General features: G+C 40.5%; 2 protein-coding genes across 7 annotated transcripts; both read left to right on the top strand.

Annotated features, from left to right (window-relative positions):
* The first annotated feature begins 31,610 nt into the window (after positions 1-31,610).
* Positions 31,611-42,708, top strand: LOC110564518 (arylamine N-acetyltransferase 1). Of its 4 annotated transcripts, XM_021661990.2 has the most exons (5): positions 32,748-32,844; positions 37,720-37,810; positions 38,210-38,350; positions 38,957-39,036; positions 41,045-42,708. In XM_021661990.2, exon 5 carries the CDS (start codon positions 41,051-41,053, stop codon positions 41,921-41,923), a length of 873 nt encoding a protein of 290 aa, XP_021517665.1. In that variant the 5' UTR covers positions 32,748-32,844; positions 37,720-37,810; positions 38,210-38,350; positions 38,957-39,036; positions 41,045-41,050; the 3' UTR covers positions 41,924-42,708. The 4 variants fall into 4 exon arrangements, with proteins under 4 accessions (XP_060237849.1, XP_060237848.1, XP_021517664.1 ...); XM_060381865.1 differs by lacking the exons at positions 32,748-32,844; positions 37,720-37,810; positions 38,210-38,350 and adding an exon at positions 31,616-31,761; XM_021661989.2 differs by lacking the exons at positions 37,720-37,810; positions 38,210-38,350 and having other exon boundaries at positions 32,742-32,844.
* Positions 42,709-45,528: 2,820 nt separating this feature from the next.
* LOC110564517 (arylamine N-acetyltransferase 2) lies at positions 45,529-56,356 on the top strand. 3 transcript variants are annotated; one of them, XM_021661987.2, is made up of 3 exons: positions 45,536-45,607; positions 48,387-48,468; positions 51,827-56,356. In XM_021661987.2, exons 2-3 carry the CDS (start codon positions 48,421-48,423, stop codon positions 52,703-52,705), a joined length of 927 nt encoding a protein of 308 aa, XP_021517662.1. In that variant the 5' UTR covers positions 45,536-45,607; positions 48,387-48,420; the 3' UTR covers positions 52,706-56,356. The 3 variants fall into 3 exon arrangements, with proteins under 3 accessions (XP_021517663.1, XP_021517662.1, XP_060237850.1); XM_021661988.2 differs by lacking the exon at positions 48,387-48,468 and having other exon boundaries at positions 45,529-45,607; XM_060381867.1 differs by lacking the exons at positions 45,536-45,607; positions 48,387-48,468 and adding an exon at positions 45,698-46,040.
* Positions 56,357-72,089: the final 15,733 nt, after the last annotated feature.

The following is a 72,089-nucleotide window of genomic DNA, read 5'->3' on the forward strand; positions in this document are numbered from 1 at the left end:
GAGCAGAACATAGAAACTTCTCAACTATGATGTTAGTCCCATGAACAACTAATATGACAAGACACTAAGCAAGGGAAGCCACCAGCCAAAGGAAGCATGGGAAGGAATGAGACCCCATCCTAACATCCTATGAGGAAGTCTGGGGGAGGGACTTGCCCTGTGGAGCCATGGGATATCTACAGCCCCAGAGAGCCCTTTGGTTAAGCCCTGGTGAGTATAGGGCAGGGGGTGGTGTAGGTGTAGATGCAGGTGGGTGGATGCATTCATGCCATGATACAAACATGGAAGACAGATGACACCTTGCAGAGAGGGTTTCCTCCCTCTACCACGTGGGTAGCAGGGAGCCAATCGGGTGTTCAGGATTGGTGGCAACCCTATGCCTTGACTCAGCCAGTGCTGGCCTCAGACCTATTATTTCTAATGTGAAGTAACTTACAAATATACAAAATAAACCAGCTAGTAAAATTTAAAAGTAAAAAAGAGCTCTTACCCACTTATGACGCTCATCGCTCAGACTACCCTAGACTAGCACCTCGCCCTGACAGTCACCTATGAGTTGACTTTAGTCAGTCTTGTTCTTCTGCCTACAAGCATCCGCATTAGCATTTGGATCTACTCACATACATATTCCTCTGAGGATTTCCATCTTCATTAAGGCACACAGGAATTAAAGTTAAACCCTGATTAAAATGCACATGGTGCACAGTGAGGTGAACTGAGTATACAAAATTCAGACCTAAGAAATGCTTGCAATGATGTGTGGCAAATAGCACGATATTGGAAGGGTCCTGATCCAGAAATGAGTATTTGATAATCATATACTTTTACAAATCATATGTGCGAAATGGACATGACGATTTCCTAAACTTTGGGGTTTTTTTTTAATTTTTAAGTTTATGTTTATTATAGAAAAGAATAGACAATAAAAACATAAAACAAAATGTAGCTGTTAATCCATCTCACTATCTGATGAAAACCATGGTCAGTATATAGGCCAACATTTTCACAAGCATTACGGCACAATATATACCACTTAAGTTTTCAATTTACTTAACAATTAAAAAAAAAAGAGAGAGAGAATTGTTAAAGAAAAAGAACATGTAAGTCCTTTCCCATCATTTATTTCTCAGTTGTTTAGAATTCCAAAGAAGTCAATGCCTCCCACCCCCCCAAAAAAAATCTCTCCCTCCCCACAACTCTTTGTCTCTGTCTCTCACTGGGAATTGATCATAATGCCTCTCCCATGATTAGCAAGTACTCTACCACTGAGATACAACTCCAGCCCCCTGATATCAAAAGGTTTCTCTATTGATACCTGGACAAGAATCAGTGTTACAATAATATAATAGCATTTTGGCAAAAGCTGACTTAAAACATATAACTTAGGCTTAAGATCTAAAAACATACCATTCTGCAGAAAAAAAAATTTTTTCAATGCAGTTTATTCAGGAACCTTGAACAATCATCTGACCCTGGGGAAAGCCAGCCCACAGCTTAAATAGCCTCTGGGTAGCCAACCCCAGCATGCCACGTGGGCAATGCAGATAGGTCCACATACATGGAAGCAAGCCAGATCCTCAGCCTTAGCCAAAAGTGGAGTCGTTCATGACAGAGAGCACTCACCATCGGGAAGGTGGAAGGAGGAAACCAGCTCCATCTTTAAGGCGCGGCATTACGCAGCTCTCTACAGTTCCCCCTTTTTGTTTTAGACGCATCAGGCAAGAGTAGAGGTCTGATCTCTGATATTAGAAATAAATTGGGACTTTGTACCGATGTTCATTTAGGTGTCATCCACCCAAAGAGCATCAGACCCATCCGATACCTTTTTCTCAGAGGCGGGACCTGGGGCATCAACCCGCATCAGACATGCTCTTCTCTGGGTCCAAAGCGGCTGACCCTGAGTGCAGTGCTTAGCCTCGCATCCTGAGCATAACATTTTAGCTTTTTATGGTAGCCAACCATGCTTGGGGAGACTGTCCTGCTTCAATGGCTCTAAAGGCCTGAATGGTCATGGCTGCATTACGCTGTTGTGAGACTCTAATCTTGCATATACATCACAGGCAAACCAAGGAGACCAACACCAGAAGGCCTGCTAACGCTCCCATGCCCGCCCATTCCTTCAGATGATTCATGGCTGCAGCAATCCATGATGATAATCCTGTGGCTAGTCCTGCGTCCACTCTGGTAGAATTTACTGTGACAATGGCCACTCTCAGCTGCTCCATCGTAGTATCGAATTCTCCAGTCCAATTACCTAAAATATAGCTAGACAATTGTTTAGACAGATTTGCAGCACAGGAAAAATTCTCATGTTATATGCTAGTGACTCAAAGTCCAGCATATTTTCATTGACAGCCAAGTTGAGCGATTTGCCATAGGGTATCAATTTGCTCCTGCACGAGGTCAATCCTCTGATTGAACACCATCAAGCTTCCTTTTAGTTGAGCATTAATTCCTTTTTGTGCAACTGAGGCATGAGCTACATTGGCTAAATGATTATTCAGGGTCTGAGCTCTGCAGAAAATTTTAAACTGCAGAATAAACATAAATAAGCAGACTGTTGGGAAGGAAGAAGAGGAAGAAAGATAATGGTCAGGTACCACAGGATCCACCAAACTGCTAACAGTTTTGAGCCATTCACTTTACATCCTGGAAGTGAATAGTGTTTTTGACTGGACAATTTAATTTCATTAGCTTGGGACATTAATTTTCCTTTATTCCAGAGAAATTAGTAGACACTAGTCAGTAAGAGAAAATGGATTTGTTCAAAACTTGGCCAAAGGGTGAGGAAGAAAGGCTTCTAGCCTCTCTCTGCCTCTTCTGTAGCACCGTTATGTTGTTCTAGAAAAGATGGAACAATAGCCAGGAAACACGCATGAGTTAACTAACCTGTGATAGAAGCTGTGAAAATCTTGGACGGCACATTCCTGGCACAGGATTTTAGTCTTTCTCTCCCTGAGCATAAGAATCCGGAGAAATTTTCATTCTTTGGGACCCTTTTTTAAGAGTGTTTTCCTTTGACATGTTTCCCCAGCTTTATCATGGACTGATAGTTTCCAAACTGGAAGCCAATACTCCCTTCCTGCTTGAAAAAGTTTGTTTTATGTGTATGTCTCTACACCACATGCATGCCTAAAAGGCTAGAGAGAGAATCAGATTCCCTGGGACTACAGTTACAGTTGGTTGCAGGATACCATGTGGGGTTAAGAAACAAACCTGGGTCCTTTGCAATAGCAGCATCTCTCTAGTCTCACACCTTTCCTTTTGTAAAGTTGATTATTCCAAGTGTTTTCTAACAGTAGCTGAAAACTTGCCAACACAGCAAGGGAAAATAGTACCAAAAAAATCAAGATCATTGCTGTGACTCTACATGATGCTGTAGAAAGAAATTGCCTTATCAGGTTTTGTTTTGTTTTTTTTTTTTTTTTTTTTTTTTTCTCTTTGTGGGTTTCTGTGTCTGATACCAAAACTACTCATTTCTTTCTACTGGTCTGTAGCTAGAGTTTAGGAAGCACTGGAAAGTAGGTGAAAGGTGGCCTAAAATATAAATGGAGCACTTTGGTCTGAATATGAAATTTCCTTTTCTTGCCCATGTGTTGGTTGCATTCTTGGTCTTATCCGGTGGCACTATTTAGAGAGGTTCTAGCACCTTCAGGAAGTGGGACCTGATAATAGAGGCTGGTTCTTGGGGGATCTCATCCCTGGCCCTTCTCTCATTTGTTACTTCTTACCTAACATGCTTCACCACCTTCATGTTCTTCCTCCCCATAGACCCTAAGTCAACAATGCCAATAATGTGGACTTAAACCTCTAATCAAAAGGTCAGAACAAGCCTTTCTTCCCTTTAAATGTTTCTTTTAAGTATTTGGTCATGGATATGATAAAAGTTAACACATGAAGACTTACCAGTGATTCTAAGGATGGTTCAAAATAAGGTATTATTGTTTTTGTTTTTGTTTTGTTTTGATGTATTTGCTGGAAATGAGTAGTTTTGGTGTCAGACACAGAAACACACAAAGTGAAAAAAAAACCTGATAAGGTAATTTCTTTTTGCAAAAAGAGTATGCAAGGGACCAAACTAGGTTAGGTTAGCAAGCAGCACACCTGACCAAGAAGGTCTCTGTCAGTTATTCCTAAGAAAAGGGAGAGCTTGGTTGTTCATGGTTGGCTGGGGTTCAACTTTACAGACTAATTTAGAAAGCAGTGCAGAGGAAGGGGAAAGTGTGTGGTGGGGCCTCTCTGGGATATCACATTCTAAAATTGCAGCAAGCCCTTGCATAAGCAAAAGATCAACCATTGTAGGGAAAATGAAAAGATTTTACTTCCTTTGCATAAAAGTTATAAAAGATGGTGGAAATTTATGGAATATTGGTCTTTGGCATGTTGGCTAGCTTTGAAAAAGAAATTCCCGGATACCTTATATAGGCTGGTAAATGCTGGCTAAATTTTACCTTTGTTCTAAAATTTTGAGTAAGACTGAATTAAAATATAGTCAATTAGTTTATCTGATGGAGAAAATTTATGAACAGCATGGGACCCAAGGTATATATGACATGGTTGCTGCTTACTTCTTTTGGCCAAATTTACAGTGATAAAGAATGAGGAGGCGATGTTGACGGTGGAGCAGAAGCCAGAGGCCTTGAACCAGACCAACGACTCATTGCGATAAACATTTGCCAGTAAAACAAATGTGTACAAAGGGCATACTGTGGGACACACAGCGACCCACTTCATCTTCCATGGAGATGTTTCCGTTGTTGGTTGGTTTTGTTGATGTTGTTTGTTTATTAATTATTTTATTTTATCTTATTCTGAGGTGGAAGTTATAAGGGTTGAGGGCAGATATGGAAGAACTGTGAAATGAATTGGACTGGGATGCATGATGTGAAACTAACAAAAAAATCAATAAAATATTATGAAAAACTGCTTTGAAGAAATTTGCTTTGAGTTTTTAAAATCTCTTATAGCCATGTTACAAACACTGACTGCCCCACAAGTCACCAAGACATTATGATGCTCTCTCAGTGAACAGAGAAAAAGAAATCAGAAACTGAAAGGTAAGAGTTTCTAATCAAGGTTTTGAATTTTAGATCATTTTGCTTCCTTTAAGAATAAAAATTGCACACAGAGTTAACAAAATATAACTAAAAAGAAAAATTAAAATTAAAAAAAAGAATAAAAATTGCTCTTTCAAATTATTATTTTCATTGAAAAATATGGACATTCTAGCAGACACAACTCTTGCAAGTAAAACATGCATCAGCTCCTCACATTCCTGGAATTAGGGAGTAAGTGGAGAGTTTCACTCTGAAATCAGAACAGGGAAAACATATGAGCCATTCTTCTCAAACACCTACATAAACAGGCACAATCATAGTAACCTTAATTTAGAGTATCCTACTCTTAAGACTTGGTACAGACGATAACAAAGAATTGGAAAAAAGAGAAAAAGGAGAGAGAGAGAATTTTACATCACATACAAAAATTTACTATTGTGACATCAGTTACAGTGAAATTTCTGAAGCTTTCCATATTTCTAATCTCTGGGCTTCATTAAAAGCAGTTTCAACTCTCTCTCTCTTTCTCTCTCTCTCCGTGTGTGTGTGTGTGTGTGTGTGTGTGTGTGTGTGTGTGTGTTATTTTAGCTGGTTCTGCTTCTTCCTTTAAGAGTTCCAACTTGGACTACCATCATTACCTGCTATTGGAACTAAGAGACGAAGTATGGTTTAGACTTAGTATTTTCCAACAAATGACATTGCAGAGTTTTTAAATTCTCTTTGGATCATTTATCTGCTATTGGTCCCAAAATTGTGTTGAATTTAGTGAGAACAGGTGGACATCTTTTAGCTAATCTCTGCTATACTTTTTAAAGTTATAAGATGTATAAATGTATATTATAGGAAGAGGAATAGTTTGGGGAAAGGTATCTCAATCTAGAAGGATGCGTAGTACAAATTCTTATTTGGGTAGGGCAAGAGTGAACGCCTGTTCCCAGACAGTGGGCTGGAAAATTCAAGGCATTTTCATTATACTAGGTAGTCTACATCTCCGGGACAGAGATGTGCTCCTGTTACATAGAGCACATATTTAAAGCAAGAACAGAGACATACACAAGCTCTTCCTTTTCTACCTTACTCCTAGGCTTATTTCTTTTTAAATGTTGAACAAATAATTAAAGGAGCATTGAGTCACCACATGCGCACACCTCTCTCTGCTTAGCCACACTTCCACTGGCCACAACCTCCAAAAATTCAGTGGAAATTCGTGGAAACAAAACACAGATATGTTTTAATCATAGCACGTTTAGTTACAAAAATTTGACAGTGCCTTTCCTCAGTGAAGTAAGGCAAAGAGGGTAAAATCGGCTCCCTACACCTTGTCTCTGAAATTCTGTTTTCAAAAGCATTTAGATCCCTCTTCCATCACCAGTGACAAGATGGCATCAGCCAGATGATGGAGTGGCACTGAACAGTGCTTGTCACCCCACAGAAGCATTAATCACACCGGCTGTCCTCACAGGAACATACCTCCGTAGGGGCCAAGGAATCCACACGAGCGATTGGAGCACCTGGGTGTAACAAAGAGCTAAGAAGAGATGCATCAAAGAGGGTCAGAAGAACAGTTTTATATCATCCATGTCGCCTCCCCTCCCTCCAAACTGAGTGCACAAGACAGAGAAAACTCTCTGTGTGTGAGAAAGAGACTAATTTCAACATGATTTTTACCATGTAATCCAAAACAAACCTACCCCAGTTCCCTGAGTTTCCTGCTTCATTCCACGGGCTACGACTAGATTCCAGGCCTTTCCCAGGCTCCAGATCCATCTCATATCAGGCTCACAGCTTGAAGCCCCAGACCCATGGCTTGAAGCCAAAAGCCAGCTCCAGCTTCCTAAAAATTCAGATAAAAATCAACCCTCAAACTCGTCCCAGACTTCACCTAACCCATATGGACTCAGACTCTACCATCAAATTCCAATAAAGCCTTTGTACCAGGCTGAACCTACCAGCTGCAGATTCCAGGCATCTCCTAACACAGAGCCACGGTCCACAGACTGAAAATGCAGGAGAGTACCCAAAGCCTCAGGCACCAGGCCACCACCCACAGACACAGGCTCCAGCTGTCCACTATAGATCCAGACTCTGAACTTCAGAGTCCCATACCAGTGTCTGTGGCCCCAAGCTCCATGCTGGTTTCCTTGGCCCTACAATCCTGTAGGCAAAGGTTGTGTCTACCTCAGTATAATACTAGCCCTGTTTTGGACTACTGACAGCACCAGGCTCCTGTAAACCACATCAGCTTTCAAAGTCTAAGGTTCAAATCTCATTCCATTTTACTCATATTTTGCCGTAACTCCTATTGAAACAGGTTCTGGGCTCACCCCTGTGGACAGAGTCCAGAGGCCCACTTCTATAGATACTGGTACCTGATTAGATATTGTAGACTTAAAATGCAGGTCTACTCCAATGGGCCCAAGCTCCAGGTCTGCCCCGGCGTCTGTATGCAGGCTCCAGACTGGTTTTTGTGAATCCAAGTGCCAGTAATGCTCACCTTGATCTAGATACCAAACCAGCCACTGCCTGCCTAAAGATGCAGTAAGAGGAGGAAGAGGAGGAGGAGGAGGAGGAGGAGGAAGAGGGAAGGAGGGAGGGAAGGAACCTGTAGGTCACCAACTGAACTAATGTGCACATTATGCCTGCCTAAAATATCAGAGAAAGAGAATGTAGCAGAAAGCTACTTAAAGAAACATTGACAGATCATTTCACAAATCTGGACAATGAAGGAAAGTTCACATATTCAAAGCATTGATAACCACAGACAGAGTCCACAGTAACAAATCTTACCAAGACACAATGCGATCATATTTCCAAAAATTAAATTCAAGGAGAATTTTGAAAATAGCAACTCAGCACTTGGGAAGCAGAGGCAGGAAGGCCAACCTGGGCTATATAGGTAGACCTGACTAAAGCATAAACAAAGAACAGAGATAAAAAGACAAAAACAGCAAGAAAGAAATTAACTTTTCACATACAGTGGAATTTCTGCAAGATAAGGAGAATTTTGATAGAGAAGTTGGTGTGGACAAGAGAGCCTGTGTAGTGGTTTGAAGAAGAATGGCCTCCACAGGCTCACAGATTTAAATATTTGGTCACCAAAGACTGACACTATTAGGAGGTGTGGCCTTTTTGGAGTGAGTGTGTCACTGAAAGTGGGCTTTGGAATCTCAAATGCTCAAGCCAAGCTCAATCTCTCTCTCTCTCTCTCTCTCTCTCTCTCTCTCTCTCTCTCTGCCTTTCTCTCTCTATCTCTACCTCTCTATTTCTCCCTCTCTTTCTCTTTCTCTTTCTCTTTCTCTCTCTGTCTCTGTTTCTCCATGCTGCCTGCCAATTCAAATATACAACTCTCAGCTACCCCTTTAGCACCATGTCTGCCATGGAGGGGCATGTTTCCCATCATGATGATAATAGACTAACCTGTGAAACTGTGATCCAGCCCCCCAAAATGTTTCCCTTTATAAGATCTGCTGAGGTCATGACAGCACAGAATGCTGTTTTGCTGTTTTCTTCCAGGCATACCCTGGCACCCAAGGGTAATATGCCTAGAAAGTCTGTCCTTCCTTCAGGTTTGAAGGAGAGATAGGAATTCTACCATAGGAATAAAAGTCATCCCAAAAAGCCTTATTAACTCCAAGGCAGTGCCTGTCAATGGTGCTACACTTCTGGTGATTCCTCCTGCTTCACAGGAGCTCTGCTTTTCCTCTTTCTCTTCAGCTCCCGACTATCACAAACTCCTTTCAGAAACAACCTCTGTGGTATGTGACTTTCATCTTCCAGGTTTACAGACAAGACACCAAAGACTACTGATTCAGTAAAAGTTTTCTATAATCCCACACCCAAATTGCTGAGTTAAAAGTCTACCTAAGAGCTGAGAAATAACTGTTGCTCTACTTTAGTATTCCTCATCAGTACAGCATGGACCAGTTTTACCTTTTGCATAAACACTTTAAAAGCAAAGGATTAGAAATAGCTTTAGCTATAATAGCTAATTTGTCAAGGATGCAAAGAGATGTGAAATGTATGGGTTTATAGGGACCTTCATACTAACTTTGTCAGTTATTTATTTAAATAAGTAAACTATAACAGACTTTATAAGCTCTATAATAAACATAGAAAAATATTTAGGATGTTTTCTATAACAAAACCAATTAATTTAAACATAAAATTTAAAAATTGATAGGAAACTAGTTGGTAAAATATGTCATCACAAGGAAGACAAATGGGCAAAAAAACTAGGAAAAAAGTGTAGAACAATTAACATAGTGGCTATCCTCCTTATTCATTAAGAGACATCTCACTATACATTTATTTAATTCTCCAATCAGTAGACACAGAGTGACTGAATGAAAGGAAGAAGGAGAAAGAGGGAAGAGAGGTAACTGATGATAATGGCAATACTTGTGTCAATAATGAAAAAAAATACAATGAGATAAAGATCATTATTTATTCATAAAAATAACACGTTCATAATGTGGAAACATTTGATCCCCAACAGAAGAGCATGTGGCTATAGTAAAGCAAAACTAAAGGTAGAAACAGATAGAAATGCAAATGTTCTATGGAACTTTAATACCCTAATTTCCATGATAGGCAGATAGATAATGCAGAGAAAAAAACAAAAACAAAACAAAACAAAACAAAACAAACAAAAACAGAAGTAAAAAGTAGTCAGGAAAAATGCCATAGACTAAATGGACCTACAGGTACATACAGAAAAAAATGCCCAACATTCACCTTTTTAGGCACACATTCACCAAAATAGGTCTTAGGTCAAAGCACAAGCCAAGTCTCAACAAATTTAAAAACATTAATCCTAGCACTTAGGGAGTTAGAGGCAGGTGGATCTCTGTGAGTTCGAGGCCAGCCTGGTCTACAAAGAGAGTCCAGGACAGCCAAGTCTACATAGAGAAACGTCTTAAAAAACAAAACAAAAGAATAAAAAAATTCATGAGGAATGTTCTCTGATCACAATGGTATGAAACTGAAATCATGAATGGCTATGTGTCTGTGTACATGTGTGAATACGTTTTTCACAAATAGATTTTGAAGAGAAGAAATCTGGATAATTGAAGCATCATGAATGAACCTGAAGGGACCTGAATGTACTAAGTAGGCCAGGTACAGGACATATGACCTTCTTTGTAGGTAGAATCTAAAAATGTCAAGGTCATAGAAACATAGTCATGGTTTTCAGGGTTTAGAAGATGGGAGAGGGAGACATGTTGGTCAAAAGACACAAAGAGTTCAATGGGAGGGCTGAATAATTTCTAGAAATCTTTGGTACTTTTTGCTAACTATAGTTTATAATAAGGTCCTATTTACTCGAAAAGTGCTGGAAGACTAAATCATAAAGTTTCTCAACTTAAATGGGTGTGAGATGAAAAATGCATGAATTAGCTTTTATCTTTTCGTTGTTTACATGCATTAATGCTCAGCACACTGCATAGCATAAGGGCCTATAATTTTTATTTGTTAGCTACATTCTAATGAAATAGGAGATAGGGAACAAAAACCTATTTTTTCATCAAAGAATAGCTTAAAATGTTAGCTTTTCAAGACACAGTCTTCAGAGAGCTCATCCATGAAGTGATGCTGAACTGCCACTGCCAACGACTGAGACAGCTGGTATTTGAGAGACACAGTTAGTGCGAATTAAAACCTCACATGACTAAAGCTGACCTTTTCATTGTTGACAAGATAACAACACACCAGGCTACCTTTTTTTCAACACTTTGCCAAAATTTAAAAAGCTTAGGTCTAATATTTACATTTGTTCTTGGTCCTTTTTCTTACAAAAGGCAATATGTTCGAAAAAAAATCTAACTTTATTTTGTCTTTAGAGTTTAATTTTTTTTTCAGGATAATTAATCCTAAGGCTATCTATTATCTGCAATTAGAGCAGGGGATATTCACTCTAGTTTCATTTCTACATTCAATTCCAAAGCCATCATCTGCATATAAAATGGCTTCTCTTCAAAAGATAAAAACTGTAACTTGTTGTGATTTAACATTGTCATCCCTATCAGGGTGTGGGTCTGAAATCCAGTGGTATGCTTCTCAGGGTGCTAAGGAAGGACACAGACTGGCATCCCCTGAAAATTCACAGTCTCTACACAGTGTCCCTTCACACTGCCTGGTAAGGACTCCCCTCTTTCTGAGTTCTCTCTTACCTTTCTGCGATGTTCAACCATGCTCCTCAATCTAACTGGCTTACCTCCAGCTTCTGCTTATGCATTCATGATATCAACTCTCTCAAACCCTCCTACCCTCTCCACTTATAATGTGAACTCTTTCCTATTCTCCATATTGACAACAGAAAAAGGACATTTCCTCTTGGTTTTGGCTATTCTGTTGCCAACACTGCTGAAAACGATACATACTTCTCAAATATTTGGTAAACTTCAGCACACATTTTATTCTTTTTCTTATTTTAATTGATGCATGTATGCCTGTATGTGAGTGTGTGTGTGTGTGTGTGTGTACATGTCCACAAAATCCAAAAAGAGGGCATTGGTTCTGCTCTCAGATGGAGCTACAGGCAATTATGAGCTGCTGATGTGGGTGCTGGGGTGCAAACTCTGGTCCTCACATGCACTTACACACTGGGCCATCTTTGCAGCCACCTGAACACCCTTTATGAGAGTGATTTAGACTTCTTGACACTTTGTCCATCACTCAAGCCCTTAATTGCATTTTCCCTTCTTTCCACTCCACTAAAAATTGTTCCAATGTGCATCAAATCTGCCTTTTAAAACCTGAAGATATAAATACGGAGAATGTATTTATTGCACTTGATTTCTAGAGCATTTGACATTTTTATTCGCTCATCTTGACATTTTCTCCTTCCTTGTCTTTCATGTCCCAACAGGTATGAGACACCTTCTGTTAGTCCTTCTGTTAGTTCCTTGGATCCTCTCCCCCCAACTGTTGACCCCAGGAGGCAGTGTGCTGTCTATTCTGCTAACGAATGCCCTTGGCCTCTGGCTCCTTGAGCCCATTGAGAATCCTGGAATGGAATTAGAGAGGAAGAGACAAATAAGATAGTATTTATTTCAATTTATTCTTCTAAGATAAAGTAAAAGTTTAAATAAGAAGCTAAATCTCTTTTGCTTAAATATAAAGAAATATACTTCTCTGTCCTATTTCTGAGAGCATTTACTATTCAATGTTTAACATCACTTCCCTTTTTGAGTCTTTGGAATATGTGTAAATCATTTTAGAAGCTAAATGAACCTCTTGCTGGCTTTAGGAGCCAGTAATAGGTCTTTCCTAAGGATCTGAGAGGCATTGCCTTGGAGGAGAAACAAACAATAACAACAACAAAATTACCTTTTTCTCCTAATTTCAATGGGAGAGAAGAAATGTAACTTCAGTAGAATTTTTCTTCAAGTTGCAAAAATAACTTTTCTCATAGAAATATGAGAACATTGCTATTCCTGTGGATAAAACCAATTAGCTAACACAGATGGTCACTAAACTGCCAGGTGAATCTATAATTAACTACATATGATAGACAGTCTCATCACAGGTGGTTATATATTGATATCTAACTAGGCTGAAATGTATATATTCTACCATGAAGCAAATCTACTTCTGCTTATATGTCTTTAAGACATTTTCATAAAGGCACAGATGTGGTGGATGTAAATATGTTCATAAGCTACATAATTTTCAAAACAAAACTTTTAGACCAAATAAAATCTTCATCTAAATAGTACAAGCCTGTAGCAAGTTCTTTTCTAATTTTTTTAATTTATTACAATTTATTCACTTTGTATCCCAGCTGTAGCCCCCTCCCTCATCCCCTCCCAATCCCACCCTCACTTCCTCTTCTCCTCCTCTGTCCCTCCCCAGTCCACTGATAAGAAAGGTCCTTCTCCCCTTCCATCTGACCCTAGCCTATCAGGTCTCACCAGGACTGGCTGCATTGTCTTCCTCTCTGGCCTGGTAAGGCTGCTCCCTTCTCAGGGGTAGGTGATCAAAGAGCCAGCCTCAGTGGCTGAGTTCATATTAGAGACAGTCCCTGTTCACATTACTGGGGTACCCCCTTGGACACTGAGCTGCCATGGGCTACATCTGAGCAGAGGTTCTAGGTTATCTCCGTGCATGGTCCTTGGTTAGAGTACCAGTCTCAGAAAAGACCCTTGTGTCCAGATTTTTTGGTTCTGTTGCTCTCCTTGTAAAGCTCCTGTCTCCTCTAGGTCTTTCTATCTCCCCCTTCTTTCATAAGATTCCCTCCACTCTGGCCAAAATTTAACTATGAGTCTCAGTATTTGCTTTAATACCCTGCTGGGTAGAGTCTTTCAGAGACCTTCTGTGGTAGGTTCCTGTCTTGTACCTTGTTTTCACCCTCTTTTGATGTCCACCTGTTTGTCTTTCTGAATGTAGACTGAGCCTCTTACCCAGGGTCTCCCTTGCTTCTTTAGGTGTACAGATTTTAGTATGTTTATCCTATATTATATGTCTAATATCCACTTATAAGTGACGATATGCCATGTGTGTCTTTCTGCTTCTGGAATACCTCAGAATGGTCTTTTCTAGTTTCCACCATTTGCCTGAAAATTTCATGATTTCCTTGTTGTGTTGTTGTTGTTTTTTGCTGAGTAATATTTTATTGTGTAGAAGTACCACAATTTTCTATATACATTCCTCAGTTGAGGGACATTTGGGTTGTTTCCAGATTCTGACTATTACGAGTAAAGCTGCTATTAATATGGTTAAGCAAATGTCCTTGTTGTATATTTGAGCATATTTTGGATATATGCCTAGGAATGGTATAGCTGGATCTTGACATAACACTATTCCTAATTTTCTGAGAAAACTGAATACAGGAACACATCAAAGATATCATCCACTATGACCAAGTAGGCTTCATCCTAAGTATTCAGGGATGGTTCAATATATAGAAATCCATCAATGTAATCCACCATATAAACAAACTGAAAGAAAAAAAAACACATGATATCTCTTTATATGCTGAAAAAGCATTTGATAAAATCCAACATTCATTTATGTTTAAAGTTCTGGTGATATCAGAACTACAAGACACTTACCTGAACATAGTAAAGGCAATATACAGCAAGCCTATGGTCAACATCAAACTAAATGGAGAGAAACTTAAATCAGTCTCACTGAAATCAAGGACAAGGCAAGGGTAACCACTTTTACCATATCTCTTCAACATAGTTCTTGAAGTCTTTGCTAGACCAATGAGACAATTAATGGAGATCAAGGGAATTCAGTTCAGAACGGAAGAAGTGAAAGTATCACTATTTGCATATGATATGATAGTATACATGAGTGAATCCAAAAATTCTACCAGGGAACTCCTATAGCTGATAAACACCTTCAACAAAGTAACTGGATAAAATAGTAACTCAAAAAAAAAATCAGTAGCCCTCCTTTATACAAAAGACAAAAGGGCTGAGAAAGAAATTAGGGAAACAACACCCTTCACAATAGTCACAAAAGACATAAAGTATCTTGGTGTAACTCTAACCAAGCAAGTCAAAGAGTTGTATGAAAAAAACTTCCAGTCTCTGAAAAAAGAAATAGAAAATATGAGAAGATGAAAAGATCTCCCATGCTCATGGCTTGGCAGGATTAATATAGTAAAAATGGCCATCTTACCAAAAGCAATCTACAGATTCAATGCAATTCCCATCAAATTACCAACACAATTCTTTACAGACCTTGAAAGAAAAAGTCTCAACTACAGATGGAATAATAAGAAACCCAGAATTATTAAAATAATCCTCTATAATAAAAGATCTTCTGGAGGTATCTCCATCCCTGATCTCAAGCTGTACTATAGAGCAACAGTAATAAAAACTGCATGGTACTGGCATAGAAACAGGCTGGTGAATCTATGCAATCAAATAGAAGACCCAGAAATAAACCCATACACTTAAGGACACCTGATTTTTGACAAAGATGCCAAAACCATTAAATGGAAAAAAGGTAGCATCTTCAACAAATGGTGCTGGTCTAACTGGATGTGTATGTGTAGAAAAAAATGCAAATAGATCCATACTTATCACCCTGCACAAAACTAAAGCCCAAGTGGATCAAAGACCTCAACATAAAACCAGACACACTAAACCTGTTAGAAGAAAAAGTGGGGAAGAGCCTTGAACTCATTGGCACAGAAGAAAACTTCCTGAACAGAACACCAAGTGCACAGGCTCTAAGAGCAACAATAAATAAATGAGACGTCATGAAACTGAAAAGCTTCTGTAAAGCAAAGGACACCGTCACAACCACAGCCTACAGACCAGGAAATGAGCTTCACCAACCCTGTATCTGACAAAATGCTAATATCCAGAATATATAAAGAACTAAAGAAGTTAAATAGCAACAAATGAAGTAATCCAATTAAAAAATAGGGAACAGAGCTACACAGAGAATTCTCTGTAGAGGAATATTAATGGCAGAGAAACACTTAAACGCTCAAAGTACTTAGTCATCAGGGAAATACAAATCAAAATGACCCTGAGATTTCACCTTATACCCATAACAATGGCTAAGATCAAAAACTCGCGTGGCAACATATGCTGGAGAGGTTGTGGAGAAGGGGAACCCTCCTCCATTGCTTGTAGGAATGTAAACTTGTATAACCATTTCGGAAATCAATCTGTAACAAGTTCTTAAAGTGGTTGGTATTGTCAACATCACCTGCTATCTTGTATATTTTGTACTACACAATACAGATTTAGGTTATGTGTGTTACAGGCATCAAAGTCACAGATCTACAGAGTATGACATAAAATTTGATGGTGCATAATCCTCTTCATAGCATCCTACTTTCGATTGTTGGTACAAGATTTCCTACCAGTGGTGCAGTTAAATGCATGAGTTTCAAACTGCTTATTCAATATTGCCCTTAAATGCTATGAACTATATGACAGTTCTGTATCTCATGATTATACAGCCCAATTCTTTCCAGGAGTAGATGAGGAATCTGAGGCACTGCAACTAGAGTAAGCTCCTTATCTAAAATTGAGATGCTACTTTCATACATACACACATACTAAGTAAATAAATGTGTTAAAGAAGAGTATTGGAGAATGTGACTCAATACCAGAATGTCTTTCCAGGATGTGCAAGAGCTCAGGTTCAATCTCTGGCACCACTAAGAGATATACAAACAAATAAATCAAAAGAGAAGTCAGAAAACTAATTCGAAGGATAATAGTTGAAAACTTCCAAGTCAGGAGAAGGGAATATAAGTCTGCGCTAGGAAGTCATCAGACACACAGAGGGTGAATCCTATGAGATGCACACCAACATACACTGTGAAAAAATGGTCCAAAATTAAAGAAAATAGAAATTTTAACAGAAAACCAGCTTGTTACAAGTAAGGGGACCTCTATAAAACTATAAATGGATTCTTTTTCACCAGATACTCCACAGGTAAAAAGCAAGTAGAATGACACAGTCAAAGAGCAGAAAGAAAGATCCAATAAACAGCTATCCAACAACGCAGAAAATAAGAGGAAATTTATGTCCTCTCACACAACCACTAGCTGAGGGAATGCATCACACCAGACTTGCCTCACAAGAAATGTAACTTCTTCAAACTGAAGGAAAAGCTCATTAAGTCTGTAGTTCCAATCTGAAAACATAATAAAATGTAAAAGACTAGTAAAAGTTCATTGATGACAGAATTGAGATCGGGGATACTGTAACAGGGCTATAAAATAAATTATATCTCTAAGTACAGAGAAAAGAACAAAATGATTTAAACAACTGTAGCTACAATGGATGGTTAAGAAAAAATACTCAGCTGTTAAAAACAATGACACCATGAAATTTTCAGGCAAATGGATGGAACTAGAAAAAAAAATATTCTGAGTGAAGTAACCCAGATCCAGAAAGACCAACATGTTATGTGCTCACTTATTAGTGGATATCAACTGCAAAGTAAAGGGTAATTACGTTACAATCCACCAGAACTAGAGAGGCTAAGTAACAAGGAGGATCTAAAGGGGGATACATGAATCTCCTTGGGAAGGAAAAATAGAGTGGATATTGCTGGTGGACTGGAGGCAGTGAGATGGGAACAGGAGGGATCAGGTGGGCAGCAGATGAAAGGAGAGGGCACTGAACAAGACAACTGGAATTGGGGGTACAATTCAGGGGCAAGGTAGAAACTAGTGCAATGAAACTCATTCACTATAATGAAATCTATTAGGGTGACCCCACCTAAGACTCCTAGTAACAGGGATACAAAGACTGAGGCAGCCATCTCCTGTAACCAGACAAGACTTCCAATAGAGGGTTTAGGACACCAACTCAGCCACAAAACCTTCAACCTACAATTTGTCCTGCCAGCATGATGTGCTGTGGTAAAGGTTGTACAGATATTGTGGACCAATGACTGGGCCAACTTTAGACTCATGCCATGAGAGGGAGCCCACCCTTGACACTGCCTGGAGGACCAGAACCAGAGGCTGGATGGCCCAGAGACTTAGGGTAGAATGAAGAACAATTGGGAAAAAATAGTCAATGAAATGACTATTTTTTATAGTGATAAAAAATGATATTTTGCTAGACTTATCAATTGGTGCCTAACCCAATTGTCATCAGACAGGCTTCATCTAATAATTGATGGAAACAGATTCAGAGACCCCCAGCCAAACATTAGGTTCAGGGAATCCTGCCGAAGAGGGGGAGAAAGGATTATAGGAATCAGGAGAGTCAAGGACACCACAAAAAAAAAAAAAAAAAAAAAAAAAAAAAAAAAAAAAACACCTCACAGAATCAACAACCTGGACACCCATGGGGGCTCAGAATCTAAGTCTCTTTACAAATGTTATAGTTGTAGCTTGGTGTTTTTGTGGGACTCCTAACAGAAAGAGCAGGGGCTGTTTCTGGCACTTTTGTCTTCTTTTGGGAGCCTTGTCCTCCTCCTTGACAGCCTTGTCCAGCTTCAGTATGAGGAGTATATCAACATGATATGCCATGTTGATATCGCTAGGAGGACTGCCCTTTTCTGAAGAGAAACAAAGGAGGGATGGGGGGGGAGTGCTACAGAAGGGAGAGAGCAGAGGGAAGAAGGGGAGACTTCAGTTGGAATGTAATATGTAAGAACATAAATTGGTTTAAAAAAGGAAATACAAATTATTAAAGAAGTGTTAAATCAAAACAAATTCAAGAGTTTTGACAGTGTGGAGTTAATGCAAGCGATCAAAGCTGAGCTGCTATTGGCTTAAAACAGCCAGTATATTAGTGTGTCTTAGGGACATTACATTGCACCACAAAACATTTGGTAGACACAACTGATAAAAAGAATGGATTCAAAGCATATCACATATTCAGAAAATCATGAAACCACAGTTATTATTGAGGGAGAAAATGAAGAGAGTGAATGCCAACCAAAGTTATTAAAATTCTAGTGTCAAGGCCTTTTGTATCAACAACTACTGTGAAGGAAATGGATCAAATTCTCAAGCCAAATGCATGAAACGGGCTTGACGTAGCTCCATGGGAAAGTGTTCATCACATGAACAGGACCCTAAGTTTTAACTCCAGCATGATGAAGAAAAAGGAGCTGAATACATTGTGAAAACTATTCAAATACATGCTGCCTAATAAAAGATTGGCTTAACTTCTGATGACACTTTTCAAATGAAGGGATGGAAAAATATTTCTCATGTAAATGGAAACTAAAAGAGGACAGGAATGATTATATTTATGGTAAACAAAATATACCTAAAACTATAAAAATAGAAAAATGACATTATAAAATGATACATGGAGCAGGTTTATCAGGAAATTATAACAATTATAAATATGTGACAGTCAGTATTGGAACATCTAAACACCAATTCAACCAAAGTTGCAATGGTAAACATTCCCAAGTTAGTAAATAAAGATATAAAACAATGATGTCATAGAACTTCAATATGCCGCACTGTGCATGGATCATGTCATATACAGAAAATCAATAAATAGGCTTTTGATTTAACTAAATTAGACTAAAGTGTCCTAACTGCAGAAAGGATAATCTACCAACAGCAACAGAGTGTAAGTTCCATGAAGTGTAGTGTTTACTACATGAGTTTAGGGGAGGTAATGCTTGGTGCATGTAGATTTATAACTGTTAAGGAATTTTTTAAATTTACACCTGTATCGTGTTATAACCTTTCCTGTCCCTTTTATTGCATTTAACTTGAAGTTATTTCCTGTGATGCAAGTATAGCTAACCTTGTTTTATTGTGACTACCAATAGGGTGCCTTACCCCACTGCCTCACTTTCTCTGTGCCTTTAAAGGTGAAATGGGGACCACATAAGCAACATGGAGTAGGCCAGAGCATCCTAACTAGTCAGCCATTCCATGCCATGTAACTGAAGAATTTGATCCATTTACTCTTGAGGGGCTGGCTAATGGGTAAGGTTTTTACTCCTACTCTCTTGTTACCTGTTTCCACCTTTCCCTCTTCACGGTCTCCACAGCGGTTAAGAATATTTTTTTAGTATTATGTTTTACCTCCTTATTGTTTTAATGCTCTCATTATAAATTTGTGCCCTTTTGATACCAGTAAATTTTTTAAATGAGTTATTTTGAAATTATTGGAATTGGTCATAAAGATTGCAACCAAAACCAAAATAAAAATGCTGACAGAAACATTCTACATTTGTGCTTCACTCCTAACCACATTTGAACTTTCTTGAGATTATAATATAATTACATTGTTTCTTCATTTCCTTTCTTCTCTTCAAACCTTCCTACCCTCCTTGCTCTCTTTCAAATTCCTGGCTCTCTTCTTTTAAAAGGTGTGTGTGTGTGTGTGTGTGTGTGTGTGTGTTATTCCTAAATACACAAATCCAACCTGTTCAATCTATATAATGTTACTTGTATGTACATTTTCATGTCTGACTACTTGGTATTGGATAACCAATTGGTGTGGTGTGTCCCTCCCTGGAGAAGACTATTTTTCCCATTCTCAGCCTCCCTTAGTTGCCTGTGTTCTGTTGTTCCTGTAGTTCTTAGTACATGCCTGAGACCTTGTGGGCTTTCTCTGTCCAGGTCAGCATGTTTAATGTTGTCTTTGTTCAGCACATGTTTAGGCACTCATGTTGGTGAGGCTTTTGATATTCCTAGGTTACACAATCCCACAGCAAACTCCCCCATTCTTTGGCTCTTACAATCTTTGGGCCCCCTCTTCCATAATGTTTCCTGAACCTTGAGTGTGGGAGTGTTTTATAGATGTATCTGTTGAAAGTTGGTTCAGCTCCACATTCTCATTAGTGGTGGATTTCTATGGTACTCCCTATCTGCTGCATTGAGAATTTTCCATGAAGAGGTGTAAATTTTTTTAATTAAAACATTTTATTTCATGTGTGTGGGTGCTACGCTGTTTGTGTGCAGTGTCAGCGTAAATCAGAAGATGTGTTATTACTGCTCATCAATGCTGAGCTGTCTCTCCAGCCCCACAGTTTGAATTCTTGAAGTCCTGCTTTACGTCTTTCTACATTGCTTATCTCTTAAAGTAATGATATATTTATTTTAATGATTTTAGTTGTAGTCTTTATATTAAATATGCTAATAGCAGACTATGGTTATAATATTAAAACATCCAAAATTTGTATATTCTTTCTGGTGAATGTCAAGCCTCTGATAACTTTTTCTTACTCATTACTATCTCTTTTTTCCGTTTGAAGAACTTTAGTGTTGATTTTTTACAAGCTTCTTTGGTAGCTTCAAATCACTCAGCTCTTATCTTATTTGTCTGGGAATGCTCTTACCTTATTTGTTTATAAAGCAAAGCTTTACTAAATAGAGTGTGTTTGCTTCAGAATGTATTCCCTTCAGGACAATATTTTGACTGGTTTAGAAGGCTTCCACTGGCCGCTGTTTACAGAGGAGCTGTGACACATTTACATATATTTCCTTTTGCTGTCTAAGAGACTTCCCTTTAGCTTTAATTTTGTAGAGGTTTATTATACTGTATCTTGGTATAAGTTAGCAATATAAATCTGATTGGTGAGTTGTGCTCTTCCATAGTCATAAGCCTGTATACAGGTATTGTAAAATTCTGCCTGGCCTTGGGACTCACCATGGAAGAAACTTCTTCAGGATCTTATACAAGGATTTAGCACATGCCTCCCTTTCCCCCAGGTAGACTTTCTGTATTTCCGTATGTGTTGAGTCATTGAAAGGTGCACACACACACACAAAGAATGGGAATGTTTATGGCCACTAACATTGTAATGATGGGTCACACCCAACTTCACAGCCTGTTACAGTCCATGAAAGAAAAAAGCAGGACCAAAGTGCATGTTACTATGGGCTGCCTACTCGTGTTGCACATTCATGGGCGATGACAGTTACAATCAGCCACAGTGATGTTTTCTTTTTTAAATAGAATTATGATATGCAAGGAATCTGGCTTGCCATAGGACCAACATGAGTGTGAGGGGTTTGCTTCTGAGGACTGGCCTAGGGAGAACTATTCAGATTTGCCCAGCATTAGGTGTTGCCAGCTCAGTGCTTAGTGCCAAGACACATCCTATGGCTTCTTTTTTTTTCTGCCCTAATCCTTACTAGAGGAACCTAATTTCTTTCTGTGTTGCTGAGAAATGGGGAGGAACAGTGGACAAAGTCCCTAGGCTACCAGAAGCAACAGTCATTCAGCCAGCTCATACCTGAGTTCCTTTGACCTATATTCTTTCTTCTGATACATTTTTTTAATCAGTAGAATTGGGGCCCGCATATGATCTCCTTGCCGCGTTTAGAATTTTCTGTCTTTATCTCTGTATTGCACTTATTATCTATCTTTGAGTAGACTTAATAGCATTTAATCCTTAAGGTATTACCTATAATCCTTAAGGTAACCTTTGACCCATTTTATACCTGAAATTTTTTATCATTTCTATGTTTTGAAAGTTGTTGGTAGAGTCTTTCAGAGACCCTCTGTGGTAGGCTCCCGCCCTATTCCCTGTTTTCTCCCTCTTCTGATGTCTATCCCATTTGCCTTTCTGAATGACCCTACCCAGCAGGGTATTGAAGCAGATGTTGAGACTCATAGCCAAATGTTGGCCAGAGTGCAGGGAATATTATGAAAGAAGGGGGAGATGAAAGACCTGGAAAGGACAGGAGCTCCACAAGGAGAACAACAGAACCAAAAAAAAAACCCTGGGCCCAGAGGTCTTTTCTGAGACTGATACTCCAACCAAGGACCATACATGGAGATATCCTAGAACCTCTGCACAGATGTAGCTCATTGGCTGCTCAGTGTCCAAGTAGGTACCCTAGTAAGGGGAACAGGGACTGTCTTTGACATGAACTCAGTGGGTGGATCTTTGATCATTTTCTCCCGAGAGGGACCACCTTACCAGGCCAGAGAGGAAGACAATGCAGCCAGTCTTGATGAGACCTGATAGGCTAGGGTCAGTTGGAAGGGGAGGAGGACCTCCCCTATCAGTGGATTGGGGAGGGTCATAGAATTAAAAGAGGGAGGGACTGCGAGATTGGGAGGGGCTGAGGGAGAGGACTACAGCTGGGATACAAAGTAAATAAACTGTAATAAATAAGTAAATAAGTAAATAAAATAAATAAATAAATAAAAAGAAAGAAAGATATTGTTATCTCTTTGGACACTATTCCGACACTTTTCCCATTCCCAAACTTTTGGAAGTTTTCTTTACGCTCCTAAATTTATTTTCCTTTCTTCTTCTTTTTTGTTTTACTTCTTCTGGTTCTTTGTAAATAACTAGCCTTTGAGATCACTGACACTTTTCCACTGTGTGATTACTTTTATATTGGTGGCTTCTACACAGTTATTTTGTTTATTGTACATTTCAGCTACAGCATATTTCAGCTATAGCATATAAAAGTTAGTTTGGTTTTAAAAAAAATTAGTTTGGTTTTAAAAACTGTTTGTCTCACTATTAAGTTTATCTAGTTAGTTATTGTGTCATTTCTCTTTTTTTCTTGAAATTATTTGACTGTCATAAAAGCAGCTACTTTGCACTATCTGACCAATATATCACACTTAACCATTGATTTGTGGTTAGTTTCTGGTACCTTATTTTGTCCGGTAAGTGACATCACAGTTCCCTAATGTTTCTTGTCAGGTCTGGAAAAACCCCTTGACTTGTGTGCTAAAGGTTTGGGCCTTAAATAGAATAGATATGGTTGAAGAATGGGAACAGGACAGAAGCCTTCCATAGATGTCCTCCAAAAAACTCCACACAAAGAGGATTGAAGCAGATGCTGAGACTCACAGACAAACTTTGAGCAGAGTGCAGGGAGGAGTGGGGAGATGGAAGGACCCAAAGAGGACAGGAACTCCACAAGGAGATCAACAATGCCAACAAATCTGGGCCCAGGGTAGTCTGCAGAGACTGATGCACCAACCAAGGACCGTGCACGGAGAGGACCGAGGTCTCCTTCTCCAATAAAACCAATAGACAGCTCAGTCTCCATGTGGGTTCTTAGTAAGGGGACCAAGTGCTGTTTCTCAATCACTTTCCCCAGGCTAGGCAGTCTTGCCATGCCACACAGGAAGAAGATGTAAGCAATTCTAAAGAGACTTGATTGTCTAGGGTCAGTTGGGAAGAGAGGAGGGCTCTCCCTTTTTGAGGATTAGGAGACAAATGAGGATTGGGGAAAGAGGGAAGAAGGTGAGACTGGGAGGAGATGAGGAAGAGGTATAGGTTTGGGATATAAAATGAATAATAAAAAAGTAAAAATTAAAAAAGGTTTGGCCTTTAATAGTTAAAAGATACAGATGTTCCTCAGCTGAAGAATAGATAAAGAAAATGTGGTTCATTTACACAATGAAATACTAGTCACCTATTAAAAACAAGGAAATCATGAAATTTGCAGGCAAATGTATGGAACTAGAAAAGATGACCCAGACCCAGAAAGACACACTTGGTATGTAGTCATTTTTAAGTGGTTATTAGCCATTTAGTGTAAATTAATCATACTATAAGTCACAGACCCAAAGAAGCTAAGAAACAAGGAGGGCCCAAGGGAGGGTGCTAAAGCCCACTCAGAAGGGGAAATGTCAGAAATGGACAAACTCTGGAAACTCTGTGAGAAAGGGTGTGGGGAGGAGAATGAGGGTAGGGATCAGATGTGGGGAGACCAGGGGGTGAGATATGAGAGGGTTGGGAGAGAGAAGGAAAATCAAGGTGACGTATCTCTGGGACAAGATGGAGACATTAGACAGGATAGGCCCCTGGGAGGATATGAGGGTGACTCCTAGCCGTGGGGGCCACCTCATAGACAGGTAGAATTTCCAGTGGAGGAAGAGGTCCAACAACTCACCCACAAAACTTTCGGCCCAAAATTACTGTACCTACAAGAAATGCAGGGATAAAGATGGAGCAGAGATTGAGAGAATGGCCAACCAATAACTTCCCCAACCTGAGACCCACCCTGTAGGAGAGAGTTGACCCCTGACTTTATTAATGATACTCTGCTGTGCTTGCAGATCAGAGCCTAGCATAACTGTTCCCTGAGGGGTCCCACCCAGCAGCAGATGGAAACAGATGCTAAGACCCACAGCCATATATCAGGCAGAACTTGGGGAGTCTTGTGGAAGAGTTGGGGGAAGGATACAAAGACCCAGAGGAGATAAGGACTCCACAAAAAGACCAATGAAGTCAACTAACATAGGCCCAGGGGGGGTTTACAAAGACTGAAACACCAACCAAAGAACATACAGTGGTCATGTGGGTCCCCTAACAAGTGGAGCAGGGCCTGTCTCTGACATGAGCCCTATTGCCTGCTTTGAGATCACTTGCTCCTGTTCTGGCCTCAATGGAAGAGGATGTACTTAGTCTTGATGCAATTGGATGTGCTGGAGTCGGTTGGTAAAGGGTTGGGGAAGCTACACTTTTTTGAGAAGGGGACGGGGAGAAGGAAGAGGAAGATAGTGGGAGGGTGGGACCAGGAGGAAAGAAGGGAGGGGGAGTGTTCAGGATGTAAAGTGATTAAATTGTAAATAAATAAATAGATAGATAGATAGATAGATAGATAGATAGATAGATAGATAGATAGATAAAAGGAAAAAAGGGTTGGCCCCTTATCCTGCCATGTTATTAAGAGGTGGTTACATGAACTGATAGGCCTGCTCTTTGATCACCTCCCCCTGAAGGGGGAGCAGCCTTACACAGAGGAAGACAATGCAGCTACTCCTGATGAGACCTGATAGACTAGGATCAGAAGGAAGGGGAGGAGGACCTCCCCTATCAGTGGACTTGGGGAGGGGCATAGGTGGAGAAGGGGGAAAGAGGGTGGGATTGGGAGGGGAGGAGGGATCTATAGGGGGCTAAAAGTGAATAAATTGTAATTAATAAAAATAAATCACAAAAAAAACAAAACATAAAAAAGAGGTGGCTACATGTTAAACCAATTAAATCATCTGCTATAGTAACAGGGATATAACAGACGTTTGATACCAAGAAGTAGTATCTTATTAGCTAAGGTTATGGATTTCTTCCTAGTTCCAGCGCAAAGTACATGACATCCCCGTTAGACATTATTTCAGGGTAGGGACTGTAGGGCTATGCCCAGAACTAACCTGATACTGGATTGCAACTGCAAGGTATCGCTCCCTAACTCACCCAAGCTAGAGGCCTCTCCCTTCATGTGTTGCTTCTTACAACTGGGGAGGCTGGCTGGGACATCGATACCTCTTCTTGCCTGTTTGAGACACCTGTTAATACTGGTAGGACAAAGCCAGGTACTTCATTTTCTCAGCTGGTTTCAGTAGCTTTCGTGTTGCTCATGCGAGTATGTGAGCAACTCGATTCTTCCAAAGGATACAGATGACTGGAGAGACTTACTCTGTCATAGTGCTCTGTGTCGCTCATCAATGGAACTCACTAGTTATAACCACAGTTATTCTGAATGCCTTGTCTGTTAACTCCAGCATCACTACCATATTTGAGGTAGCCTCTGATGGCCCCTTTCCTTCTTGAGACTAGTTTTTCTTCTGTGTGTGAGCATGTCTTTTTTTAGAAGTGGTTATGGCGTGCTGGTTGTAAACACGACAGCCATAGGTTCTTAGGTTCACGTGTAGGAATCCTGCTGAGGTTACAGCTATGCTGATGTAGTGCCATGTGTGGGTAGACAAGGGGCATTCTACAGCACTAGGATTGATGACAGTTATTCAGAGAACCTTCCCCAGCCTTTTCCCCTGGGATGGGCTTGGAATGTTGCAGAACTGGAGGTAAATATTTCATTTCTTTCCCTTCGGGTATTTTCTTGAAATTTCCTTTGAGGAGAACGGAGAGCTGAATACGCCTGGTGTACCTCAGAATGGTTCTTCAGTATGGCAAACCTACAGTCCCAGAATCTGGGAAGCTGATGTAAGACAGCCATGACTTCAGGGCAATCTAAGTCACACTGTCTCAGAGCAGAGTGGGTGTGTTTATCTCCTACTGACAGAAACCCAAGGAGATTGTAATCTTTGCAATGAAAACATAATGAGGCTTGGAGAGGGAACACAGAGGTGTGGAGACCCCACACGCCAGAGACTGGCTGCATGAAAGTTTGAATTCTTAAGATTACCTATGCTTTAATACCCTGCTAGACAGAGTCCTACAGACATCCTGTCTGTTCCCTGTCTTCTCCCTCTTCTGATGTCTATCCCATTTGCCTTTCTGAATGAGGATTGAGCATCTTACCCAGGGTCCTCCTTCTTGATTAGCTTCTTTAGGTGTACAGATTTTAGTATGTTTATCCTATATTGTATGTCTAACATCCTCTTAAGTGAGTATAAACCATGTGTGTCTTTCTGCTTCTGGAATACCTCACTCAGGATGATCTTTTTTAGTTCCCACCATTTGCCTACAAATGTCATGAAATCCTTGTTTTTACTTGCTGAGTAGTGTTCCATTGTGTAAATGTACCACAGTTTCTGTATCCATTCCTCAACTGAGGGACATCAGGGTGAGACTCATAGCCAAACTTTGGGCAGAGTGCAGGGAATCTTAAGAACAAAGGGAGATTAAAAGACCTGAAAAGGTCTCCTTGTTCTCCACAAGGAGAACAACAGAACCAAAAAAATCTGGGCCCAGGGGTCTTTTCTGAGAGTGATACCCCAACCAAGGACCATTCGTGGAGATAACGTAGAACCCCTGCAAAGATGTAGCCCATGGCACCTCAGTGTCCAAATGGGTACTCTAGTAAGGGGAACAGGGACTGTCTCTGACATGAACTCAGTGGCTGGCTCTTTAATCACCTCCCTCTGCAGGGAGGGGCAGCCTTACCAGGCCACAGAGGAAGACAAAGCAGCCAGTCCTGATGAGACCTGATAGGCTAGGGTCAGGTGGAAGGGGAAGAGGTCCTCCCTTATCAGTGGACTGGGAAAGAGGCGTGGGAGGAGATGAGGGATGGAAGGGGGTAGGATTGGGAGGGGACGAAGGTGGGGGCTACAGTGGGATACAAAGTGAATAAATTGTAATAAATATATTAAAAATACTACCTATACTGAGCCTCTAACAAATCACCAAGCAACACCATTCAAGAATCAAAATATATATATATAGAGAGAGAGAGATTCATATTATTCTACAAATTGTAGGTACTGTTGTTAACACTAATAATAAAAGATGATTAAGAACAAAAAAAATGTATAAGAACATATTTCTGTAGGCTTTTTGGAAAAAAAAACATTAAAAAAACCACAAATATAAGATGAAAATTGCCAGTTTAAAACTGTCCTTCTAAGCAGTTTTGATGGTCACTTCATATAATTTTACAATACAGTTAATTCTATTATTTCCAGTCATTCATGACATCCATCAGTCTGAAAGCTGTTAGTAACAAGCAATCCAGAAATAGTTGGGGGGGCAGTGCCCTCCATGTCTCACAGTCCGCAATCACATCTCCACAGATGTGCAGTGATTGCGGACTGTGAGACATGGAGGGCCCACAGACAAACCACTGTAAGAAGTAACTGAACCTTTCTAACTCTACATACAATATGGCTCCTAATCCAAGCCAAGCCAAATAGCCCTATACTGACTTAGGATGACATGAAACCTGCAGTCAGAATTTTGGATTGTTTAAAGCACCGATTATGTCATGTGACTATGTTTTTGTCTTATCTCCAGGAGTGGGATATGGGGCTGCTTTAGACTGTCCACAGCAGCCAACTCTGACTTGCCTCAGGCCCTGGTAGGGGAATAAATCTGCCAGCTGAAGATAGTTCACGTTAGGAATTCTGGGGCTTCTTGAGAGGGAATAAAAATGCCAGAGCCCTGAGAGAAGCAGGGGATTGGATTTTACCCAAGGAACGTGATGCCCCTAAACAGTAGGAAGTAGTCTTACAAGATCTATCCCTCCTCTTTCCCCCTGCTGTCTTCCCCTTTCTCCTATGTAGTGTTTGGGGGTTAGAAGGAATAGGGATGGTGTAGGGTGGTAGGCAAATGAGCCCAAAAAAAAAAAAAAAAAAAAAAAAAAAAAAGAATCATAGCAGTAGAATCATCAGGAATGTTTTAATCATGGACTTTTGATCAAAGCTTGGCAAATAAGGAGCATTTATCTTCTTTGTCCAGAGTTTGAGACAGCCATTTCTCAATTTGCTGGCAGCTCTCTGGGAGTAGATGAATTTATTTATTCAGCATTTTCCTTGAGGAGAGAAGAACAACTCTAACCACCATTGAAATGGAAATCAGATCTCTTGGGATGCTAATTTGTTACTGTTGCATTTTAAATTTATTTTTATTTTTTAGGGTAGATAAATTTTTATCTGTGACTGAGAGGTAAATTGAATTGATTAATAAAATAATAAATAAATGTATGATATTCTCAATTTAAGCTGGTAAATTCCAAGTATCATAATTCTAGGTCCAGTGGAGTGATAGCTGAAACCTGCTGATCTAATAATCTTTGAGTTATTACTCAAAAATGGTCCAGACCCCAAACACACATTCAGGGGCATTTTCTCCCTGCCTTCCCCTACCTCTGCACTGCAAAGGGCTTCCTGGCCATATGTGCTTGGTGATTAATCCACGTCATTGAAGTTTCTGGAACAATTTGCAGAAAGTAGTGAAACTGTACCACTTCGTTCATGAAAGGAAAAAAAAGCTGAGCACAGTGGCATATACCTATAATCTCAATACATCGTGAGACAGGATCAAAGGACTGATTTTAAGACCAGCCTGAGCTTTACACACATACACACGCATGCACACACACACACACACACACACACACACACACACGCATGCACACACACACATCATGGAAATGAGATGGATCATTGCTAAGGTTAAAATGTGCACAGATTCACTAGCATTCAAAAAAACAAAAGTGAAATATAACTGTTATCTTGTATTAGATATATAATAAGAGTAGATATTTGAAGATTTCTGAAAACAAGTGTTAATAAAAGCACGTATTAAATGGAAATTCTTTGACAGTAGCATACAGAAATACAACATTGCTGACTGAACTAATATATAGCTATCTGTCCTGTAGATTGCGCTCTAGGTGTTTACTCCAGAGAAGTCCCCTTGCTTACTTCTAGAGATGTATAAGAGCAGATTCATCACTGGTATTTGCAGAAAGTAGAAGAGTCGCACAACCCATGTCCTTCATTGGAAAGTTAAACAGCCTAAAATTTACTCCTTACAAAATCACACCCTCAGACAGCAATTTGCAGTAAGCAACTTACTCTGAAGGAGATTTAAGGCAGTGGAGGAGTTGGTCCTGAGACGAGGGCATTATCAACAGCTCCACAAAGGGTGTGGTGTTGGAGGTAAGCTGTCTATTGACAAAGGGGGCAAAAATCGTCCCGATCAACAACAGAAAGTGCTGTGTAAGTCTCAGAGTGTTCCTAACTGAGCAGACAGGAAATAGGAGGCTGTCCTGCAGCTCCCTTCATTCCTGGGTGTGCTGCTCTGCAGGCATAGCCCACAGAGAGTAAGAGAGTTCCAAGGTAAGCTAGGAAAGGGTGAGAATTTCGCAGGACCTCTGATGCCGGCGGCATCAGTTCTTTCATAATCCTAGCACCTGTCCCCTGCTGCAGAAGATGTGAATGAGTGCAGCCACTAGCAAATCAGTATGGAGTTCCCTCAGTCACTTACACACAGTGCTGCTGCATGACCAGTCTTAAGCATATGCCTAAAGGACTCGGTGTCTTACAACACAGACCTTTGCACATCCCAATTTGTTACTGCTCTATTCACAAAATCAAGGAAAAGGAATCGGCCTGGATGTCCATCAACAGAGGAATGGATAATGAAAATGTGGCTTATTTATACAGTGGAATTTAACAAAGAAAACAGAATTGCCAATTATTTGCAGGGAAATTAGTAGAACCAGACAGTATTGTATTAAGTGAGATAACTCACCCTCAGAAAGATTAAATATATGTATATACATATATATATATGTGTGTGTGTGTATGTATATATGCTTTCTTTCATATGCAGATCCTAACTTTAAATGACTATAGGTATGTAAATAAGGAGATGGGAGAATGTGTATAGATTATGAGACTATATAGGAGACCATCAGAAGGGAATGAGGTTTGAAAAGGGATGGAAAGGATTCTCTGTCCTCTGAAGATGGAAGGGAAGCTGCTGGGCTTGGGAGAAGTATGGGAGGACAGGGAAATGGGAAAGAAGTGAGAAGAAAAACCATACAAAATTTTGTTTAAAAAAATTCCCTAATAAAATTAATTTTTGGTATGTAATATAAAGTATATATAAATATGTTATATATATATTACATTTATACCTTAGATAAATATCATATCATGTCGTATGTGTATACATATGTAGAGATATAAAACATTGATGGAAATGCCTAAGAAACATCAAGAACTTAGACTCTGGTGCCTGCTTTTCGAGCACTTGCCCCTGGTGGGGCTGCTTTGCCAGTCCACAGAGGAAGAGCACGTGCTGGGTCCTGCTGGACTTGATGTGCTGGGCTGAGTTGTTGGAAGGGGCTCTCCTTTTCTGAGGAGTAGGGAGGGGAGATAAGGGCAAGAGAGAAGGAGGGTCAGAATGAGAGCAGAGGAGGAAGGGGGCTACTACAATCGGAAGCTAAAGTGAATAAACAAACAAATAAAAAATTGTTGAATACTGTAATTTGAAAATACAAGTAGAGCAAAATGGCACTGCTTCCACATACTTAGATATATTTCTGACATTACCAGGTGCCTTTGGGTGAAGATGAAAACAGTGTTGAGTTCGGAATTGGAAAGGAAGAGTTGAAATAATAAGAGTATCATAAGCTGGTAGCGGGAACATACCCGCCTCTCCTGCCTCTCCAAATACTGGGTCTGTTCTGCCTGGACCTTTTCCACGCCCTGACTTTCCACATCACTCAGGAATCTGATTTCAGGTTCACTGCGGGCAGGAACCACATGAATGGCAGAGACCCGTCACAACGTGAGACCTGAGAATCAACAATCAGGTCAGCACAGTCGCAGTAAAGACTCCTTTAAGATACCCACAGGCGAGTGAGGACCTGCAACTACAGTTCCCAGAGAGCCCTGGCTTATTCTAACCAGCTTTCTGGGCAGGGCACTTTGGACAGCCAATGAGCTGTCCTCTGCAGACCTTGGCTAGGGGTGGACAGCTCTCCTCCGGCTTCCTGGTCACAGGCCTGAGACATCGAGTAAGCCGCGCTGCCTGCCTGCAGGGACGTTTGCTGTGTGCTTCGAAAGCAGGTTTTCACCTGTTTCATAGGAAGACCAGGAGGCAGAATTCTACCCTGCCTGAACGGCAAGTTCTACAGTTGTTCAGAAAATGCTGTGTTCATGCTTGAAAACGAATACTGGTGGGCATAAGGCAGAGGTTCTCAATATGAGGGTCGTTGAAAGACCTTTTCACAGGGGTTGCCTGAGACCATTGGACAGCACAGATGCTTACATTACAATTCATAACAGTAACAAAGTTACAGTCGTGAAGTAGCAATGAAGATAATTTTAGGGTTGGGAGTGAGCGCCATAGGAGGAACTGTATTAAAGGCTTGCAGCGTTAAGAAGGTTAACAGCCACTGCGATAAGGGTGTTTGGCACGTCCTGTCTGGATGACAGTCACAGCCAGGACACATTTTACCAGTGAGAATTTGAGTATGTCTTTTAGATTTTCTGAAACTCTTTCCTAACAGTAAAATGAGAGCTAACGATAGTGCTTACTTAAAAGGTTAGTTTCGAGGATCAAGTAGAAGTGTTAATAGAGAATTATTACAACTGTTTCCCTCAGGGGAACTATTGACACCGATGTCCACCTGGCCTCTAATCTCAACAGGGCAATCCCAAAGGGCATAGTTGACTGTGCAAAGAGCAAACTGATAACAGTTCTTGCTCTTTTGTAACAGCTGAGGAGAAATTACCCAATGGCCCTCAATGTCCAACCTTGTTAGACTGTGTCTATGTTGTCCAGAGGTATCCCCTTGGGGGAGTTCTGTCATGCTGGAAAGAACAGTGAAAGGGGACCTCAGGAGCTGTCGAGGACACAAAGCAACTTCCTTTTTGGACAGACTGTGGCGCCAATCCTGAGCACAGCCCAGAATTCTGTGGGAGCACAGAGTCTTGCAAAGCAAAGAGCCTCACGAGCTCCGCTCTAGTCTGCTTCTGGTTCATGGGCAGGATGGTCACTGGAACCAGCTGCCTGGACCTCTTCTGAACTACTGTTTCTTTCTCTTAAGTTCCTTCTTTCCCCTACTCTGTTCAAAGAAGTGTGTCTCCTCCTTGTGTCTCCAGAATTCTACCAGTCGCTCATGTCCTCAGTGCGTGGGCTCAGTATGTTTGACTGTTTACCTTCTATGCGCCTCATGGAGACCATCAATCCACTAGGTTTCATGTAAGTCCAGCTGCATTGTCTTTAAGTGTTTTGTGATTGCTTTGGACGAGGAATGTACTCCCCAACTTTTTAACAGCTTCATCCCTCCCTATTTCACTTGTTACTGTGCTCTGCACTAATTTAATAAGAATAAGTTCTGTCCCCGATTTTTAAGAAGCCGCTAGAGTGCATGCTTCTTTGAGGTTCTAGTCAGAGAACACCAGCTAACTCTCAAGGCTTAGAGACCAAGGACCATCTGCTTTAATTAATTGAATTAATTGTATTAAATATATTTAATTATATTAAATATCTTTTCTTTCCATTGTCTGTGTTTTATGAAAGTTGTCTCCAGCCAAAGCCCCTTTGAAATACAGAACTGCTTGGGATCTGATGCTTCTGACTTGCTTTCTCAATTTTTGTCTGCTCAAAGAAGCTATTTAATTTGAATATCCTTACGTCTACCTTTTGATAGTTCCAGTGTGATAGTACTGGATCAGATCATTCCAGTTCTGGTCTTCCTTGGCCTTTGGGTTTTATTTGTTTACTTTTGTCTGTTTGTTTGTCTGGCATGGGTTTCATGGGTACCCGAATGGCCTTGTACTCCCTGTGTAGTCGAGGATGCACTTGAACTTCCCATCCCCCACCTCAACTCCCGAGTGGTGGCTTCACAGCCACAGGCTTCTACACCTGGTCTGTGCGGTGCTGGGATGCAATTAGGGCTTCGCGCATACTAGACAAGCATTCAACCAACTGAGCTACATGCCTAGCCCCTATTTTTAAATTAAGTTTATTTTATTTTATGCATATGAGTGTTTTCTGCATGCATATTTGTGCACCATGCACATGCCTGGTACCTGCTAAGGCCAGAAGAGGATATCAGATGCACTAGAACTGGAGTCATGGGTGCTTGTGAGTGGCTATTTCGGTGCTGGAACCAAATCCAGATCCTCTGGAAGAGCAGTGAGCCCTCTCTCCTGCCCCAAGTTGTTTTGTTTATTTGTTTACTTCCTTGCTCCAATCTCCCTTCATGAGGTATTCACAGTGCAGTGTTTGAGGACGGCAATTTTCCTTCAATAATTTGCAGACATGGTTTCATTATTGTCCCTCCAAATGTGTCGGTGGAACATTCTGCTGACAGATGGAGAATTTCTTCTCATGAAGTACTTTCTCTCTTTGCTGCATGCTCAGGCAGTTCTCTTTCATTTTGCGTTTCAAAGATTTAATTACAATGTATCCCAGTCTCAAACTTTTCTGGAATTTTGTCCTTCTTATTTGTCAAGCACAGTTTCTTCCATCTTTACCCAATTTCAGACACACATTTGTTTCTCCTCATATACATTTTTTGGGGGGGGGTCATACGTTTAATTTCACCTCCTCAGTGGTGATGAGGGGCTTGTCTTTCCTATCTGTTGTCTCTCCTCTGACTCTGGAATGGATTTGTCTTTTGTTAACCCCACTGTCATTGCTGAGCTTCTCTTTAACATGAAATGCTGTGGTCTTCCAAAGGTGTGTGTGTTAAATTTCTTTTCCAAAGTCTATTCTGCCATTGGTAGATGGTAGAGCCTTTAGAATGTAGAGGCTTGTGGGCAATTTTGCAGTCAGTTTACAAGGGTGGGGCACACCCTTGAGCGTGAGGTCGGGACTTCCAGCTTCCTCTTTTTTTTTAACTTCTCTAGTGCCCTGAAGTGTGATGTTTGTTCTACCCTATGCCACTTGCCATGATTGGCCTAATTGTCTCTAAACATACTGGGGACAACAGACCTTGGGCTCAAAACTGAGAAACAAAATTAAAACATCTTTTTTTTAATTGATTATCTTGGCATTTTGTTACAGTAACTGAAAACTGAGAGAAAATGAATACAGGGGTTGCCTTTCTATTGCTGTGATCACAACGATGTGGTTCAGAAGCCTCACAAAAAAGTTTCAGGGATTTTGGAGCTGCTTCTAGAGAATAGCAGGAATGCTCTGAGCATATCGTAACTTGTGATCACGTGGTCTTAGAAGAGCCAAATTCAACTGGGAATGTGGATGGTGACATGCTTGGGAGCTTTCAGACAGAAAGGGAGAATCTACTGGGGATTGGACGAGAGGCACCCGCTTCACCTCACATCAAAATATATCCTGAGTCTCTATGTTAGGATGAGCCTGAAGGTAACAGGATGGAGGACATCAGGAAATCTTTGAAGCAGAGTTCAGGAAGTGGCATAGACATTATGGATTGATTGCATCCAGCCAGTGAGACTTGAGCTCAGTGAGAAAAAGAGCTAGGTCTCCACCCTCTCACGATCAAAGATGCGAAAGTGAAAACTTGTCTCCAGTATTTCCAAGGGCAGAGTCTTATGATAAGAAAGGAATTATGAGCCTCTGGAACCTTCTTGGATGACCTCATGATTTTTTTTTAAGCTGCTGCCAGTGAAAACTCCATCTAGCTTTGAGTCTAATGGGCACAAGTGGCAGACCTTAGTGTCTTGCCTACGAGTCTGGTCTGGCAAGATTGCCTAGTGGGGTGTGGGTATGGGACACTTGCTACCAAGTCCAATGATCCGAGTTTCATACCCAGAAACCACGTGGTAAGAAGGAAAGAACCAGTGCCCTCAAATCATCCTCCGACTTACACGTGCGCACACACATATACACAGTTTTAAAAACAAAAAATAGCAGAGTCACAGGCGAAAATGTTTTCCCTTAGATTTCAGAGGAAATCCTGCGGAGCTAGGTGGTGTGTGGAGGTGAGGAGTGATGTAGGCGGAGACCGGCACATTGGTTCATAGATTAGCTAGAGGAAAGCTTAACCGCCCTGGAGTTCCAGGAAGTTAGCAGAAGCGGAGCCAGAGCTGCTCCAGGACATGATGGTGTGGCCCGGAGAGTTAGACCAGGGGCGTACAGTTCCTCCAGCCCTGGGAGGCCACACCCTGGATATGGAGATATACTGTAAACGAAATGATCGTTCTATCACTGTACTTTTGGGCACCTTGTTTGAAATTATCTCCGTGTTGTAAAATTGCCTCTTATTTTCCAATTCTTCCCACAATATTGTAACATTCTAAAGAATGACTAAAATATTAATGAATAGAATCAACCACTGCAGTAAAAGGAGACGAGGGAGGCAGAAAGACTGCGCTACAGCTCCTGACTGGTTACATTTCTGTAGTTTTTCAAAACCTCTGAGAACACCCGGTCATCATAACGCAGAGCAGCCAGTGGGTTACCAGTGCTGCTCTACTAGTAAAAGGAGAATGTCTGACTCCCATGAAAATAATGTTTGCCAAACACACTACAGGATAAATTATAGAACAGGACGCAGGAGGTAAGAGCCATTTCTAATCACAGGATTTGATCAACCGAAGAGAAGAATTCCCTAAATGGCCAAGATGACAACCAAGTAGTATTCATGATTCACTGTGTAGCTTTTCTATTGAAAAGGCCTCCTTAAAGTAACTTTAAAAAGTGATCAAATCAACTACTGCAAGGAAACTGCCCCAGGAGGCGTAAACACTGGCCATGGTCCCTCCACAGTGGTGTTTCTTCAGCTTTCAACCCCCCTGGTTTGTCTTGTGTTCTTTGCATATCACCAGTGTGGAAACCTTTATGCTACCAGAATGTGCTCTTTCTGTCCTCTTATCAAAAGGAAGCACAGTGTTTAACGTGCATGGAAATAATCTGTTGATCTTAAGAATTACTGGATAAGAGGAAGCTCATTGGTAATCACAGACCGGTTTGACTCAGATGAGCGTTGTAGTGCGAAACTGACACCCTCCTGTTCAGGCCAGTGTATCTTACTAAAGCCTGATTTCCTTCTCGACTCTCAGCTCTGAATGGCGACACTTGTGTGATTGGCTCCTAAAGGTAGGGCTTACTCTTTGCCCTACTGGAATTTGCCCTGTCCTTGGTTTCATTTTTCCTTATTATTGCCTTCTACTCTTTCTTTTGAAATGAGGGTGCTAACCCTGGGACATTTATCAGCAACACGTAACTCGGCTTAAGTTTGTACAGAGCCTGCCTTGAGCTGAGCCTGCCTTGAGCATCAGACAAAAATTCTTACCTGGACAATTGAGTGATACTGCACAATTAAACTTTAGGGTTCTTGGATATGCAGTAAATAAAATTTGCATTTCAAGAGGAACAAGTCCATGAGGCGGAGGGAAGGACAGACACCATCTTCTGAATAGGGACATTTATTCCAGTTCATGGGGTGATTTGGAAGTCACGGGCTTTCAAACCATTGGGGGTATACTCTTAAAGAAGGTTTGGAGAGGCTGGTCCCTTTCTGTCTCTTTCTTTGCTTCCCAGATCAAGCAAATTAAGCAGCTTTTTGCATGGCACAATCTTGCCATGTTGCACTGTGCCACCACAGACTCCAAGCAACAGGGCCATTTAGCTATGGGTGGAGAAGGCCAAATTGCAAAACAAAATTAACTCTCCCTCTTTCTTAAGTATGTGTTCATTAGGATGAGTGCTTTGTATAGGTGACTTTAACTATTTTATTGGGTGTTTTTATACCTCTACCTCTCTCTCCACCCCAATCCCTTTCAACACCCCAACACCAGGTAGGAGAGAAAGAAGGTTAGTGGGGAGAAGAGGCATAGTTCTCTTTATTACTCCATGCTGGTTCCTTGGGGAAAGTGTAGTCTTTGGTTCAGGATATCTTCAACTTCATCTCATCATACTGCATCAACAGCAACCAGGAGCAGAGCCCCCCTTCTCTCTCCTGGCTCTGGCATTTATTCCTCTCCAGAGTCCTCAGAATTAAACAATCTGCAGTTGGCAAAGATCACGCCCTTCGCAGAGCCTGCATAAGGCAATAGTCTGCTGCTGTGGACAACCTGTAGCAACCCCATATCCCACACCTGGGATTATAACAAAAACATGTTTACATAACTAACTGTGTTTTTAAAGATACCAAAACTTCCACTACACTTTTGTGCTTGAGAGACCAGAGATTGACCTCAGATGTCTTCTTCAATCACTGTCTACCTTTACCTTTGAGGTAAGCTCTCTTACTGTATCTGGAGGTCATTGATTTGGTTAGGCTGACTGGCCAGTGAACTCCCCAAATCCATCTATCTCCAGTCCCTATGCCATCCCACTCCATTATTGGTGTTATAGATGCATGCTTATTGCTATGGATTTGCACTCAGGTCCTCATGTGTGTGGTAGGCATGTTATAGACTGAACCGTCTCTTAGCCCCCAAACACATTGTTATATCAGGTTATTTTTAGCTCCTGGTTATTAAGAGGCTATACTGTCAAATGCCTGTGAGGAAGTTCTTTCTATTGTTCTGTTTCTTCTTCTAATGGTTCTAATAATTGTCTTTCTGGGTATGGAATTTTTTGCATGTATGTCTTGTGTTTTTTCTCCCAATTGCCTAATTTATTTTCATTACAGTCATGCACTCATAGCTTCATCTCAAATCTGCTGTGTTGACTGGTATCATACCTGACTGCTGTTAGGGTTGGAGTTCTCAGTCTTCCCATAGGAAGGGAAAGAATGAATTTGACAAGAGACTTGTTAATGGAGATTCTCTGTGTAAGTGGTTATTCTCTTCCCCACTGCTACTGATGTTTCGCTTTGTTTTCTTCTCCAGTCTAGTCCAGATGCAGTCGTCTCCTACAGGAAGATCAGATGCAGACACTGCACTCTTGTTCGGGTGTCCATCCTTGCTGCCCGTGGCAATTAGTCATCTGCTTGGCTCTAGAGGACTCATGACTTCTAGAATTCATAATGTAGAATCTGCCACAGTGCTACCAGCCCATAATAAGCCTGTTAATAAATGCCTTCGTTCACTTTACTATTTTGTCAGCTCCCTCTGTTCAAAATATGTAGGGATTTTTTTTTTAACAACTGTGGTCCCCATAAAACTACCATTTTGTTTTTAAGAAAAGCTGCATTGGAGCTAGATAGAAATGGCTCAGCAGCCCATAGCGCTTAGTGCTTTTGCAGAGATCCTGGCTGTCTGTAACTCCAATTCTAGGAGATCTGATGTCCTCTTCTGGTTTCTGTGGCCACCTGTATCCATGTGGTGCATATAACCTCATGCAAACACACACAGACACACATAAAAAAAGATAATGTTTTAAAAAGGGGGAAAACATGTCATGTTTGTATTTGAAATTATTTTTATTATTTCTACAGTTTTCACGAAGAAGACAAAATATCCTTAAAACATCTGAATTAAACCCTACAGTCAGCCTACATTAAACTTGCTGCCACAGGTATGAAAAGCCTGATAGCTCTCAGTAGGCTCCTTTATGTGTTTGTTCTATCTCCTGTTCTTCTTGTGTTGATGAAGTGGAAAGGAAGGGGTCTATTGCTTCGCAGAGACGCAGCGAGTCAGCTCGAGAAGCCATTAGTGTTTCGCTGCTGAGCTTCTGGGCAACTACTCCACGTGTTTTCAGTATTCATCTTAAATCTCAGCTTCAATAATATAGAATAAAAATATGGCTAAGTACAGGCTATCCAAAGTATGGATTGATTACAAGATGGAACTAGTATTGAAGTCTCTACCAAAAGCTGATTACATTCTGATGGATCTTCAATTAATACATTTTGGCAGTTTTTCTTAAAGAAGACTTTTATTAATGAAAAATAAAATGCATGAAGAAAGAGGGAAGTGGAAAGGAGGGGGCCAGACAGGGATAGAGATGATGAAAAACTTAAATATAAATATAGCATTTAAAAAGAAATATAATTCCCTAATAGCATGCTGATTAAATGCCTTTTTTTCAGTTGGTTTAACATTCCTCTCTCTTCCTGACATACTGAGTACAGATTCCGGGATAGGGGCCAGGGAGAGTTTAAGATGTTCTGACAAATACCATTTGTTCTTTCTAGGACTGAATAATAGATTTCAGAGGTTGTCTAAATGCCAAAGAAGGGTGATGGTATAACATAACTTATGATATAGGGGAAATATGGCAGACAGCACTAATGAAGAAAGTGGAAAACCTTGACAATATGGGGAAGATATTTGTATAAAAAAGAAAATGCTGTGAGGAGTGAAGGATAAATATATAGGTTATCACCGTCAACCTGAGGGTCAGGCCCTGTGTACAGTGTCATTTCTCTACATTGTAAGGGGGTTCACCTCAAGGTTTGTGTTCTCCTGCCATAGCTGGAGTCCTTCTGTCAGGGCTCAGTTAACTAAGGCTCTGAACAGCTAATAGCATTAGCACTAATTTCTTCACCTTCCCTTTCATATTTCTTTGTTAATGCTGTTTTTTTTTCCCCATGTCAATATATTTGGCTCTGCTGCAGAACATAAGTCTCTCAATACTATCTCACTGATGCACTTGAAGCACACACATGCCATGCCTCAAGCGTTGGTCCTGGGGTGTACTTGCTTTGAATGGGTACTACCAACTGCATTTGATCATTGACGGTGATTTACAGACAACCCATCATCCGTAGGTTAGCCAGAAAACTGAATGTGACCACAGCAGATATTGTCACAATATAACACTCCTCTAAGCCTTCTATCATTTATGTTGCGCATCTCAACATTGTCCAGCCTCCTCAAATGCGAATGAGGCTTTCTTCACCCATATTATTTCACATCAAAACTCTCCCTGTACCTCTTTCCTTATTTTAGTTATCCTGTGAACAGCTACCAAATCGCTTTGGGTTGTTGTTTTTAATTTACTCAGTTCACTTTGTATATTATTTTAATGCCCATAAAAATGCAAAATTTTGGAGAGCAAGGAAACACTAGTTCAACAAGTATTTAAAGGGTATCCATTAGACCCTTTGTTCAATGAAGGAATGAACGGGTCAATCAATGTAAATTTTCTAGTAGGGAGCTTTGTATAATATTCAGTTAAATGGGGTGATGAAATGGGTAACTCAGAATGACCATTATGCACAAGTCTCCCATTTTCATAAGTATTTGGAAGTTTATTTTGGCAATATCTTCCACTTATCACCAAGGAAACCACATCTAAGCAGTTAGTCTTTTGACTGGTCATTTAGTCTTATTTTCTAACTTTAGAAACTTGTAAAATACAAGAAATATGAAAACTTTTCTTCAAGGGTCACTAACAATGTTTACCAAACCACAAATAAAAGCAGGTCTTGCAGTAGAAGCAATATGACTGCTGGTGAGACATTTGTGAACATTGTTTATATCTGTATGTTGACTGCACATTCTAGCTCCAGTTAGCTGATTCCAAGATACCCACCAGGAATTGTCATAATGTTTGCTTGGTTTCCTTTTGTTTGCCTTAGGGGACCATGGACATTGAAGCATACTTTGAAAGGATTGGTTATAAGAACTTAGAGGATAAACTGGACTTGGACACATTAACTGAAATTCTTCAGCACCAGATACATGCGGTTCCTTTTGAGAATCTTAACATGCATTGTGGAGAAGCCATGGATATTGGCTTAGAGGCCATTTTTGACCAGATAGTAAGGAAGAAGCGGGGTGGTTGGTGTCTCCAGATTAATCATCTGCTGTACTGGGCTCTGACCAAAATGGGCTTTGAAACCACAATGTTGGGAGGATACTTTTACATAACTCCAACCAGCAAATACAGCAGTGAAATGGTCCACCTTCTGGTACAGGTGACCATCAGTGACAGGAACTACATCGTGGATTCTGCCTGTGGATGCTCCTACCAGATATGGAAGCCTCTGGAATTAACATCAGGGAAGGATCAGCCTCAGGTGCCTGCCATCTTCCGTTTGACAGAAGAGAATGGAACCTGGTACTTGGACCAAATCAGAAGAGAGCACTACATTCCAAATGAGGAATTTGTTAACTCAGACCTCCTTGACAAGAACAAATATCGAAAAATCTATTCCTTTACTCTTGAACCCCGCACTATTGAGGATTTTGTACATGTGAATACCTACCTTCAGACATCATCAACCTCTGTTTTTGTAAGCACATCAGTTTGTTCCTTGCAGACATCAGAAGGGGTTTCCTGTTTAGTAGGCTTCACCTTTATGAGTAGGAAATTCAGTTACAAGGACAACGTAGATCTGGTCGAGTTTAAGAAGGTGAACGAGGACGAAATGGAAGATGTACTGAAAACTACATTTGGCATTTCTTTGGAGAGAAAGTTTGTGCCCAAACATGGTAAACTATCTTTTACTATTTAGGGTAAGGAACAAAATTGTTTTTTTATTATTATTTCATGTTCTCGAACATTTGAAACATATGCAAATGTATCCATAACAGATATCACCCAGCACAATATTGATGCTTGTATCTTCTATTTCCTTCATTTTACAAAGAAGAAATACAAGTTGTTCTGTCATTACATGAAGAAAATATCACATTACAATTAAAAGAATTTAACGCACATAACCATAATTCTTTAAAGATTAATCGTGCAAAAATTTCTTAATGAAGCCTTATTCATTTGTAATAGAAAACCTCCCAATGTTATTTTATTGTTGAACTCACATAAAACTTACATTAGTGATTGAATATGAATAATCAGAGAACTGCAGGCATTAAATTCAGCCAGAGTAAACCTGATGTCCAAGGTTTACAGGAAGCCACCTTCACAGCTTAGAACCAAAAAATAAAATAAAAAATAAATTAAAAAAGGAGACAAGAATGAGCCATCGTTTCAGTTCCCGGTAACCTCCCAGGCCTCAAAACAAAACTCAAGCCAAAGCGTATGGCTCTGTGTGTGTGCCAAGACAGTGACAAGGCTTGGAATTTCCTCCAGGCTTAATTTTTCAGATGCAGTTCTTTGAGGTTTTTTTTAGATACGTTCTTTGATTTTGTATTTGATTTGTTTAAAAATATGGGAATACTGATCTGTAGAATTAGGTGATTTATATACCTCATGTGATAATATTTATAGTTCATAAATTATATGTAACCTGGAAAACATTGTTTATGAAGTATAATAAACGTAAAATATATTAAAACAGTATTGGCTAATATAATATGAATCAAATATTTCTTGTAGGTATTGGGATATGATAAGGGTTGGTGTTGTCCCTAAGATGTGTTTCCTTCACATCCTAGCTTAATAACCCTGGTCTATTCTACTTCATACTACACGTTATTTAGCAAGCAACAAACATGGTTCTTAGCGAACCTTGGAGTTCAAACCCTGAGTAAATTTGTGGATCTGATTCAAGATATAAAATCTGATTCAAGATATATATATATATATATATATATATGTACAGTACCAGAGATAAAGACCACAGATACAGGCTACCGGGGTAGTTCTCCGTATTAGGCTGCTGACCTAGTATGCTGGAAGCCCAGAATTTGATTTACAGCAGTACCACACACAAACGTATTTTGCTCAGGGCTGAATAAATAATATTGGGAATCACTTCTAAGTGTTTCTTTCTTTGCCTCACTCCTGCTTAAAATCCCGTTCACATTGTCAGCTGCCCACTGCATGGCTGATGAGAACAGATGCCAGGGATGTGGGTGGATGGCTTGTGCCCCAAAATCCGAATCTTTAACTTCTCTCTACTTCATGCTTTCTGACTGGATTCTCTTAGAGGGTCACATTAGAATCCAGCGTCTGTTCAGGCCACAGAACTTGCAGCAGCCTTATCTCCATTGTCGCGGATACTGATTGGCAGGTGCCGTACCCTCTGTGAGTCCTTAGGTAACAGGCAATCCCAGTACCAGGTAACCTCAAGGGGGGTGTTGGCTTCGGCACTTTTCCTGTCCTACCGCCTGCTCCCCACTCCCTTCCTAGACTCCTGCTTGGCAATCAGAGAGTCTGGCTGCAGGCTCTTGCTGTGAACTTTCCCCATCCTCAAATGGGCTCACGTTCTCTTCAGTGACCCTGCCATGCTGTCTGTGGAGCTGAGGCCTGAACTCTGTTTGGCGGCCCTGCCTACTGTTGTCCCTCTGTCTATATGTCCATGCTGTTAATAACTCTTCTAATAAACCCATTATTCCCCAATATTACAGCCCAGAGGCCTCTTGAGTACCCTTCTCCATGCAGATCCCAATGTTAGGGCTCCAGTTCAAACTGGATAGTCCAGTGTTCTTCTCAGTCTTCAACTGGTGATAAGCATATTAAGGTTAAAAAGAAAGCAAGGGATGAGTTACTACCGAAGATGTAGGTTACATTGCCACAGCGGTGGTTTGTTTTGTTTTGCATTCGGGAGAATGGTCTCATGTAGCCCAGGCTGGCCTTAAGCTTGCTGTGTAGCTCAGGATCACCTTGAGTTCTTGATTGTACTTCATTCACTTCCCAAGTGAATGAAGGTTGCAGGCATCTGCCACAGTGTAGCTGGTTTTTGTTGTTTTGGTTGTCTGTAGCAATATAAGAATTGGGAAGTGTTGGTGCAGGCATAAAAATATACAAGCAGCTTGCCAACAAATGGTTGTTGCCAACAAAGGAAGCAAAATCCCTCAGAACCACGCCAGGAGGTATTACTGCGCACGTGTCAGAGTGACCTGACTAAGCACACAGAAAGCAGAGGTAAGGATCCTATAACTTACCCCTCCTCACCTGAGCCACCCACCACCAGCCACCAAGCAACAATTTAGGAATCTATTCTGACTACCCAGAATATAAGATAAGTGTATACCAAGGGAAAACACAACGGACTGAGTTTGCCATGAAGAGTTTTTAAAAATATAGTTAACAGCAAAAATACAACCATAAGGCACTTGTGTTTGAAACACAGGCGTAGGGGCACAGCCATACACATTCCACAGTGCCTTGAAGGGCCTGAAGATGAGAGGTGAAAGAAAGTAAAAGGAAAACAAACTGATGGAAGGAGAGTCGTAAAGTGGGGGTGTGAATGCAATGTGGTAAGTCTTCCTCCTCTGTGTCCTTTGCCTGAGTCCTTTTCAAGCTCTGACCTTCCACGGGTCCCAGAAAGCATAAACTCTGAAACACAAAGGCTCTTCATAAGATACCTTAATACTTTTTCTTTTTTTTTTAATTTTTTTTATCAGTTACATTTTATTAACTCTGTATCCCAGCCGTGTCCCTATCTCTCATTCCCTCCCAGTCCCTTTCTCCCTCCCTCATCTCCACCGTGCCCCTTTCCAAGTCCACTGATGGGGGGACCTCCTCCCCATTCATCTGATCCTGTTTTATCAGGTATCTTCAGGACTGGCTGCAAAGCCCTCCTCTGTGGCCTAACAGGACTGCTCCTCCCTTGGGGGGTGGGGAGACCAAAGAGCCAGTCATTGAGTTCCTGTTAAACATAATGAAATCTATACACCTAAAAAAGATAATCAATTGAGCGGACATGGGGTAAGATGATCAATCCTCGTTTAGAAAGACAGATGGGATGTGCATTGAACATATGACAGGAGTCTACTGAGCGCATCTGAAAGACTCTAACTAGCAGTGTTTTCAAAGCAAAGACTCATGATCAAACCTTTGGCAGTGTACAGGGAATCATAAGAAAGAAGGGGAGTTAGTCTGATGGGGAAAGGATAGGAGCTCCACAAGGACCAAATATATCTGGGCACAGGGTCTTTTCTGAGACTGACATTCAACCAAGGACCATGTATGGATATAACCTAGAACCTCCGCTCAGATGTAGCCTGTGGTAGCTCAGTAACCAATTGGTTTCCCAAAGTGAGGGGAACAAGGACTATTTCTAACCTTAATACTTTTTCAATGAAAGGGCTTGAGAAGGAGTTCACCAGAGGCAAGTGAGTCCCTACAACAACTACATTTCCCAGAGAGCCTTGGGTTGGTTTTTAAGCAGGCACAGGGGGCGGAGCAACTTGGACAGCCAATAAAAGCACTTCCTTGGCAAACATCTGGAGCCGAACTCCTTCAGGCCACTTTCAGGTCTTCCTGGTCTGGTCGCAGCCCTGGTAGCTGGGTAAGTGTGTCCTCCGTGGTAGACCGGGGAATGGGGATTTCCTCTTCTCTCAGGAGGAGGACCAGGAGAGAGCAGCACCAGCCAGCCCCGAATCCCCAGCCCTAAGGTTGTTTAGAAAGTTTGGGCGGCTCATACTTGGAACCCAGGCAACAAATACTTGATGGTACTCAGGGGATTCTAACAAATGTTTTGTGCTAGTGGTGACAGCCAACACGGCGCTCTACCAGAGAGACTTGTAGTTATTTATCTTCTTTAATAGTACTCCTTTCTTATCAGTCACAAACGAACAAGTTTACTTAAAGGGTTTGTGAGAATTAAGGAGGTGAATTAACAGCTTAGAAAACGTTCAGTCGGATTCCCTTCTGGATACTTACACTGTCCACTGCATGCCTGGAGGAATTCATGGAGGGACTTTTGTCATGCTTCAAGAAGGGTGAGTCCGGAGGGTCTTTATGAGCTGTCAGTAACAGCAGGAAATTGACTACTTCCTGTGAACCCAGACTGAGACGTTGCCTCAAATAAACAGCCCAATTAAACGGTTTAGACCAAGAGTCTCAGGAGGTAGCGGACCCCGGACCCTCTTGCTCTGAACTGTGTTCTGTACTGTGCGCTCGATGTCAACAACATTGCTTTACTCTTTTACGATAAAAGTTCTTCCCTATACAAAGCGAATAAAGTGTAATTAATAAAAATTAAAAAAAAAAAGTTCTTCCCTTTCTCCAGCTCCTCTTTGACTGCCTCAGACTCAAGGAAACTGACTCCACCCTGTCTTTTCAAAAGCAAACAGACATACAAACAAATGAAGAAAGAGACAAAACAAATTAACTTCCAGCATTTTATTTTATTTTGCTTAACTTTATTTTATTTATTTTTTTAGCTACCTTCCAAAAACTAATGTTTTGGTCTCGCAATTTTCACCCGTGGCCCCTGTTCCTCTTGCCCTTTGTGGTTGTTTTCCTAGGACGATCCCCTGCCTTTCCCTGGCTGCTGGGGGCCTTCACCGGAAGACATGCCTGCCATGGAGGTTTTCTGTAAACCAAGGGCACTTGTTAGTGCCCTTAACATTATGGCCAGGCCAGCAAGTCTAGTTAGTGTCTTCTACGCAATGAATCAAAGCGATTGCCTGGGGTTGTCAACAGAGTCGGATGTTGTGGACTTTAGGAGCAAAAATGAAAGGGAAAAGAAAAGGAAATGGGGGGTACACACATACAAAATTACAAGCAGTCCATTAGTTCTCATTGTAGGCCATCACTGACATGCAATCAATATAGGGGCCCCTCAAAGGGGTCGCCTGCTTCTAGCCTGATGGAATGCCTGTGTCACAGCCATTCTCCTTCTGGATTCACCTTCTCTAGTGTTCTATTATTATTATTATTATTATTATTATTATTATTATTATTTCATGTAGTCCAAAGGAATTTTGAGGACAAATGGAATTTGTCCTAAAACAAATGAAAATCAGTGTTTTACATGAATGATGTAGAGGTTCTAAAGACATAAACAGGAAAAATTCTGCACAGCAACCTGTTCTTTTTTGGGGTGTGGAGGGGAGTATATCCAAAAATGACAATCAGTGATTGGTATGCCATGTCATTTGGGGACAAATGACTGCAGCTGGCATAATTATTGCACATTGATCCTTTGAATAAATAAATATTTGGCAATTTGCAGAAAGCAGTGAGATTATTATGGGGTACTAGAAGTTCCTCACTTTGTGTGTTTTAATCTTCTTATACACGGTTCTATGGAATGAACTTGAAGTTATCTAAATGCATATTCCCCCAAACCAGATGCTGGGTCAAAGTTACATGTCCAGTTGAACTAAGGAGGTGCTGGGGGAATACAGCTCTGCCTGTATAGATTTCAAATCAAAAGTTTGTCCACACAAAAGCAAGGAAGCTGTGCTTTCGCAACCTTGTGCCAATGAATCCTTGCTCCAGAGCTGTGCTGGCAGGACACTTACTTGATACTTATTTATGTAGCCTTTATGCAAAGAAGCAAGGGACCCCCAGAAGCTGTTCGGGAGTCCTCGGTGTAGCCTAAGAGGTGCACGGCCTTATATATAAGAATGTAACCCATGCCACAGACATGGAGGGAATGATGAAAAGACTACAGGGCTAAGTGAATTACTGACAGGATCCTCACAAGCTCACCTTGGTCTTGAATCCTCTCCAAGCGCCTGTGCCCTCTTTGGATGCAAAAGCATGTCATGTTCTCTGTTCTTCAGTGCACATGCTAGAGAGAAGGACGTGTAAGGGGCTTCCTGGTGTGCTTTAAACTTTGTTTTTATTATCATTCATTTGTCTCTCACTTTCAGCAAGTGCCTTTACCCACTGAGCCATCTCACCAGCCCCATGGTGTATTTTCTTAAGTACATTTTTGCCCTTTTAGGTAAGGGCTGAATCCTGGGCTTTGCTTATTTGCTTATTTTATTGCGTACCACATACATTTCCACCTCATATGTCAAAACATTATTTATATTAGGGTTTAATTTCTTCTTAGGGTTTGAATACGAAATATCCCACGAACAGCTCGGGTGTTGAAGACAGATCCCTAGCTGCTGGTGCTATTTGGTTTAATTGGGAGGGTACTCACCGCATCAATGGGTTGAGTTCACAGCAGAGTGGACTCTTAGAGTAGGGGCTAGTTGGAGCAGGTGCCATTCAAGGATACATCTTGTCACTGGCTCCTTCATCTTTGTCTCTACTTTTTTGTCACCATGAGGGGAGGATGTTTACCTTGCTATGCCTGCCACCATAATACTTCTGTCTCAACACAGATCCACAGCAGTGAAGACAGCTCAACATAGAGTGATGCCTCCCTCTGAAACTGTGATCCAAAATGGAGCTGTCCTCTTTCAGGTGTTTTTTTGTTGTTGTTTCATTTTTTGTTTGTTTGTTTGGTTTGGTTTTGCTTTTTCTTAACGTGTTACTTTTTAATTATGAGCAGTGGAAAATGTCACTGTAATTATTACAGAGATTTAATTGGACTTTGGACTGGATGACTCCAGTGTTTGCAGTTCACAAGATGAACATTAAATAAAAGTCAGAGACTTTGCCTATCTGAAATTGCTACAGTCTCTGAGGACTTTCTACTTTGACTGACCAAAGACAGTCTATGTTTTTGTCAGGAAGAGTATTAGAAAAGTTTTCACCGGCCACAGCCCCACTGGAACACTGAGCAGGTTAAGGTCTGCTGTCTAACACATGAATATTGTCAGCTCACATCAGCAATAGCAAAAGCAAATGTTCCTATGCTGACTTTTTAATGATCCATCAGGTCTTCCTAGTTCTGGGCAGCTCTCAGTCTTCAAAGTGGCTTGCTCAGAAGCCATAGTGTATGTATTTTTCTCTACTTTTTTCCCTTATTGAAAAAGAGCCAGTGCTTATAAAATCTCATCATCTCCTTATTTCTTGGCTTTCCTTTTCATTTATTTCTCCACTTGCTGGTAAAGAAGAAGGACTTCACCAGGATAACTCAAAGTTCTCTCAAATTTGAGATTATCTTTGCATGCCTGTTGACATTCTAATTCTAATTCATAGAAATGTTAGCAGAATAACAAAGATAGTGTGTCCCTTCAGTACTTTATAGACATGGTTCCATTCTTTTACCTTTGCATGTTTCTGTGGAACCTTCTATTGATATGCTGATATTATCTTACTTATGAAGAACTATTTATTTCTCTGCCAGATGCTTGAATAGCTCTTAATTTTAGATTTCAATAATTTAAATACATATATTCACATGTCGTGCACATAGAATTCAATATTCCTGGAATGTCATCTCTCTTGTTTGTCTGATACGATTTCTGCAAAATTTTCATACACACACACAAACACATCTTGCATCTCAAATGTTTTCTATTCAAATGTTGCACTTTCTGTTTTAGAAACTTTGGTTGCTCTCTGTGTCTGTCGGCATTTAACTGCCTTTGACATAGCTTTATCTTTCCATTATCCTTGATCGTGACCATCAAGCTCTTGTTTTACGTACCTAATGTGTTCTTGTGTTCTATCTATAGCGAACTGTTCGTCATAATTAATGGAATGTCTTGCTTTATGTCCTTAATTAGTTTCTAAGTCTGAAATCTTTCACTGTGTAAAGCACATTGTTCAGTCGCCCTAACTGCCACCTCCTTGTGATCATTTTATACACTCTGTGCTGCCACGTTCCTGAGAAGTGCTCCAGTATTTTTTTTTTCCCTTTAGTTCTTTTTGACATGCATGTCACAGCCTGTCTCCCAGTGCTGTCTCCTGGTATTCATTGTTTTCACTTTATAATCATGTATGTGTAGCATTGTCTCTACCCTTAATTTCTCCCTTGAATCCAGTTTGACTGGCGCAGTGTCCACCTGGAACTGCGGGGCGTGGACCTTATCACTTTGGAAGAGGTGAGAGGCTTGAATGTGACAGGAGACTCTCTGGTGACATGTCTTTCACACAGAAGTTGTCCGTCTCCTTCTCTGATGACGTCCGCATTAAGACTGTCACTTTCTTTACCTGCCCGAAGTCCCCTGCTGTAGTCATTACCTCAGGTAGCAACTGAGGATGCAGAACGTGGTTCATCCCTCCTTGCTGTTCCTATGGCAACTCATGATCTGCATAGTTGCTCTGGGCCCGGTACTTGTGAGAACACGCAGGTGCTTCTGGAAGTCCCGGGCATAGAACCTGCCGTGGTACTACCATTCCTCAACATCATCTTTCTATAGACTTCCCTACATCATTAGATGTTCCCTTTTCAGTGGAGCCTCTGTGTTTGTAATGATCTGTTATTCCTCATAATTTATGGTACAGATAACCATCATTTTACTTTTAAGAAAAGTAATGTCATATTTAGCATTTTACATTGATTTGGGATGTATATGCCATGACAGGTGTGGGGCAGTCAGGAAAATCTGTAGGAGATGGTTTTCTCCTTCCACTTTTTTTTCAGGTTATGGGAATCAAATTTAGGTAGTCAAGCTTGGGGTCAAGTGCCCCACTCTCTCCAAGCTATCCTTCTAGCCCATGTTATGTTTCATTTTAAAACTTTCCTTTCTAGAGTTTTTACCACAAAGGAGAAACATTCTAATGCTTTTGAATTAAAGACAACAACCTACTTTGAACTTAGGCACACATAAATGTACCTCTAAGAAATCTCAAAGGATCTAAGTATGTTCACCAGCTTTATCTAAGTCTGTTGATGATAAGGCTGAAGGGAGGGTCTATCCTTGCATAGAGTCTCTGCAAGCCTTTATGTGAATCTAATAGTATTTTCACATCTCCTTTCCTGCCAGCTATTCTCTAAGCACCCACAGAATTTTACCTTGCACCACAGCAGTATCAATATGCCATTGAAATACATTTAGTCACAGACTACCTTGGTATGATTTTCTTACAACATATAGCTAATATTGAGCCCCCAGCAAAACTGACTCAATTGTAAGGAATCTACAGTTACCAAATCCAAATTCCAGCTCAAAACTTAATCCTCAAACAAAGAAAACACTGTCCATTGCTTATACCAGTATTTCTGTCATTTCACTGTAAAGCCTGTAATTTGTTTCCAAGTATTTGTTCCAGTCCTATCCTCTATGTATCAATATTGTTTCACCCTTCTTACCGAATCCTGGAGAAGCAACATTCAGGTGGTTAGATAGACATAAACCACCCTCATTCTGCTCTCTTCCCCACAGACTCAGTACAAACACTGAGTAAAGAGTCAAACAGGGTCTGGGGATATCAAACTAAATTTATTTTGTTCTCTCCCAGTGTTAGATATGTAATGCTTCTCTAAATGAGCAGTACACCTGGTTCTGTATTGTGTACTTCTGATTCTATAAGAACTGTTTGGAAGCCTATTTTAATGGATTCTGACTGGAATCTCTTTGTTATTTGTCCTTGGCTGCCTTTTCACTTTGTACTTCTACTGAGTGTGCAAAGGGAAGAGGGCAGGGCATCCTACATCTAAACAATTTATTATCTGGATTACCATTTGACCTGTATTTCAAACAAATGAGAAAATGTTCATCCTCGGTCACTGAGATTATTTAACGCTTGATTAAGTGTCATGAACATCGATTGTAGCCAGTCCATATGATAGGAGCAAAATAAGCATAGATAGTTGTAAGCATTGTCTGTATTTGTATTTTGAAATGAGTTTTAACTCTAGCTATCCCATTGTAGTAAATCCACAAGCAAAACTGATAATGTTTGTTTTGGATTGTTTTCCTTGCTTTAGGAAACCATGGACATTGAAGCATACTTTGAAAGAATTGGTTATCAGAACTCCAGGAATAAACTAGACTTGCAGACATTAACTGCAATCCTTCAGCACCAGATACGAGCCATTCCTTTTGAGAACTTGAACATCCATTGTGGGGAATCTATGGAGCTGAACTTAGAGACCATCTTTGATCAAATTGTGAGGAAGAAGCGGGGTGGTTGGTGTCTCCAGGTCAATCATCTGCTGTACTGGGCACTGACCAAAATGGGCTTTGAAACCACAATGCTGGGAGGATATGTCTTTAACACTGCAGCCAATAAGTACAGCAGTGGTATGATTCACCTGCTAGTACAGGTGACCATTGGTGACAAGGACTACATTGTCGATGCTGGGTTCGGACGCTCCTATCAGGTGTGGGAGCCTCTGGAATTAACATCAGGGAAGGATCAGCCTCAGGTGCCTGCCATCTTCATTTTGACAGAAGAGAATGGAACCTGGTACTTGGACCAAATCAGAAGAGAGCAGTACATTCCAAACCAAGAATTTGTTAACTCAGACCTCCTTGAGAAGAACAAATATCGAAAAATTTATTCTTTTACTCTTGAGCCTCGTACCATTGAGGATTTTGAGTCCACGAATACCTACCTTCAGACGTCACCAGCGTCTGTGTTTACAAGCAAATCTTTTTGTTCCTTGCAGACGCCAGAAGGGGTTCACTGCTTGGTTGGCTCCACCCTGACCTATAGGAGATTTAATTATAAGGACAATATAGATCTGGTAGAGTTTAAGAGTCTCACTGAGGAAGAAATAGAAGATGTACTGAAAACTATATTTGGTGTTTCTTTAGAGAAAAAACTTGTGCCCAAGCATGGTGATCGATTTTTTACCATTTAGAACAAGTGGCAGTAGAAGTTTTGGTGTCCCTCAATGTTCTTGGACAATTTATGATAAAATGCTCAAACAGGTGGACAGTGTACATAATCATGTGAGCTTTTTTGTATTTATCTCCCAGCCTAGTAATTTGTTGAATCTTTTCTACTCCTATAATTTATGGAAGAAACCAGTAGACATTTTACCTGTAAAATATCAGCACTTCTGGTTGAATGACTTCTGAATGAAACATTCAAAGAGTACCTTACTGATGACATGGGCATACTGGTAACCGTGCTGATGTGTACTAGGACATACCCAATGCTGTTTTACAGCTAAATTCATATAGAATCTGTGCTAACGGCTGAGTAAAAGGAATAGCGAACAAAGCATTGCCATTAAAGTCAACCAGCATGTATCTGCCATGAGATACATGAGATAGCACCTGTATGATTTAGGATTTGGATTCAGCAAAGAAGAATGGGAGGTTGTGTTGGTTCCAAATAATTACATAATTTTCAATATATTACTTCCAGCAGCACCTAGGGATATAGGATTAGGACCCAAGAGAACCAGCCACACAGCTAATGATTGCTTTCTGTGTTGTTTTCATATCTACTTCTGTTAATACTGTTTTTCTTACTGTGGGAACAAACACCAATTTAGAAATTTGAGCTTTTAGGTTTTAAGAATGTATGTCTAAAATAATATAAATGAAGAAATATGCATCCCAAACTCATTTTTAAAGAGGTATATTAAAACATAGTTGACTAATACAGGTTTTATCTGGAGGAGTCAGGGTATAATGGGCTTGGTGTCTTCTGCAAAGGAGTCTTATGTTTATTTTACTTCTCAGGCATGTTAATATTTACTGTTGACTCTACTAGATTTGAAATCACATAGAAAACACACTTGTAAACTTCCCTATGAGTAATTTTAGAGACGTTTAACTGAAGAAGAGTCAGCTGACAAAGGAATGTGGGCAGCACCATTCCCTTTGTTTAGGTCCTGTACTGAAGAAAACAGAAAAAGAAAAGAAGAAAAAAAAAAAAAAGGAAAAAACATGCGCTGAGCGATGTTTGTTCATTGCTGATTGTGACACTCTGTGACCCGCTGCTTCGTGTGCTCACTTCTACAACTGTTATGGAGCCTGCAAACTATGAGCTAAAGTGCAAATAGGTGGTACTCGTTTCATCTGTAACAAATCAGCCACAGATTTAGGGGGGGTGGTGGAGGGAGAGAACCAAATCTGCAGTAAATATTAGATAAATATCTGTTAGATGGATGCCTACATAAATTCATTAAGCCAATGATTTTGACATTAGGGGAGCTTTTAATGGACCTTCTTTCATCTTGCTTTGGACACTCCTCAAATGTCCATTCTGTGTTACATTATGTCCCTTTTGAAATCCTTTCTCACTGTCACCCACTGGCTTTTTTCTTGATGAAAGATTGCTGTCAGATCCTGAGACCTATGAGTGTGAATAGTACTTCAGACTTGGAGTGTTGACTCTTCTATACTTCACCTTTTTATTGTGCTTGCCGGTATCGAGGATATAATGTAAAATTCAAACTTCTGAGAGCAGCTCTCTTTCTTCAGCTATGATAATCAAGAAAATGTGAAGTGAGGAGGAGCATTAGAATGGAGAAAATACTTTAAGCTAGCACGTTTCCTAGTGGATATTTTATGTAGTGATGAGGACACAGGGGAAGGTACGAGTCCCAAGCAGAGGTTGACCAGAGGCCTGACCTGAGTAAAAAGGAGTAATGAAATAATTCTCTGGTTAATGATGCTTTCCCATCTCCCTTCTTTGGCTTTATTTACCACAACTATTCTCTTTGTCAGTGTCAAGTCTTTAGGATACTTTTCAGAACAGAAAAGGATTTCACACATTCATCAAGACCATACTCCTGACACAACACGCTGAGCCAGTCAAACTGTGGCCCGTGGAGAACAGTGAGGGTTTAGGACACTCAGCGAAGCCATCTGTACAGTGAGTGTCTTACTCCCAGTCCAGTTGTTTCTCCTTAGAGCTTTCTACTATATGGGGAAAAGCAAATGTGTCAAGAGTCAGAAACAGATATAAAATCAGGACTTTAGTGCTGACTGCAGTGTGTGTTAGTTTCTATCAAATGAAATTCAAATGACTGAAGAAAGAAAAATCCCACCAAAATGTATAGGCAGAGGTTTAAGACAACCCTCCATTCTTTGTGGTCGCCCAAACCATTGTCTGTCCTTCTGAGAACCCCACAGAAATTTGAATATGGCCGCTTCTCTTGGGGCTCTTAGACTAATAAAAAAGCCTGGCCCCAGGGAGATGTCTGGACTGTTCTGATAATGAATGTATACTTAGTTCCCAGTCTTTAAGATAGAGCCAAGTGAAGTTTATGTCCTACTCCACACTATACAAATAGAACTGTGAAAAATCCCAGTGTCCTTTTAGTCCTATTGAGGGTTCACATTTTAATCCTGGAGTGGAAAGCCAGACTCATTGCACATTTGCATCTGTTTTCTGTGTTCTAGGACCACTGTAGTCCTGTTGCAGCCGAAGCAGTACTAAGAGTGCTATTTATGGTAACATGTTTATATTAAAATAGAAGAAAAATAATCAAATAATAATCTAGCACTACACTCAGATACTAGGAAAGCAGGAGCTATCTAACTTCAAAGTAAATAGAAAGGAAATGTAAAGATCAGAGCAAACACAATGTGCAGAAACAGCAACAGCAAACATAGCAACAGAGTAGGATTTTGGAAAAGTTAGATGAACTGGAAAACAATTAGCTATACTACGTAGAAATTAAAAAGTAATTAAACTGACAGTGAAAGGGGAAACCTTATAACTAAAAACAACTGCAAAGATTCCTAAGATATTGCTGTAAACAACAAAATGAGCCAACAGACAACTAAGGATAATATGTTTGTAGAAACATTAAGACTGAACCAGAAAGTAATAGGATATTTGAATAGACCAATAATGCAAAAGGGCATCGAATCACTCAGCAAAAGCCTGATTAAAGAAAACCCAGAACCATATGGCTTGATAGCTGAATCATTTGAAGATAAACAATCATAGCTGTATTTCTCAATTTCTTTCTGCAAACTAAAGGAAGGAGGCATATTTCTAACCTTATGTCACTTGGCCAAAGCCAGTGATATCCCCAGAAAAGAAAACTGCAGCCCAGCATTTCTAACTACGTAGTTGCAAAATCTTCGAGGTCATTGTTTTCAATAGCAGTCTAGGTGCAAGGATGCCTCAACACACACAAATCAGCTAATGTGATTTGCCGTAATGAAAGCTGACAATATAAAAGCTATATAATCACTTCAAGATATGTATGAAAAGATACTGTCAACTTACTTTCCTGATGTAAGCTCTCAATGACTTTGGCACAGAAAGAATGTTCCTCAAAAGAAGAAAAGTTGCATGTGACACCCTTTCAGCTAACATTATAACCTAAGGTCAGCAATGGAACAAGAGTGCTTACTCCCAGCATTCTGTGCAATCTAGAATGGGACATTCTAGTCCCATAGGAGATGAGAAGAATTCAAGTAATAATGCAAGAAGTGCATTATCTCTCATCTCTCTCTCCATCCACCATCTTTCTATCTTCCTATCTAGCTATCTAGCTATCTATCTATCTCTCATTAAATTTTATTGTTTGCTTGCTTGATTGATTGCTTGTTTCGTTTTATTTTGTTTTTGATAAAGGGTCCCACTGCAGCCATGCTGGCCTGGAGCTTGACTTGTAGACCAGACTGGCTTTGAACTCAGAGAGCGGCCTCCCCAAAACTGGGGTTAAAGATGTGAGCCATCATGACCAGATGAAACTCTTAGAAATAAACTCAGTAAGTTTGTGTGATATTATAGTAACCTTTAAAAATCAATAGCATCTCCAGTGCCTTATTCAGCCATCATCAGAGAAGTTTCCTCTTGCTTTTTTCTAATGAGAGACAGAAAGGGAGTGGATCCAGATGGAAGGGCAGGTGGAAAGGAGCTGGGAGGAGAAAATATAACCAGGATATTGTATGAGAAAAAAAAAACTATTTTTAATGAAAGGGGAAAAAAGAAATTCCAAAAGACCACCTAAGTTTTATAGTTGGATATATAAAACATTTATCAAGTGAGGCCCATTTAGATTTCATTACTGTAATGAAATTTGACATGTAATGTGACAGCATCATGACAAATGAGGAAAGGGAACATTCAAATACCTATAAAAATGAATACATTAGGTAATTCCTGAAAAGAGAATAAATGATAAAAGCACTATTTTTTCCTTAGACTCCAAAATTAATAGCATCTCTGTATGCTAATGTTGGACCTTTGGAAACATAACTTAGAAAGCCATATTTTTCACAATAGCATCAAACAAATAGGTTGAGGAGATGATTCAGTGATAGAATTTTCGGTTAGCATGCAAAAGGCCTTGGGTTCAGTCCCCAGAAGCACACACACACACACACACACACACACACACACACACGAAAATCAATGTATGTGTGTGTTGTGAATTTAAGAAAGGAAATGAATGATCTGTATACTAAAGATGATAAATTCTTTATAAGAAAACCATTTATGCTTCATAAAATTGAAAAGTAATCTTAAATTTATATGGACCCAAAAACACATTTAGTCCACTCTTTGCTCCTAAATAGAAAACATGATAATTTATAAACCATATAGACTTATTTCTCAGGATTTTAGAGGCGATAATCAAAGAGTTCAGGGTGGGCTCTAGTAAAAAGACCTTCCCATTTCATAGTGTTTGGCAGTGGGCATAGCATGGGCAAGAAGTGGGAGTGTGCCAGGCATAGTCTCTTTTCTCATACAGACAATACTCCCATTGTAACCTTCATCCTCATGAGCACAAATAATCCTAATAACCGCTCCCCTCCCCCAGATTAACTCTATCCTAAGCACATTAGCATGTGAATTTGGGCATTAATTTCTGAACAAATTTTAGAAGACATATTCCAGCCATAGCCAAAATCAGCTTTAGCAAGAGGACAAACTCAGAGGTATCACTGCTGGATTTCAAAATCCTCAGCAAAGTTATGGTAATAAAAATAGCATGCTATTGGCATTAAAGCATGGCACATGAACTAAAAGACCAGAATAGACAGTTCAGAAATAAATCCACTAACTTATGGTCAAGTTATTCACAAACATACCAAAAAAGTTACAATGAGAAAAGGCAAGTCTCTTCAATGACTAGTGTTAAAAACATTGAATATCTACATTCAGAAGAACAAAGACAGTTAATTCACCCCTTACTCAGGAATGAGCCCAATATGGACCGATGACTCTTGAACTATAAAAGTACTGGATACACACACTGCATCAATGCTCCATGACCTTGATCATGACATTGACAGCTTAGCACACCCTCTCCCGATCACAGGCAATATAAGATGAAATAGACAATTGGGATTATATAAAACCAAAAGGCTTCTGCACAGTGAGGAGAGCAACCAGCAAAGTAAAGGGACAGCACACACAGTGGAATAAAGAATTAGTAAATCACACATCATGTAATGAACTAATATCCTAAACATATAAAGAAAGCAAACTATTCAATAACAAGAGCACCAATAACCCTGTTAAAAATAGGCAAGTGACCTGAGCAGACTCAAAAGAAGACATGAGAGAAATAAAACTGAGATCACAATGAAAATCCACTAGCTACTTAACAGGTTGATCATTATCCAAAAGATGTTTTAATACGTTCACAGACATGAAAATAAACTAACTATAGACTCTTTTTGGCAATATGATAAAGTAGCACAGTCACTTCAGAAAAAAGTGTGAAGGCAACTCGGACAACTGAGAATTGAATTATTCAAGGATTCAATGATGCCATTTCTGCATACATACTCAATGGAATTGAAGTTGGTATGCTGTAGAGATGTCTGCACTCTCGTCTTTATTATGCTGTTAGTCACAATACTCAAGAAATGAACAACCAAAGTGCCCCTTCACTGGCAAATGAACTTTATTTTAAAATGCGGTATGTATATTCAAATACTATCAAGCCTTCACAGAGAAGAAAGATCTATTACCTGCTACAATATGGATGAACCTTAAAGATACTAAGTGAAGTAAGTGAGGCACAGACAAGCAGCACATGCCATCTCACTTAACATGTGGAATCCAGGAAAGTTAAGACAGTTATAGATAAGATACTGGGACAGGAAGGTCACATATTGGAAACCAGACTGGGATACATGGCAAGGTGAAGGTAAGCCTGAGTAATGAGAGTCTGTCTTCACAAACTGAAAATAAGTAAATAGTCAAATGCATAGGAATAGAATAGAACGGTGATTAATAGGTGTTGAGTGTCAAGGCAGATGAGGAAAGGGACAACACAGGTGATGGTGAACTCTTGCAAAGAGTAGTGATCATAGCTGATAACATGCTGTGTAATTCTTTTCTTTGCTTTCTTCCTGATATAACCTGATGTGGTTTTCCCTACCTTTATTCCTCCAGTTCCCCCTCCCCATCTCCTCTCCCATTTACATCTGCCCTTTTCTGACTCATTAGAAAATGAACAAGCTTCTAGGGGATAATGATAAAATAAAATATAATTCAATAAAAGAACATAAAAATCAATACATCGTAACAAGACAAAACAAGCAGAAGGAAAGGGGCCCATGAAAAATCCATATATGAGACCCACTCATTTGCATACTAAGGAATCCAATAAAAAAAACCCACTAAGCTTACCACTAGAGTAAAAAGAGAGAAGAAAAAGGTAAAAGAAAAACAAAAATTTAAAATAAAATTAACAAAAGAAGAGCACTGACAAAACATGAGAAAAGGTGCCTTCAAGGACACTGTTGGGTTCATCTTCCGTTAGCCATCCACTCCTGGGCATGCAGCAGACTCCTTCAGAGTCTTCTCCCACGTGACTGACTCCCTTGAGGAAATTAAATATTCATTTGAAAGTGGTTACTATTTGAAAATTGTTTCTGGGCTAGGGAATGGGGCGCGCATCTACTTCTCCTATCCGCCCTAGGATCCTAGCTGGTGCGGCCCACGCAGGCCCCATGCATACTGCCTCAGTCTCTGTGAGCTCCTATGTATGTTGATCGTGTTGATTTCAAGGGTCTTGTTTTCTTGGTGTTTTTTTTTTTTTTCTGGACCTTACACTCTTTGTACCTCCTCTTCTGCAGCATTCCCGATCCCTGTAGGAAAGGATCTGATGGAGACGTCTCATTTAGGGCTGAGTGTTCTCTGCATTAGGATCTGTCTGCGGGTCTCTGTGTTTGTATTGTTCCCATCTTCTGTAGGAGCAAGGTTCTCTGATGAGGCCTGAGCAAGGCCCTGATCTATGAGTATAGCAGAATGTCATTAGGAGCACTACTTTCTCACTTGTTTGTTTTGTCTCTTTTACAACAGTAGTATTTGGATTTACACTTGGTTCCTGGGCTCTCTAGTCTCTGCAGTCACTCAAGCCGTGCTGAGTTCCATCTCAGAGAGTGGGAGTGGGCCTTAAGCCAAATCAGATGTTTATTGGTTATACTCAGAAGCTTTGTACCACCATTGCCCTAGCATATCCTGCAGGCAGGACAATTTGTAGGTCAAAGGGTTTGTGAACTGCTGTTTCTCCTTTGATAGCTTCTCATTTGGCAGTATGCAGAGTACCTTCCTGTACCAAGAGCTCTAGAACAGAGGTTCTCAAGTAGGTTGCAGCTCCTTTCCGGGTTCAAACAACCCTTTTGCAGAAATTGCCTAAGACCGTTGGACAACACAGATATTTACATTATGATTCATAACAGTTACGAAGTAGAAATAAAAATAAGTTTATGGCTGGGTGTCACCACAACTTGAGGAACTGTATTAAAGGGTCGCAGCATTTGAAAGGTTGAAAACCACTGCTTTCGCACATAGACAGACACAAGCTTAACTTTCCCATGTTCAATGATTTGTGTAGGTGTTTTCTTCAGTAATGGGGTCTTGGCATCTGTTTCTGCAGTAACCTGGGTTGTTTGTGGATTCCCAATGGACTCCTTTGATTAACAACTCAATTGAATAGAACACAATCCTTGTACTGAAATCTTCACTTGGGAACAAAAGATGAAGAAATGTCCAGTTGGGGCCTTGTCTTCCCTATTATTTGGAAATTTTATTTAGATCAGTATTATATATGTATGTATTTTAGGGAGATTTTACTTTATGGGATTTCCATAATATCCTTCAAATGGCCCTTAATTTTAGCTGTCTCTTCCCACACTCCCTCCATCCCCCTGTTCCCTGCTGCATCTGACTTGATCCTTACATTCCAGCACCCCCCACATTCACAATTATCTATTCTATTTCTCTTACCTAGTGAGATGTATCTGTCCCCTCTACTCCCTTACTCTAACTTGCATGGTTCTACAGATTGTAACTTGGTTATATTAGCTTAACAGCTAATATCCACATGTAAATAAATACATACTATGCTTGTTTTTCTGGGTCTGGGTTACCTCTCCCAGGAGATTTTTTTTCTAGTTCCACCTACTTAACCTGCAAATTCTATGATTTTAATTTTTAAAATGGCTGAGTAATAACCTGATTGTGTAAATGTATCACATTTTCTTTATCCATTCATCTGGGACTACTAGGTTGTTTTGGATTTCTGGCTATTCTGAAAAGAGCAGAAATGCACATGGTTAAATAGTATCTCTGTGGCAGTAGAAGTGTCCTTTGAATATATGCCCAGGAGGGGTAAAGCCAGATTTTGAGGAAGATCCCTTTCTATCTTCTGAGGAATTGCCACACTGGCTTCCAGAGTGGTTATGTGAGCTTGCATTCCCACCAGCAGTTTATGAGTATTTCCCTTCTCCAGCATGAGCTGTTACGTGTTTGGGGGGGCCTTAAACATAGGTGCAAGATGAAATTTCAAAGCAGTCTTGAATTGCATTTCCCCAATGACTAAGGGTGTTGAAGATTTCTAAATTTTTCTCAGCCATTTAAGTTTCTTCTATTGAGAATTTCCTATTTAGATCTGTACCCCATTTTTAATTGGGTTATTTGTTTTCTTGATAGCTAGATTTTTCAGTTCCTTATATAGTTGGATATTAGTGTTCTATTAGATGTAGAATTGGTTAAGAAAATTCCTATTCTCTGTCCTATTGACTATGTCATTTGCTTCACAGAAGTGTTTCAGTTTCATGAGGTCCCATTTAGTAGTTGCTGATATTAGTGCCTTTATTATCAGTGTTCTGATCAGAAAACTTTTGCTGTGTCAGTGTATTCAATGCTATTCCCCACTTCCTCTTCTAGCAAGTGTTTCTGGTTGTATGTTGAGGTCTTTGAATGACCTGGAGTTGAAAATTGTGAAGAATTATAGGTCTGGATCTACTTGTATTCTTCTACATGCTGACACCCAATTTGACCAGCACCACCTTTTGATGATGCTGACTTTTTTCTAGTGTGTATTTCTATCTTCTTTATCAAGAAACCTGTGTCCATAGATGTGTTGTTTTACATCTGCATCTTTAATTCAATTCCATTGATCAACGTGTCTGTTTTTGTGCCAATAGCATGATGTTTTATTACTGTAGCTTGGTATTACAACTTGAAGTTGGATATGGTAATACTGCTGGCAACTCAGTGAGTGTTGTTTTAGTGGTCCTGTGTGTGTGTGTGTGTGTGTGTGTGTGTTTATATGAAGCTAAAAGTTGTTTTTTCAAGATCTGTGAATAACTTGAAATTTTGATGGGGATTGCTTTAATTGGCAAGGTGGCCATTTTTACTATATTCATTCTCCTAATCCATAAACATGGGAGGGGTTTTCTTTTTTTATTTTCTGATACCTTCTTCAATTTCTTTCTTCAGTGTCTTAAAGTTTTTATCATGTATTTCACTTGCTTCATTAGAATTACCTCAAGATATTTATACCCTTTGAATTACCTCAAGATATTTATACCCTTTGAGGCTATTGTTAAAAGTGTTGTTTCCCTGATATCTTTCTCTGTCCATTTTTCATTTTTATATAGAAAGGTGACTGATTTTTTTTAAGTTAATGTATCTAGCTACTTTGATGAAAGTGTTTATCAGCTGTAGGAATTTTCTGATAGAATTTTTAGGGTCACTTATGTAAACTATCATATTATCAGAAAAACAAATACAAAAATATCTTTGACTTATTTTCCAATTTGTATCCCCGTGATATTCTTTCAATTGTCTTATTGCTCTAGCTAAGACTTTAAGTACCACAGGAATGGAAAACCTTGTCTTGATCCTGATTTTAGTGGAATTGCATTGAGTTTCTTTCCATTTAAGTTGTTGTCTGTGTGATTGATATATACTGCTTTTATTATGTTGAGTTATGCCCTGGTGCTGGAGAAGGACTGAGAGTTCTGTGTCTTTATCTGCAGGCAGCAGAAGAGAAATGTGCCACACTGGGTGTACCTTGACCTTATGAGACCTCAAAGCTCACCCACAGTGAGACACTTCCTGTGTTGTGAGCCACTCCCTATGAGACAAGCCTTCAAATATGTGAGTCTGTGGGGACCACGTCTACTCAAACCACCACAGTTCGTGTCCCTTCTGTTTCTATTTTGTGAAATAATTTAAAGAATATTGGCAGGAAGTTTTCTTTGAAAGCCTGGTAGAACTCTAGGCTAAAACCATCCAGCCCTGAGCTTTTTGTTGTTGTTGTTATGAGACACTTGATGACTGCCTGTATTTCATTGGGAATTTTAGGTCTATTTAAATTGCCTATCTGATATTAATTTAACTTTGGCAAGTGGTATATATCTAGATTTTTTTTATTTATTTTTTTTTATTTTCTGGTTGGTGGAGTACAGGGTTTTAATTATGATTCGCTAGATTGCCTCTGGTTGTTATGCCCTGCTCTTCATCTCTAATTTTTTGTTAGTTTGAATATTCTCTCTCCACATTTTATAAGGATTATATGAATCTTATTGATTCTTTTCAAAGAATAAACCTTGTCTCATGGATTCTTTTTGTTTTTCTTTTTTCTTTTTGTTTTGTTTCTATTTTATTGATCTAACCCCTGCATTTGATTATTTCTTGTTATCTACTTTGGGGGTATGATTCTTTTTTCTTTTTATTTTAAAATTTTGGGATGTGCTGTTAAGATACCTCTTTCTTTCTTTCTTTTAATGTAGGCACTTAGTGCTATAACTTGACTCTCAGATTTTTTGTTGTTATTGTTGCGAGCCTAGCCTTTAACAACTGAACCATCTCTCTAGCCCAGATTTCTCTCTTAGAACTGCTTTCATTGTGTTCCATAAGTTTGGTATGTTGTGTATTAATTTTCACTTGGTTCTAGAAACTCCTTAATTTCTGTCTTCATCCATTTTTTTATTCAATAATGTGTTGTTCAGTTTCCATGAGTCTGTAAGTTTTCTGTGGTTTCTCTTGTTATTTATATGCAGCTTTAATCCATGGTTGTCAGATAAGATGCAGTGTTATTTCAATTTTCTTGTATCTGTTGAGACTTGTTTTGTTTCCGAGTATTTGGCCAGTTTTGGACAGAGCTTTGTGAGGTACTGAGAAGAAGGTATATTATTCTGTGTTTGGGTGAAATTCCTGGAATAAAGGGATGAAGTCAAAAGAAGAAGATCTGTGTGATCCACTGGAGATGGGGCAGGAAGAAAGGGAGGCAGCGGCAGGTCTGTTGCTACACAGCTGGGGGGATCAGATTAGGGAACGGATTTGGAGAAGAGGGCAAGGCGAAGATCTGAAGTTCTCTACCCGCTTCCCTGTCAGGGCTGGACCAAGGATTTCCGAGGAATGCCTGCCGGTGTTTGAGGCTGGGGTAATGGGATTTCTTGTGTGTGGCAGGGAGCTCAGAGGAGAAGGTTTAAGTGATCCACTGTCATTGGGTCAAGAGTAAGGGGAGACTGCAGCATGTGTTCTGCTACAGAGCTGGGATGAGACCAGGGATTAGATTTGGAGGAGAGGAAGGGTAGGTAAAGATGTGCGGTTAGCCTGCTATCTTAAGAGTTTTTATTGCTGTGAAGAGACACCATGACCACAGCAACTCTTAGTTAGGAAATCATGTAGTTGGGGTTGGCTTTCTGGTTCAGAGGTTTAATCCACGTGGAGGGCAGCAGGCAGACCTGGTGCTGGAGAGGTAGCTGAGAGTTCCACATCCATTTCCACAGGCAGAAGGAAGAGAGAAGGCCTGGGCCTGGCTTGAGCAGCTGAAGCCTCAAGTTCACCCCCAGGGACACACTTTCTCCAGCAAGGCCACACCTCCCAATAGTGCCACTGTCTATGAGCCTATGGGGCTTAGTTTCACTCAATCCACCGCACCTACCTTGTGTTGAATATTTCCAAATAGTGGGAAGATATTTTAAATCTTTTCATCACAAAGAGATGATCAATGCTTGAGATGAAGATGTCTTCATTAGTTTGATTTAATAATTCCACAATGTTTATGTAATTCAATAGCACCCTTTGTCCCATCTATGTGTATAATTATTGTTATTTTTACAATGAAATAAAACCTTAACAGGTAAATGAGTAATCAAAACAGACAAATGACTCTGAATCCCGTTATTTTCAATTCTTAAGATATTGCCCTGAAATTTGTTAGCTTGAAACAACCGTTGTTTTTTGTTTGTTTGTTTGTTTTTGTTTTTTTCTCACATATATTTTGAGTCTCAAATTTCAAAGGAGACATAGGGCGTCACTTTTCTTCCCTAGTGTCTCCTTTCAGGCAGAGGACTTCTCTGGTAGGAGTGAGCTGTTGGTTTTGTGCTAGAATTATCTGGCAGTAGCTGAACAGACATAACTGGCACCAGGATGGACCTACTATGGGTTCCCTCACACCAGATGGTCACTGACGATTGTGTTTTCTTGCACTGCAATTCTAGATTTTATATGTGAGGCTTCTGTCTTACAAGGTGGAAAATAAATCACATTTTAAAATTTATTTTTGACAATTTCATGCATGTATACAATGTACTGTATTGTGTCTACTCCCCATGGCCTTTTCTGTCCTTCTTCCCACTCCTATGGCTCCTCTTTCCCCAAACGATCACTTCTACTACTTTTTTATCTTTCTTATAACCTGTAATTTTTAAAGGTTTCTTTTATTTTTAACTATGTGTGTGTGCGTTTCTTTGTGATATTTGCACTTGGACTCATGTGCTCATGGAGGCCAGGGGAGGACTCCCTTGTCCTGGAGTTACAGCCAGGTGTGAGCTGCCTCCTATGGGTAGTGGGAACTGGACCCAGGCGGCCTCAAAGGGCAGTACAGACTCTTCAGTACTGAACCATCTCACTAACATCTATAATTTGGGGGAGGGTTGTTTGTTTGTTTGAGACAGGGTTTCTCTGTGTAGCTTTGCCTATCCTGGAACCTACTCACTCTATAGACTAGGCTGGCCTCAAACTCACAGAGCCCCATCTACCTCTTCCTCCCTAAGGGCTTATGCCACCACTGCCTGGCAATAATTTGTGTTTTAAGTTGTCATGAAATTCACATTCCAGAAAACCATTTTATTCCTTATTTTATAGAAGGACTTAATCTGTTGGCAATTAAAAATTTTTCAGTGGTATATATTTACCACTGAATCAAATTCAAAACATTTGAAGAGCATAAGATTTTTTTCCCTTTTCTTTGCTCATGAAGCAGTTTGGAGATGGTTTTATAACCTAGATTCAAAGTCACAAGGCATTGTCTTTGCTACATTCTTCTTGACTTAGCAGCTACATGCTGTTCCAGATACAAGGGGAGAGCTGGTTGTCATTCTTGATGTTCAAGTAGAAAGTTCTAGATTCTAGATTTTTAAGATCATCTTTGGGATAACCTGACGTAATCATCTACTCAGAAAAAAATTTTACATTCTTTTTGTACGCAACATATTCTTTGTTCATTCCGAACTCTGAAATATCCCTTCTGCTGCATTTTGGCTGGAGACTCAAGTTGGAAGGCCAGTGTCCTGTTGCTAAGTCCAGGAAAGGAGACTTCCTCAGTGTGGTAGCATGAGTCCAAACCCTAAGTGCCATTATTCTTGACCTCAGACCTTGTGAGGTCTGGCACAGATTACATTTTCTCCACACACCCAAAATACAATAATAAAGCAAACATAAGATGACCAGCACATACACATTTACTCATATAAGAACTAACCCACAAGCCCATAATAGTTCCGAAGTCCAGCTGAGCACATGTGGTAATTCCTTGATTAGAACTGAATCTTAGTTTGCAAGAGTTGTTTCTGTGGATGCCATTCTAATTCTCTGGGCTTCAGGATTCAGCTCACACACCCTGTCACATTCTTTCTGAGTGGCAAAGTTTGTGCAAGAACTCTTTTCTAGTTAGGAGGTTTCAATTCAATGGGAACTAATAGAATGAATGATTTGTTGAATGATACCCCCTGGAGTAAGGGTGAGTCCACCCTCACACCAAGGAGACACCAAGATATCCCAGATACCAGTCACACAACTGGGTTTCATTGCAGACAGGATAAGTGTTTATACAGGTGAGCAGGCACAGTGTTAGAGCGAGGCTCTGGTTTGCACAAATGTTCACATTACTGCCTGGAACCCAAGCTACCTTCCGCCTAAACGAAAAGCAGGGACTGGAATTTGAAATGCCAGTCAAGAAAGTAAGCATGGGGGGGTCGGGCAGTGGATGGGGGCATGAACATACAGAGACTTGGACACAAGTGGTTTGGGAAGTGATACTAGTAAACTAGGTAGGCTGGAGACAGGGAAGAAGAAATCAATAAGAGAATTTAGTAAGCCTATTGTTATTGACAAGAGGGGCTAACTGCCTGGCCCTGTTAGACCACCAATCTGAATTCCTGTGTGTATTTACTAAAAGTTCTGTGACAGAAAACAAAGACCTCTACATATGTGCAAGGCAAGATGTGATAGCAGCAAGCAGCGAAAGCGCCCACTGCTGACCTAGGAGCGGGTAACAAAGAAACATTGTAATGCTAGAAACATGGGGCGCTGAATCTGTGCTTTTGATCTCTTTCTTCTCCCACAGAGTCTAACCCCTTAACTTGTCTTACTGTAACACTAACTAGTTGGACACTAACCTAAACCTCTGAGCTGCATGGAAGATTCTGAATGGCTATCTTAACTACAAAAACTAGTGGAGATGACAAAATGCCTACCTACAAGCTTTAAAACAAGGGGTGCAGGGAGGGCAGAATTACGCTACTGTAGGCTTTGATTTTTTCAAACACCTACTTTATTTAAACGCCTCTGTCTCCTTTCCTGTGCCCCTTAGATAGAAGATTAGTAGGGAAAGGGTCTGCAGACCTCTTTTAGTTATTTCCTGCTGATTAGGGTCATTGGGTTCTTTGGGGATTGCCAAAGGATACTAGCAGTTCAGGCAAACAGCAAGGCAGCAAACCACAGCAGCAGCAGCAAACAGCAAACAATAGCAGAAGGAGTTACCATTCAGCAAAAAAGGCCAGACTCTGCCCAAAGGTCACGAATCTACCACCAAAGCAGCAAAGCAGCACAAAGAATTCTCTGGGGCAGTTCTCTCTGTGAAAACCAGCAAAGTGATGTGAACCATTGAAAAGCACAATGATGGGGCTGGAGAGATGGCTCAGAGGTTAACAGCACTGTTTGCTCTTCCAGAGGTCCTGAGTTCAATTCCCAGCAACTACATGGTGGCTCACAACCATCTATAACAATATCTGGTGCCCTCTTCTGGCATGTAGGCATATATGAAGCTAGAACATAATAAAATAAATAAATCTTAGGAAAAAGAAAATCATGCTTAATTTTTTAAAAAGGAAAAGCATAATGATATAAAAAGCATTGTCTCACTCTCTGTGGGCTTCTACTTATCCCTCCCCAGAGCCCACACGAGGATGTTTTCTAGTTAGCGAAAACCCCACCCCTCACACAAGAAAAGTTCTACCTGACAGATATCACGCACCTGTCCACGAGGGGGAGGAGGGCTACAGGTACACTCCCACATCCCACACTTGGAACCAAAACAAAAAAACAAGTTCACACAACATAACTGAGTTTCCAAAGAAACCAAAATCTTCTACCTCACCCCACCCTCTCCAGGGGATTTACAAGTATGTGCAGTCTGTTCACACATGACTGAAGTCTGCAGATCTCTGGAAGGGTTGCAAGCACGGAAAGAAATTCTCTTTTCAAGAAAGGCATCAACTAGATTCACATCAAGCAGAGACTCTGCCTCATTCACACTTTAGCTCATAGACCTTAAGCAAATATTTGTTAAGTAAATGGATGGATGCATCCAGCTCTGACTGGTGCTGCTGGACAAATAGCAGTGTTCAAAATGCGCTTGTTGAATGATGCATGAGAGAGAAGTGAATGCAATATTTGCTGGAGGAAGGGAATCTGCACTTAATGGAATCAGACTTTCCCTCTTTCCATCCTCACTGACCTTTACACCATAGTCTAGGTGCTCTATGCAACCAATCATCAGCTTGTCTAAAGCCTCCTTGAGATGGGGAGGGGAGTTCCCCAAAGGAGTGGTTGACAATGCCAATCCCCTTTCAATACTCAGAAAAGGCAAAACAATATTGTACAAATAGCATAAGTGTTTGTTGTTATTGCTATTGTTGGGGTCTTTGTTGTTTGCTTGTTTGTAATACTGAGGATTGAACCTCAGTGTGCTTCATGCACACTAAGCAAGCACTCTATAACTGAACCACATCTCCAGGTACTTTCTTGTAGTTCTGCTTTCTACCATGGGAGAAAGAAAAGAAAAGAAAAGCAAAATACTGAAAATCAAATACTCAGCAAACCAGGAACAGGTGATCTTGGGTGGTGCTAATACTAAGAAAATGACAAGAAAAGTGGCCAGTGTAGCTGCCTTGGTTTATGCTGCAAGGCTTGGAAAGAACAAGTTTCTTTTAGGAAAAACAAAGCTTAGGTACTTAATAAATGCAGTCCTGCTGATTAATAGTTTGGGCCCCAGACGCATGAATGGATTCTCATTCTGAGCACATACATCTTTCTTTGCAGTTCACTGTGTGAGCCAGCCCTCAGCCCTTGGAATCTGTCATTCTTGTCAGATGTGAATTCCAATTGCTACTTAGAAAGCTCATTGTCCAACACTTTCCGTGAGGAAAAGTATGTTGTGCAGAGCAGACAGGCACCAGCAGAAATGACCTTTTCCTTGCCCGCATCACCGTCGTCCAATGCTCCGGTTTCATTTACAGCGAAGTCAACTTCAGCATCCCTTTATACACTACATTAACAAATGTCTCCTTTCTAAAAGACGAAAAACAAGGAAGCAAACAGCAAGTTCTCACGCTGTGTCTCCTCAGCCAGCCATGATTTTTGCACACACAGGTACTCATTGCTATTCTCTCGGCTGCAGATGTGACTTCTGATCTCCATCAACCTGCCGACACATCTCAGCGTGTCAGCAAGGGGGCTGCTTGTATTCATGCTGGGTCACTTTCCATAGCCAGGGCCAGTCAGGGACGGGTCACCTCAGGCTTGTGGGCACACTTCAGAAAGCAGAAGCCACCCACTCTGTATCTCAGCCCAGCAGCCATTCAAGCCACTTAGAACAAAAGTCTAGTTAAACCAGTTAGATTCTAGATGCATGTGGACATTTCATCTGAGAATTTCTTTTTTCTCAACAATGCATAGGCATAGGGTTGTTATAGTCACCTTCCACTCCAAAATGACCAGATGCCCAAGTTTCCTCCATGTGACTGTCCCACTCATCAGAGAGGACAATCTGTATCCATTACTCTCAAGACACAGCACGCCTACTGTATCCCCAACCCCCAGATTTGTAATTTTAGAAGAATTGGAAGAATAAGGCAGAGAATGAGGATCTAATGAACCTGATTGCTTTTTATATGGTTGGCAAAGAAAAAAAAAATAGTTTTCTGATATCAGCTAATCACAGAGGAATTCAAAAGCAGGGCTTGAAAGTGGCTACGGCAGCAAATATTAAGCTGGATGACAAAGGGGAGGGCAAAAAAGAGGGGAGGGTGCCAGGGGTCTCAGTGGGTCATTGGCCTACTACAGCACCTCACGAGGCTGGGGATGAGATGCAGCAGGGGTTGGGGAGAAACACCTTGCTAGGAAAGGGACTTCCTTACTTCTTGGTCAAGGAGTGAAACAAAAGATAAAATAAGTAGGTAGCATAGGTAGCATAGGTAATGTCGACACAAGGTAATTAAATGGCGCTCAAGCTAGCTCCCAAATCACTAGAAGGTGACTCACTTTCAGACCAATGTCAGAAGCATGTTCTAACACAGATTCCCAGTCAACTGGGGCAGTGGGAGCAGCTCAAAAGATAAATCCCCTGTAGAGCCATCAGCACAATCAGCTGTCATCCATTGGGACACGTAAGTTCTGAAGGTGCATGTCCATTTCCAAGGTGTCGGCCCACGCCTTAACCAGACCACAACCTGTCAGGAACATGGGGCCCCTAGCCATTGCAGCCACAACCTGACTCATGAGTTGTGCATAGTAAGTGAGAAGTGTGCATAAATAAGTTAGCAATAGAGGCAACAGTTATAAAGCAGTCTCTTGCCTGAACCCAGCCTCTCAACAGCAAAGTGCGTTTGTATCTGCAGATGGTCCTGCCCAGGAAGGGCCTGGTGATTAATTCTGCATTGCTGCTGCCACAGTTTCTCTTTGTTGTATCGTGGAATGGCAGAACTTATGAAAGAGGGAGGTTTTATAGGCATAAATGATCCTGAACTTCCACTTTGCCAATGAATAAAGATGCTTTCGTGTTCAGAGATCTTCAGTTTATGCTTTTACCGTGATGGGTGGGGTTAGACGTTGTCACAGCATGTAGGATAAGGTTGGCCTACCTTGAGCTCCTCATAATGCCCTGTATGACAGCTCTGCTGGGAACTGGAGACCTAATGTGGAGGAAGAAGAGGGAGGGAGGCTGGTGGGTGCTTCCAGGAGGCAGCTCGCCCATGGGGCGTGTGTTAAACTATGTCAGCCTCCCCTGAGAGTTCTGACTGAGGCAAACAGACTCCAAGGTGTTGTGGATATAAACATGGTTTTGTCTTGATCCCAGGTGTGGGCTATGGGACTGATTCAGACTGTTCACAGCAGCAGACTATTTGCCTGGTGCCAGCTGCAGATAGTTTAAACCTGAGGACTCTGGAGAGGAAATAAATGCCAGGTGCAGAGAGAGAAGGGGCTCCAAAAATAAAGAATGCTGATGCTCCCCCTGCTGCTCCTGGTTGCCATTGATGTAGTATGAAGAGAAGTCAGAGATATCCTGAAATGAAGATTGAGCTTGCCCTAGAGAACCCGATGACCCTAATCAGCAAGAAGTAGCCTAGGATAACTACGCCTCATCTCCCCACTAGCCTCCGTTCTCCCCTGCCTGGTATTGGGGTATTGGAAGGGATTGGAATGGAGAAAGGAGGAAGAAGTATAAGAAACACAATGCTAATTGCTAACATCATTTCAATAATCCACGATTGGCTGGGTGCTGTGAG

This window comes from Meriones unguiculatus, chromosome 4 (assembly GCF_030254825.1).
Source record: "Meriones unguiculatus strain TT.TT164.6M chromosome 4, Bangor_MerUng_6.1, whole genome shotgun sequence".
In the NCBI taxonomy this organism is placed as follows: Eukaryota; Metazoa; Chordata; class Mammalia; order Rodentia; family Muridae; genus Meriones; species Meriones unguiculatus.

What these genes read in the sequence shown, in the direction of transcription:
- LOC110564517 (XM_021661987.2), top strand. Translation starts at nt 48,421, where the DNA reads ATGCCTCCCTCTGAAACTGTGATCCAAAATGGAGCTGTCCTCTTTCAG. An exon ending in ATGGAGCTGTCCTCTTTCAG is followed by an intron (nt 48,469 to 51,826) that starts GTGTTTTTTTGT and finishes TCCTTGCTTTAG; the next exon opens with GAAACCATGGACATTGAAGC.
- LOC110564518 (XM_060381866.1), top strand. Translation starts at nt 41,051, where the DNA reads ATGGACATTGAAGCATACTTTGAAAGGATTGGTTATAAGAACTTAGAG.